The sequence below is a fragment of the Prionailurus viverrinus genome, chromosome E1 (assembly GCF_022837055.1).
Source record: "Prionailurus viverrinus isolate Anna chromosome E1, UM_Priviv_1.0, whole genome shotgun sequence".
NCBI lineage: Eukaryota > Metazoa > Chordata > Mammalia > Carnivora > Felidae > Prionailurus > Prionailurus viverrinus.
The window spans coordinates 46,309,680-46,365,645 of record NC_062574.1 but is presented as its reverse complement, the minus strand read 5'-3'; the positions used below and the strand labels follow the sequence as shown (position 1 = coordinate 46,365,645).

The 55,966-nt window shown below is 59.7% G+C and overlaps 3 protein-coding genes across 4 annotated transcripts; 1 reads left to right on the top strand and 2 right to left on the bottom strand.

Annotated features, from left to right (window-relative positions):
- Nucleotides 1-12,023: 12,023 nt before the first annotated feature.
- Nucleotides 12,024-15,004, bottom strand: GPR142 (G protein-coupled receptor 142). The gene is made up of 3 exons (XM_047831595.1): nt 14,881-15,004; nt 13,875-14,033; nt 12,024-12,941 (listed from the first exon to the last, which is right to left on the bottom strand). The coding sequence occupies exons 1-3, from the start codon at nt 14,903-14,905 to the stop codon at nt 12,070-12,072; spliced, it is 1,056 nt and encodes a 351-aa protein (XP_047687551.1). The 5' UTR covers nt 14,906-15,004; the 3' UTR covers nt 12,024-12,069.
- A 4,955-nt stretch (nt 15,005-19,959) lies between these two features.
- Nucleotides 19,960-24,404, top strand: BTBD17 (BTB domain containing 17). The gene is made up of 3 exons (XM_047831594.1): nt 19,960-20,059; nt 21,502-21,778; nt 23,144-24,404. Exons 1-3 carry the CDS (start codon nt 19,975-19,977, stop codon nt 24,216-24,218), a joined length of 1,437 nt encoding a protein of 478 aa, XP_047687550.1. The 5' UTR covers nt 19,960-19,974; the 3' UTR covers nt 24,219-24,404.
- A 680-nt stretch (nt 24,405-25,084) lies between these two features.
- On the bottom strand, nt 25,085-51,607 carry KIF19 (kinesin family member 19). 2 transcript variants are annotated; one of them, XM_047831591.1, is made up of 20 exons: nt 51,242-51,607; nt 49,482-49,562; nt 38,329-38,439; nt 37,618-37,705; nt 37,196-37,332; nt 35,777-35,902; nt 35,236-35,430; nt 33,885-34,031; nt 32,561-32,683; nt 30,736-30,901; nt 29,840-30,014; nt 29,507-29,705; nt 28,605-28,875; nt 28,382-28,503; nt 27,773-27,906; nt 27,426-27,531; nt 27,139-27,235; nt 26,250-26,644; nt 25,906-26,065; nt 25,085-25,669 (listed from the first exon to the last, which is right to left on the bottom strand). In XM_047831591.1, exons 1-20 carry the CDS (start codon nt 51,278-51,280, stop codon nt 25,539-25,541), a joined length of 3,003 nt encoding a protein of 1,000 aa, XP_047687547.1. In that variant the 5' UTR covers nt 51,281-51,607; the 3' UTR covers nt 25,085-25,538. The 2 variants fall into 2 exon arrangements, with proteins under 2 accessions (XP_047687547.1, XP_047687548.1); XM_047831592.1 differs by having other exon boundaries at nt 27,175-27,235.
- Nucleotides 51,608-55,966: the final 4,359 nt, after the last annotated feature.

Sequence of the window (55,966 nt, the reverse complement as noted above, 5' to 3'; positions counted from 1 at the left end):
CCCTCCCCCCCCCCGCCCCCCGCACTCAGGTCTCACGCCCTGAAGAGAGCCCCACAGTTCTCCAGCCTTCCTCACACCCCCTCTCAGAGAAGGGCAGGCCTGGGCACAGTGACTTCAGGACTTGGCAGCTCCCCTGGCATTTCCTGGCCCACTTCCTGGCCACCCAGATGGTGCCCAGCCTGGAGAGGCAGCTCCCGGTTTGTTCCCCACAGATGGTCTGCCATGAGGGAGGGCAGGGGTGAGAGGAGTGGGGAGGTCCTGCCCCCTGGGCCTCTTGCTGCTGCCTCTCAACCCAGCCCCACCCCCTCACTTCCCAGCCCCGCCTCTGGCCCCTCTGATGGCTCCCAGCTTCCCCAAGGGTCTGCCCTTAACACGCTCCCAGCACTTTCTGTAACACGTGTCTACATCCTTCCGATGCCTTTTCCTGGGAGCAAAGACAGGTGGGGAGCCTCCTCTCCCCACCCCAACCTGGGCCTGCTGCCTTCCAGCTATTCAGGAATGGAGGCACCTGCAGCAGAAACCACTGAAAATGTTTTCTTAGCTGAAGGCCCGTCTCCTGTGGCCGTGGAGCAGAAGAGCCCTTTGTGTGGCCCCCTGCTTCCCGCCAGGAACTGGAGTCTCCACCCCACCCGACTAGACCCTGGTCTCCCTTCTTGTTGGCAAGTTCTGGGGCCTGGAGGACTTGAAGAAGGCGTCTCTTTTGGTCACCTTAGCCCAAAGTTCCATGGAAAACCATCTGCCGGGACTTGCAGCCTTTCCCTTTCCCTGGAACCCCATGTAAGGCAGCAGGAGGCCTGGCAGGGTTCTCTGCAGGCAACAAGGGGTGTGGGGGGTAAAGGGCCCTGGGAGCCCTCTCGATTCCACGGGGCCGAGCAGACTGTGCAGCCCGCTGGACAGATCCGCTCCGCAAGGGTGCCGAGTGGTGTGCGGGGATGTGATGTCTGCCCTGCTCGGAACTTCAAAGCTGTAGGGAAAGTATCCGCTCGGCCACATGGTTATCATTCCTGCAGCCAGTGTGCATTCCCGGAAGCATGGAGAGTACTGTCCGTCCACGTTGCTGAGGAGCTGCTGGGAGTCCCGCAGTCAACCTGACCGGACCAACCGCTTGGCTGGGGCGGGGGGGGGGGGGGGGGGGGGGGGCGGGGCAGGGAGAAGATGGGTGCGAGGCTGAAAGTCAAGACCCGGAGGGCTGGCTGGTTGAGGGGTCAGGACGTCGTCGTGGGGCACTGGGAAGCCACCGGAGAGCTTTGCACAGGGACAGGGTCGGGACTGCATAGAGAGGGAGGGGTCCGCCTATGGGGAAGGAGGGGACAAGGATGCAGGTCAGGGGACCCGCCTTGGGCCAAGTGCCTCCTCTCCAAAAGCACCAACAATCTACGACTGAGTCCGCCACGAAAACGATGTCAAATCTGATCTGGCACCAAGCAGCTCTGCCAAAGGAGACTTTTGTCTTCAAGCCCCGTCTCCGCATTTTCCTCCTCTGGTCGCCTCGGGTCCCCTGTGGCTTCTGCACCGGATGCTGCTCCCTTTTCTCCAGGACACCATCCCCTCTGCATCCTCAAAACCCTGCTTGTTTCCTGCCTCTCCTCCTTCTGCCCAGCCCACCTGACGTTTGCCTCTTCCCTCAGCTTTTCAGGGACCAAACCCTGCACCAGACGGCCTTCTGGAAGAAAGGAGAGAGGCGGCAAAATCTAGACGCAGAGCCCCTGGGATGTCCACCGGCCGCATGGAGCGTCCCTGCCCACTGCCCTCTCCTGCAGTGAACCCCTCCAGAGTCAGGAGGACCGTGGCTGGTGGCAGCAAAGGGCCAGTCCCCTCTCCTTTCCCCCGGGCTCGGCCTCCCCATGCAAATCTTGTGTGACATGAACAGGTGGACTGACTCCATGGTCCCCAGGCTCTGGGACTCAGAAGTCACTGTCAAGTTGCGAGCATACCCCTCCCGTGTGTGTGTGTGTGTGTGTGTGTGTGTGTGTGTGTGCACAGACATCAGGAAGCAGAACCAAACCCTTGGAAAAATCAACAGCCACACCTGTTGTTCACCCAGAATCTCTCCTTCATAGGCGTGGCCCATCCCACCTTGAGGTCAGAGAGGACCTGAGGCCGGAGGGGGTGGGGCCACAACCGGCAGGAAGTCCGAGTTCAGGAATGATTTATTCTGCCTCTTTCCACAGAACCAAGGAGCCACCTAGACCCACCTGACCAGCACAGCCCAGGGGAGTCGGCCTTAATCCTGGCCTCTCTCAGGCTCAAAAGAATCTGGAGATCACAATAGGTAGGGTTAGATTACTTGGGCAGGCAACTCACTTCACAGATGTAGAAACTGGGGTTTGCAGAGGCCCCAGGGCTCTGGGGCCAGAACAGGATACACACTGGCAGCCAGGTCCCCTGACCCCTAGGTCGCCTGGCCTCCCAGGATGTCCGACTCCCACTCTCCAGGTCACCTGACCTCTCAGGCTGCAGCCCTTCCCCTGCAGTGAGGTTCTCCTTACATGGAAAATCCCTTCTAGTGTGTAACATAAAATAATTGTGGGGCGTCCCAATTGGGGGCGGGGCATGGGCCCTGAAAGGATCCCCCCCAAGGCAGAACAAAAGACAAAGAAGTTTATCGAATACTCTGCAAGGGAGCGGCGGGCAGGACAGAGGAGAGACTGTCTGCCACAAGGCAGTAGTGAGGGGCTACAGTTATGGGGCGGAGGGAGGGAGGATGGGGACACGTGGAATCTTCCCTTTTTTGGTAACCTTAGGAACTGCGACTGGCTGTCAGCCCATCGGTCGGTTAGGGCCAATGACTTAACTAGCCTGTTAACATCAGCTCCGTGGTGGATGTGAACCCTTTTACCTCGCTTAAGTTTTCAATGCTCGAGCCTAAAACTGGCCTCTGCAATAGTCAAGGAGTCACTCTTGAGGACAGGGATGGGGATCAAGGGGTCACCTTAGAATGCTGCCATCCGCAGGGCCTGAGGCTCCCATCCGCCCCCACCTGGTCTCACCACCAGGCCAGCTCCTGGGAGGAAGTAGCCCTCCTCCACCATCGGCCGCCCCTGTCAATCCATGAGATGTTCCAGAATCCCCTAGTACATTGATTAGAACAGTGGCAGAGCGGGGGCGGGGAGGGGGGCGGTGGACAGAGCCGCAGGCAGCCCACTCTCGCCTCCCAGGGGCAACTGGCACGAATCCAGGAGTTTCAGGCTGTGGTTTCAGCTCTCACCCCAGGAGTTCGCAGAGGCCTGCAGGACGCCAGAGGGGAGACAGCCCGGAACCAGCCCGTTCTTAGTGTAGGTGCCTCCCAGCCAGGACATGCCACTGTCTTTTTGCATTTCTTTCTTTTTTTCAATGTTTATTTTATTTTTAAGAGATAGACAGCATCCGTGTCTCCTTCTCTCTGCCCCTTCCTTGTTCATGCTCTGTCTCTCAAAAATGAATAAACATTAAAAAAAAAATTTTTTTTTAATAAAAACAAGAAGACCGGAAGGAAGAGGTTGTGCACAAAATCTGCGGGTTCTTGTCCAACTTCTGAGACCTACTGTATCTGTGACTAAGCCGTCACCTAACCTTTCCGATTTCTGGTTTGCTTGCCTGAAAAACTGGGATGGCACTCACAGGTTGTTGGTGACAGACTGACTATACAGATGGACAATGGCCAGACCATCCATAAAAATAGAACTGTGTGACCCACAATCTGCAGCAGGCAGCTCCAGAATCCAATCGTGACTTGCAAGAATCGGCCCAGGAAGCCAGCCTGTTAGCCGTGAGTCAGGCGTGCAGGAAATCAGACCACTATCTCCAGGGACTGCTCCCAGAAGCCAAACAATAACCCCGTATCAATCGCCCCCAAATGGCCTGGGTGTGATGGATGGGTGACAGCTTCCCGAATTCTTGTCCCTGCCTAGGACCAACTGGAGCAAACCAAATCTGCACCTAATCCCTCAACCACACAGGATGCCCGGTACCTAGTGAAGCCCCTGCAGGTTCCCTGGATGCTGACCTCCCATCAAGGCACATCTGGGGTCTTCTATTTATTCCACTATGAGCTTTCCCACCTCCTGTCCCCCTTGAGTCCCTGTCAAACATGGGCGATGGTGGCTGACTTCTTGTAGCAAGCTCTGAAGCGATAGCCTTTGCTTGTTCTCCTGTGGGGTGGCTTTCATTTACTCCCATACTGGGGTCAAAGAAGTTAGGGGAGGGGAGCCTGGGTGGCTCAGTCGGTTAAGCATCCATCTGACAGGGCATGATCTCACGGTTCCTGAGTTCGAACCCTGTGTTGGGCTCTGTACCTGCATGGGATTTTCTCTCTCTCCCCCCACCTCTCCTAAAATAAACACGAAGAAGAAGAAGAAGAAGAAGAAGAAGAAGAAGAAGAAGAAGAAGAAGTTAGGGGATATGGGAGTTGGTTAATTGCCCAGAACTCTAGAAATGTAAGGTGGAAAGATTCCAGGTAGAAAGGTTTCCGGCTAGGACCAGAGGAGGTATTCGGAGAAGGGTAATGGTGCGAGCCTCTTGACCTCAGCCATCTGAACCTGCTCCAGGCCATTGATCTGAGCTCTGAGGTGGGCAGTATCTGGGGCGGCCTCCTCTAGGCCTGTTCTCCTCACGTGCAGCCACATAAGTGCCATAAGGACGGTCCCCAGTGCAAAAAGAGGAAGCAAGAAATAAGAGGGGTGAGGCCCGGCTACCAAGGGCGACCAGGGTACGTGGCTTTCTGCGCCCATCCCCCAGCTATCCCTTCCCTTCAGGTTACCTCTGGGGACGTTTCAGCGTCTGAGTGCCTGCACCCAGGCTAGGCCCCCACAGGCACAGCATGATCAGTAGGGCAGGGAGAGCTGAAGACCCCAGTTCATGCGGTGGTGGACACGCGCCTGTGATGGAGGGATTAAGTCAGGGATTATGACAGGGGATTACGTCATAACACAGGAGGAACGGGTCCTTTTTTCTCTCTGTGTACAGCTCCTTCCACAACCTTCTCTCTCCCCAGCAGTGCTCCAGGGGCCACAGAGCGTGTGAGCGTTCCCTCCCTCTGTCCCCAGGTCTCCTCCAAACTCAGCAGGCCCCGCAAGAGCATCTCTCTCTTCCCCTCCATCCTGGCCTCTCACCCTCTCTCGTCTAGACTGTGTCACTGGCCTAAAGGGTCTCCAGCTTCCTGAGTCAATCCACTCTCCGTAGCCTGTAGGAAGGAAGTCAATCCACTCTCCGTGCTGTAGGAAGATCCGTCTGGGGGGGGATCTTCACCACCAGACGGATCTTCCTACAGCACAGTCCTAACAAGCCCCTTCAGAAGCTCAGCCGGCCATACAGAGAGGCCTTTCCAACTTTACACCCAACTACTCACTGTTTTCACCTGACTCCGGGAGCTAGACGAAGGAGCATGTGCCTCATGTGTGCGTGGATATGTAGACTCCCCCTCACACCTGCCTTCTGGATCTGGGCTCGGGGCCCCCTCCAGCATCTCCCGAAGCCTTGCCCAGTGGTTCGAGGTACAGAACCCAGTGATAAACAGGCCCGATCCGAGCTCTGCCTCCCCCACTGACTAGTTGTGTTTTCTTTGGGCAAACTGCTTGACCTCTTTGACCCTCAGTATGCCCATCTATAAAATGGACATCATAATTCCTGCCTCGTAGTGTTACCATGAGGATTCTACAAGACGGTGCCTATGAAACACTAAGCCTGGAGCCTGGAATGTGGGAAATGCTCAGAAGATGCTACATGTTGTACAAGGTGCTGCAAGTAATACCCTGAGGTTGGAAATGACTTTCCCAAGGTCATGCAGGGCACTGGTGTCAGAGAAGGGCCAGCTGTCTTCATTGTTTGTAGAGAGGGCACTCTGGGGAAGGAATTTGGGTTAGTTGTCTCCATGTGAGTTTGTGGCACCGAAAATTCTAGAAAGGTGGTGCCCCCTGGTCAGGAGAACCAAGACAGACATGCCAGTAACGACTGGCATGTCTTGGTGGCAGGCAATCCCTGGATCTTTCTGGAAGGGCCTGTCGCTCGCTCTGGCGAATTAAGAGCCCATCCCTCTGCCGGGTGGGGAAGGGCCAGCGGTAGGTGTAGGTGCCCCAGGCAAGCGTCAGTGGTCAGTTCTAGGACAAGTTGGGGGCCCTCTGGGATCTGGCTGAGTGGCTCCATTCATGGGGGAAGATGACAGGGTTACCCTCTGTCCTGTTCCGTGACATAATGATCCTGGGGCTGGGACCCTGAGATCTGCCAAATTCCCCATGGGTCCCAGGATGGTGCAGACACCCCACTGGGAAACTAACAAATGAACCAACAAAACATGGTCCCCATGACCAATCATCCCAGAGGTCCAGAGATTTGGAAGACCGGATCCCCTTGGTGCACACGTGGAGTCTGGATACTCGGGAATCAGCATCCCTACCCCCGCACCCCCCCCCCCCCCGCCGTATTCCCTCCTTGACTTCACTCTCCCTCTGGGTGGGGAGCCCTCGGAGGCACTCTTCTGCCCCAGCCCCGGCCTCATGAGGTCTGCGGGTCTGCCGAATGAAGCGCCAGCACGATGCTCATGGCCATCTTGCCACCTGCAGTCAGCCGGGTGGGCGCTCGGACCAGCAGGGACACCTTGGCACAGATACACAGTGTGCATCCCCAGGCCCCAGGGCCACTTCAGCAGGTGGTCGAAGGAGCCCTCCCAGCAGCCCTGCCCCATCGATCCCAGCCTTGTTCCCCAACAATCCTCCCACGTCCCTGGGAGACTGGGTCACTCTGTCCTCCCACAAAAAAAGAGCAACGCCCTCCCCACCGGGGCCTCGAACACCCTCCATGAGACCACAGCCTCCCATTCCAAACCAACTCACACATCCCTGCCCCCTTCAACTAGAGGACCCTCTCCCCTTCCACCCTCCCATCCCCACAGCACCCACCCGCCTACCCCCAGCCTCTGAGAGGTGCTGAGGGAATCAGGGGCGCAGTTCCCCCGGGGCATCTCTAGCCCTGCCTGCTAAATATACATCTAGGCAAGTCCCGGAAGGAAACACCACAGACCAGTTAACTCTTTCACCTCCAGCAGCCACGAGAGGGCAGAGATGGGGTGGTGCCCAAGAAGCCTCTGCCCAGCTTAGCTGGAGGGCAGGAGAACGTCCCCTCACAGCAGCCAGAGGGATGGGATCTTAGAGCCAGGCTCCAGGGGGACCTACAGGAAGGAGACCACCTGTGCCTTCACCGCCCCCTCACGCTCCTGCCCAGAAGGCGACAAAGGCGGGCAGGGATGGGGGGCTCCTTTGCTCAAATCTCGTGGTGGCTTGGGGCTAAGTCAGGTCCTAACCCGCTCAGCTCCCCTTTTACAGAGAAGATGAGGGAGTGCATGGCAGGAAGCCCACCTTCTCCCCGGCACGGGGGCTAGGGGGTCCCCCTTCCAGGCTACTTGAACAGAGAGGTGTGAAGGCCTGGGAGTGGCTCCAGACAGGAGGCAGTGGGAGGCCCGTGGAAGGCTGGCCCCGGATCAGCCTCCACCTTCCCTTCTTCCCTAAATGGTGGCCAAACACCCCAGCATGGCACCCTCGGCCTAGGTCTGCCTTTCCACCTGCCCCCGAGCCTCACCAGGCCATCCTAGCTAGGAATGGGGGGCTGCAGGCTGGCGAGCACAGTGGGGTGGGGACTAAGGTGGGCCGGCCATAGACTCTCCCTCCTGCTTTGTGGCCAGAGGAGGAGCTCTGGAGCAGCTCTAGGGAAGGTTCCAGCCATGGATGGAACCACCCCGGGTCCCACCTCTGCTCATGACTCATGGCGGGGGTTTGGCAGTCTCCCTCCCTCCTCACCTCCCCGGCCTCTTTCCCTCCATCCTTGTCATGTGGGGCCACTGCCAAGGCTCAAACTCCCTTGGATGCCCAAGTGGCTGCCACCAGCCAGGACCCACTGGCCAGGGGGTGGGTCCAGGTGGAACTGGACTAGGGTGGGGTGGGTGCGACCCCAGAGGCACTGATCAAGGCCCTGGGGCTCTGAACTCAGGCAAGCTTTCCCTGCCCCACCCCCCTACCCCCAGCGGAGAAGGCAGTTCTGCTGAATCTGAGGCCAGCGGGAGGGGCTGGCTGGACCCTGCCATGGAGGGTGGAGGGAGGAGGCCAATGAAAGGGCCCTTCACACAGTGCCATGCACAGGAAGCCATCCCAGCCTCCAGAATGATCTGAGAAAACTACAGTGACCCGTGGGCTGCCTGGGCTAACCAACCCCCGCGTGGCAGCTGGCGTCGCTTCAGGGTGGAGGAGAGTGACAAGGGGAACAGCTGGTCCCTCCCACCCCACCACTCCTTGCTGGCTCTGGGCCCCAAGGCAGGCACGCTTTCCTTGCAGTATCTTGGCTCTTCCTATAAATCTGACTTCAAGCCCTGCCTGAGGGTTTCCATCCAGCCGGTCCTGCAGCGCCCCCTGCTGTCTAAATCCGTAACGACAGGCAAATGTTCCGGGAACTCTAGCTTCACCATTGACAACGGAGGCAGGCATGGGGAAAGACCCCACCCCCAAGACTCCCCTGTCCCAGACCATCCCTTGTTCCTGCCGGCACGTCTACAACCTGGCCGACCAAAGGTCTCAAGGCTTAATTCAGTAAGTCTTGCTCTCTGGGGGGGGCCCCTCCCCAGCCTGGTTGCCGAAAACAGCAGGTCCTCCAAGAAGCCACTCTCCTTGCTCCCAATCCCCACCCCGGGAGGATGGAGACAGCTGTGCTCCCCATCTACCCAACCAGCGGTCTCCTTTTTTGGATGAAAGGAAAAAGGGGAAAGGGCAGTCGAACCCCTCAAGGGGAAAGCTCTAGGGTGCCGGAAATGAAACCGCAGAGGCAGCTCAGGGGCTGGGGGAGCGAGCATGCCCGGGGAGTCTGGGGTGCTGACATCCACGTGGGAGAACCCGGCGAGCGAGTGCAGGTAGCAGGGAATGGTGGGCTATGCTGGAAAGCTGTGCAAGCATCTGAGCCCTTGGAGACAGGACAGGAAAGCTCTGTTGGCCACAGAAGCGACAAAGGGGACCCAGGAAACCTGGGCCACAGCACATGTGCTCTCCTGCCTGAGAACAAGGGAAAAGGGTGGGGGACAGCATCTCAATCAAGAATAGGAATCTAAGGAGAGCTTTTCTGAACTAAAAGGTACTCTCAGGGGCGCCTGGGTGGCTCAGTCGGTTGGGCGGCCGACTTTGGCTCAGGTCATGGTCTCACGGTTTGTGGGTTCAAGCCCCGCGTTGGGCTCTGGGCTGACAGCTCGGAACCTGGAGCCTGCTTCGGATTCTGGGTCTCCCTCTCTCTCTGCCCCTCCCCTGCTCACGCTGTGTCTCTTTCTCTCAAAAATAAATAAACATTAAAAAAAAGTGTGGAATTGAAACGATCTACAGCCGACTCCGGGAGACGAAGATATTGCCGCGGACGGGTTGGTGAAGAAGAGAAGGGGGGGCACCACGCCACTGCCGTCTTGTTCTCCTGCCAGGAGCCGGTGAGAGTTGATAATAAAGATGCACAAAGGAAGCTGCGTAATAATACTTCCATTTACATTTCGGCGAAGGGCTCTTGGTTTTGTTAAAGGTTACAAACATGGTTAAAAGGGACTGTTGTCTAATACATCTTATTCGGAAAATACGACAGTGGGTCCCAAATCTGGTAAGTCCAGGACCAAGAAGTTATGTGATGCAAAGCATCCCTGACGCTGCCCTTCTCCTAATCTGCTGCACCCGGGAGGAGCAGGAACAGGACCAGGAACCCACAGCCGCTCTCGTCACCAGCCGAGGGCCCTGAGCCGCATCCTTTAACCTCCCCGTGCTCCCGCTTCCTCAGTCTGTAAGATGGTTACCACTCAGGAGCCATTTGGAAAAACTGATGTTGCCCCCCTCCCCGTGGGTCCACCTGGGGTCGTGTGAATATTAACACTCTGGTGGGGCGCCTGGGTGGCTCAGTTGGTTCAGCGTCCGACTTCGGCTCAGGTCATAATCTCACAGTCCGTGGGTTCGAGCCCCGCATCGGGCTCTGTGCTGACAGCTCGGAGCCTGGAGCCTGCTTCGGATTCTGTGTCTCTCTCTCTTGGCCCCTCCCTTGCTCATGCTCTCTCTCTCTCTCTCTCAAAAAAAATAAATGAACATTAAAAACAATATATTAACACCCCGGTTCCAGTGGCTCCAAGTCCCCACCTGTGCAAAGCTCCACCTGCCTGCACACAGCCTCCCCATCTGCGTCAAAAAGCCACTTTTTCCCCCAGTGCCTCGTTCTGTAGGGCAGACGTGGCCTCTCCAGTGGGCTGGGGAGGGATTGTCTCGTCCTTCAGAGCCGGCTCTTCCCTGAGGTACCTGCACTTGTACCCCCCTCCTTAAGCAAGACAGGAGGCCCCAGTCTGTGCGCTTGCGGGGGAGCCCTCGGTGCCCCACGCGCCCCCAGGGGCAGCCCGGACCGTGCTGTGCCAGCAGTGGTGGAGCTTGTGGGTCCCCACTCATCTCTCTGAAGGACCACTCATCTCTCGTGGGACCAGAGGTGTCAGAATTCAGAGGGACCAGAGGGACCAGAATTCAGAACTTTTCAGAACAGAGAAAGATCATGCGTGGCCTGTCCTCTGCGTTGGGTGTAACCACACCCCCAGAGAGTCTGCAGGGAACCCCGGCATCAACATCCCATCACCCTGCGTCAGGTCAGGTCAGGTCAGGTTTTGCCACCAAATGTGTCTGGGGCGCCTGGGGGGGCTCGGCTGGTGGAGCGTCCAACTTCGGCTCAGGTCATGAACTTGCGGTTCGTGAGTTCGAGCCCCACGTCGGGTTCTGTGTTGACAGCTCAGAGCCTGGAGCCTGCTTCGGATTCTGTGTCTCCCTCTCCCTCTGCCCCTGCCCGCGTGTGCTCTCTCTCTCTCTCTCTCTCTCTCAAAAGTAAATAAATAAACTTAAAAAAATAGAATTACGGATAAAGTTTAGAATTAGGGATAAGAGCTGAAGAGCCTGCATTTTTCCCCTTTGGGTGTGGCTGAGTCCCCTCCTGGACACTTGTTCTGGGGAGAAGAGGAAAGAGGGAAAGTTGAGCATTTATTCTGCACTGATGGCATGCATTTCTGGCTCTTTGGCCTCGGCCACGCCACTAAGGGGTTGAGTGCTGGCGGGGCCCAGCCTGGACCTCCCATTCAGGGGAAAGGTCAGCTCCGCCAGACTAGAAAGCAGAAAGCAGCCGCTAATGTGTTTACCCAAAGCCTGGAGCAGGTGGGAGGTGCATCTGCTAATCTCTCCCAGCTGCCTTTCCCAGAGCCCAGGAGAGGCTGGGAGGGGCGGGCAGAGCCCCAGGGACCCAATCCGCTGGGCCATCTCCTCCCTCCCCATAATGGAGAAAGAGGCCGTCCTCCAAGTGGAATGGGTTAGGTCCTCCCTTCCCATCCCCCTGCCCCTGGGCTGAGAGGGCACTTCCTTTCTCATCAGCAACAATGAAAACCCTAGGCTATTCTGGGCCCCTGAACCTATTCTGGCTCCAGGGCAGGGAGTTAAGTGGAATCCAACCAGGATGCTTGAGACTCAAGGGGTTCTGTCGCCCCAGGGCTGGGACATCTAATCTGCTTTAAGATCATCCCCTTTCCCAAGCAAAACGTTTGGTTCCCCCAGCCAGGATATGCTGGAATCCTGCAGATAACTTCCTTCCACCATGGCCACTGGAAGCCAGAGAAGTGATTGACTCGGGGAGGGAGATAGGCTCTGGGGGAGAGGGGTGGTGGTGGTGGTGGCTGGAAACCATTCATACCTGTCCATCCATCCATCCATCCATCCATCCATCTATCCATCCATCTTGCCTTTCATTCACTCATCCAATCAATGTCAATCTAGCCTTCATAACGTGCCAGGTGAAATGTCCCTTACAAAGGAATGCCAAGGCAGCTGACACTATCAGCCTGTGCCTGGCAGAGCCCTCTCCTTGTCCCAAGAAGTGGGAGTTGCTGGTGAAGCTAATGGGAGAGCTGGAAAAATTGTACCCCCCTGCACCCGGGGAGCCGCCCCCACAGGAAGGAGCCTTTCCCCGACCCCTAGTTGCAAAGTAGGGTGTCACAGTTTTGTGGGCACACCACAAAGGCAGCAGTATATCTGGCCCTGAGCCACACCCGAGCACCCTGGCTGGGCCCCTCCTCTACAATTCTGCCCCTTTGGGAATTCCCGGGGGCTTTAGCACAGGTTCCACCACCATGCCCTCTGGCTGTGACCCCAGGATGCAGGGCAGGTGGGCATCATGGATGACCTCTCGGATGGTGGCCCGGAAAGTCTTGCTGACAAAGCAGTAGAGGCTGAAGTTGACTGCTGTGTTGAGCATGGCCGCCATGTTGGCCACGTCCAAGGCTAGGTGGACCCTCCAGTCCCGGTGGACAGGGGCCACATACAGGTGGTAGAGCATGACAAAGATCCGGGGTGCCCAAAGGACGGTGAAGAGCGTGGTGACACCCAGGAGGATAGCTGTACCCTTGCCCACCCGGGGCCGCAGCCCACTCTGGCTCCTCCTCCGCAGCCGGCAGATGATGGCCGAGTTGGTGACCAGGAAAACACCACAAGGGATGAAGTAGACGATGAGACAGTGAGCCCACTTGAGGGCCTCATCCATCATGCTGGGGGGGTCCGCGTCCCTCCACACATCCAGCCACCAGTAGAAGGGGATTCCGGTCAGGAGGGCAGCACCGAGGACAGCGACGATGGCTCGGCGGGTCCGGCCTGGGGATGAGGCGGCCCGGTGGTGCAGGGGATGGCACAGGGCGCTGTACCGGTCGACCGTAAGCAGGACAGCAATCCAGACGGAGGCATGGTTGGCAGCAAACTCCAGGATGTTGGCCGTGCGCACCACAGCCCGGGGAACCTCCCGGGCCAGCACGGCGCCCTGCAGGAGGAAACCCACGAACACGATGACCACCTGGGTGACGATATCCGAGACTGTGAGCGCCAGAAGGTAGTAGTAGGAGGGCTTCCTGGTCCTGGCGGCCAGCCGGGCCAAGGCCACTGTGGTCAGGAGGTTGACTGATGGCGACAGAGGTCACAGGGGGCAGAGGACAGAGGTGTTAGAAGGGCTACTCAGACCATGTTTCCAAGGTGTTATTATCTCCCTCTCCACCTGCCTGCTTGCCCAGACTTCCTTTTTCCTCTTTCCAGGTCCTTCTTAAAACTCACTTTAGGGCACCTGGGTGGCTCAGTCAGTTAAGTGTCCAACTCTTGATCTTGGCTTGGGTCATGATCTCATGGTTCATGAGTTCGAGCCCCACATCGGGCTGTGTACTGACAGCAGAGTCTGCCTGGGATTCTCTCTCTCTCTCCCTCTCTCTTTCTGTCCCTCCTGTGCTTGTGCTCTAGGTCTCTCTCAAAATACATAAACTAAAAACAAAACAAAGTAAAACCTCACTTTATCAGAGAGGCTAACCAGATCAGTCCTGCCCTATCCATCCATACACCACGGGCCATTGACTTCACCCCAGGGCAAGGCCTCTGCCTTCCACAAGGGCGGGGGTGGGTAATTCCCCAAGGTGGAGACCTCCTGTTCTTTCTTACATCCACTTCCCTACCTGCCCCCCCCCCCCCCCCCCCCCCCCCCCCCCCCCCCGCTTTGCTGCTCTCAGAAGCTGTGGAAGGCACGGGAAGCTTTTGACTGAGTTGAGGGCAGTCCTACATGAACTTAGTCATCCTACAGCAGTGCCCACTCCTGGGTAGAGAAAAGACTGTCCCTTCTGGTGAAACCTTGGCTTTAGCCATTAAGCACCCCAAATCCTGGCCCTTCATTTTTTTTAGTCCCCACTGTGCTTTGCTCCCCAATGAGCCAGATCACCATATAAAGTCAAAGGGTATCCTGAGAGTCTATGATCCTGGGTCTCAGGGGTCAGCACAGAGGATAGGTACTCATCGAAGGAGGACCCCCATTTCTGCCCACCCCCAACTTCCAGACCCCAGCTTCCCACTCACCAGGCAGCCCCAGGCCCAGCAGGATGCTGTAGTAGATGACAGGGATGACACCAGCCACACATGGGGACCTCTCCGGGATTTCTGGCCAATGGCCTTCCAACTCCTGGCTTGGCCCACTGCCATTGGCCGGGGGCCCCAGGGTGGCTTGAGGCTGGCCAGCTAGGGAGGGTGGAAGGGTGAAGTTAGAGCCTTAGATTTCTCTCTGAAGCCTGACCCTGATCCTGAGATCTTTATTCACCCCTACTCTGTGCAGATGCCCCCAGCTAGACCCAGCCAAATGGCAATCCCAATTGCCAGGCCCATCCTACCCCACCCCTTGGTGGCCTGGCTCCCCCATTAGAGGGAAGAAGTCCTCCATGGCGTTTCTTGCTCCCATGGATGCTGTTTCTCGATTGCATGTCTCAAGGTGCATTTTCTGCCTGGAAGGCAGGGCCCAGGAACAGGCTGTGCGGCACAGAAGGGTGGCGGTGGGGCACCTTTTGAAAATACACGCTCCAGGGCCTCGCTGCTGGGGGTCTGAGCCAGGGGGTCGGGAGTGGGGTTCAGGCAGCTGTAATTCTAGTGAGCACCCTGGGTGATTCTCATTGACGGTGACTCAACAGCCACACCCCTCCCACCACCAAGGAGTGACATTACTGGAGGGAGCAGCCCCCATCATAGGCTGGCACTATTGGAGCTGGGGCGGCCCTAGTTTCCAGATGGGGAAACTGAGTCCAGAGGAGTAAGGTGACCACATAGTCTGGTCCTTGCTCCCCTCAGCCCACACTGTAGGTCTTTAGGTTTCACGGTCCAGCTTTTGATTTCCTATGGAGGCACCCCTCCAGTGGATCCCCCCCCCACAACCCCCGCCTCTCCTCCCATTACCCCTCCCCTGCAGCTAAAAATAATTTCCCCGCCTACCGCACTCAGCTCTTTCGGGATCAGCTTCAAGCTTCTAGATTCCTCACCTGTTCTTCACCTGCCGGCCACTGTCCTCTCCCTTCCCGGCCTGTTCTGGATACTTTACCTGCCTCTCGCCCCTCAAGCGTCATGCTCCTGGGTCTTGAGTCCTATGTCACCTCGTGGATTTTGGCGGGGGGATCCCCGCAGCTTCCGGCATCGCCAGCTCTCCAAGGGGTGGTTTGTCCCACGATTCTTCCTGCGGCACTGAGACCTAGCTGGTCAATACAGAGAGGTCGGTGGTGGGAGGAGGGAGGAGGAGGAAGGAAAGGGTGGGGCTGAGGCTCTGGGGGCGGGGGAGGGAATGAGTCTATACAGTGGATGCCTCTGAGAGCAAACTGGGAACCCCCAGGGTGCAGGCAGGGAAGGGGTCAGGCTGGGAGGGAGGCCTTGAGGAGGGGGCCGGATTGGGGCTCTAGATAGGCTGCTTCATGGTCCATGGCACTCTGGGGCCGGGGGAGGGGGGCGGTAAGGATTTCAGGGCAGAAGGAAGGATTCCATCTTCAGGGTTGGGGGTACTGCTACAGGGCAGGAAGGGGTGAGGCCACCATGGGCAGGGCCCAGATCTAGAGAGGGGCCTTATGGGCCCCGTTTGAAGGGGTCAGTCCAGCAGCGACAGCAGGCAGTGGGACGAGGAAGAGGCTGTCTGGGGGCCGCTGGCCTGGAAGGATGGCAGGAAGCCGTGTGCAGTGATGACAGTGGCCACTCAGGGAAACCCAGACCCAGTGGCCCCCACAAGCTGTTGTTTTTCCAGCCTCGGTGAAACAGATCATCCCGCCCCACCCCCACCCCAGGAATATCAGTCACTGGCAAACAAACACCAGCAGGTGCAGCGAGCGCTCTGGAGAGGCTGGAATCTGTGCCCACGGGCTCCCCCCCGCCACCCCCTTCAGGTAGTGACCAGTGCAGCCCCGGGTGGGCACCAGGGACAAACGTGTGCACTGACAGAGAGGAGAGCTGAGGCCCAGCCTGGAATCACTTCCCCTGCCCGCCTCCGGGAATGCAGCGGTGCTGGCTTCTGGGCTCCCTAAGTTAGCTCCCACATCTGGGACCCTTGTCCCCACTTCTACCTTCACATCCACCCTGGGCTATCACAGGGGACTTGCTGCCCCCTGGTGGCCGTGTCCTGACCCTGCAGGCCTCAGAGAGTCCACTGGCTTCCGCCAGGATCTCTGGGGGGCAAAGCAGGACCAGAGCATGTGCTGCCCACTCAGGTCCCGAGGCCGTGTCCCAGCCCCTAGCTCCAGAGAATGCCAGAAGCACAGATAGTTCCCCAAGCCACCACCTCCCTGCCCCACGAGGCTATGGGTGAACAAGGAGCTGCTTACAGTCAAGTTGAAAAGAGCAAAGACCAACATGTGTGAGGGTCTTTCATTTATTTTTTTTTAATGTTTGCTTATTTTTGAGAAAGAGACAGAGCGCAAGTAGGGGAGGAGCAGAGAGAGAGAGAGGGAGATACAGAACCCAGAGCAGACTCCAGGCTCTGAGCTGTCAGCACGGAGCCTGCAGCGGGGCTCGAACTCACGAACCGCGAGACCATGACCTGAGCTGAAGTCAGCCGCTCAACTGACTGAGCACCCCCGGGCGCCCCTGAGCTCTTACTCTTGTTCCTACACTTTTCACCCTCATGGCAGCCCCACAGGTTAACTCTGGTGACCTCCGTTTGACACAAGAGGGGCCCGAGGCTCAGAGACGTTAGGCAACTAGGCTAGGACCACAGAGCCACAAGGTGGCCAGTGGAATTTGAACTCAGGTTTGTTCCTCCCCCAGAGCTGTTCACCTGTCACTCCCTCACCGAGAAGAAATGGCGCTGGGGCAGCAAGAGGCCACTGTGAGCTCAGACTTTGTGGAGAGGGGGATGTGGTTCAGACAGAGCACTCAGACAGGGAAGGGCATTGCAGTTCAGGGGAACGGCGAGGTAGCACGTGCTGGGGGCAGGAAAACAATCTGCCACCATGACGGGAGCGCCTGGCTTCCGGGAAGCTTTCAGTAGCTTTAGGGAAAGATTCCTTCTTGTTTATTATTAGTGTGCCCCTCTGAGTACACCGGGGGGGGGGGGGGGGGCGGGGTTCTGGAACCTATACTCATGATCCCCTGCTCCCCAGTCTAAGTGTTTAAAGGCATCCTGGCTCCAGAAGGGAGATGTCATAGATGGAAAGGAGTCTGCACTGTAGGTAGAGTTGGGTCTGGGGGCTCATCGCTCCAGGGTTGGGTATTACCCCCATCCAGTGTCTGATCACCCACTTTGCAGATTCAGAAAAATCATCCTGCCCCAAGCTTGCAAGAATTTTCAGTTGCTTTTACAGCCCTAGAGATTCCTTACCCAACAGGTATCATTTCTGTCTGAAAGAGCTTCCCAGAAAAGACATCATAGGGTCATGGGAGGAAAAATCAAGCAGAAGAGTGGCATTGGCATCCTGGCTGACCGTGAGATCTCAGACAAGTCACTTAGGTTATAAACACTTTTTGTCTCGGGCAGGAAGTAGCACTTGTCTGGGAATTGTTGTAGCCCGTGAGCTCATCAGACTTGCTCTCAAGACATTAAGGAGTTTCCAGATTCACAGAAACCCCGTGGAAAGAAAGTGGAGTATCTCAGATCCTCTATCTCGATGGCTGTGCAGGGCAAATGTCCTCCTTTCTCTCTCCTGCTCCCAGATCTCACACGCTACGCACATGCATGCATGTGTATGCACACACACCACACATACACACGCATGCACACGGCCCAGCAAGTGTCAGACTAAGAAACTGAGGGCAGAGAATGGCTGTTTCTGGAAAGTCAGTTTCCTTTCTTTCTTTCTTTCTTTCTTTCCTTCTTCCTTCCTTCCTTTAAAAATTTTTAAATGTTTATTTATTTTCTGAGAGAGACAGAGACAGAGACAGAGACAGAGTGTGAGCGGGGGGGAGGGGCAGAGAGAGAGGGAGACACAGAATCCCAAGCAGGCTCCAGGCTCCGAGCTGTCAGCACAGAACCTGAGTTGGGGCTTGAACCCATGAACTGTGCGATCATGACCTGAGCTGAACTCAGACCCTTAATTGACTGAGCCACCCAGGTGCCCCTGGAAAGCCAGTTTCTAAATCATTCAAGGAGGTTTAGGGGCAATGAAGTCAGTAATTGTAGGAGGTGGGGCCTCTCAGAGGTCGGGGGCGGGTCGGAGGTGACTTTTCTGAGTGTTCTGAGTGTTCTTGGTAATCTGGGGCCTCGCGATCCCTGTACCCTTGAAATGGCATCCGTCTAACTCTGGGAGATAAATCTTAGCTTGGGGGTGTGCGTGACAATTACCCAGCATGGTTAGAAAATACAGGTGTCCTGGCTTCTAAGTAGAGCATGGGAGATTCCCACGAACGTGGGGTATGCTTCCAGAAAGACAGATGCAGCCTCGGTGAGTCTGGAGTTAAGAAACGTGTTTATGGAAAGCTGGTTTTCTGAGTAGTGGGTTCTCTTACCCTCATCTCCTTATCACCAATAACATTCCTGCCGAAAAGCATTGCCCGTGGAAGCAGGGATGCTCTCAGAGGCCCAGAACCCCATCGCACTGAGGATCTGTCTTGCTGGGCCGGGCCGGGGAGGTGGTACAGTCCATGGGAAGGGCAGGCAGGCAGCCAAGGGTTGGTGGATCTGGATGAGGGGAGCCAGGCGTGAAGGTCAGGGCAGCCGGGAGGGGTTTCCGCTGGGCTGGATGGTTCCATCTCTGCCAACCCGGACGAGGCAGGTGCCAGACCCAATTCTTGCTCTCTCTGCGGCGCTGGAGAGGGGGTGGGGCTGTAGGAGTCTCTGTGCTGTGCCAGCCGGGAGCAGAAATCAATGCACAGAGCTGGTGCCTGGGATCCAGACCGCGAGCGAGGGCAGGCTCCACCCCCAGTCAAGGACTCAGCCTTGGGGGAAACTGAGCTGGATCTATCTGGAGCCCCCCCACTTCAGTTCATCAACCCTGAAGGAGTCCCTCCCCGGAAGAGCTGGGCCGGGCCCCACCCGGTTCCCGGAAAGGTGAGGCCTCCACAGGACACACGGACACACCCACTGCCCTTGAGTTCTAGGCCCCACCCTCCGCTCCCTGTTCCTTTGGATTTAGAAGAGCACTCCTGTGCACCAACCCACCCAGCTCTCTGCCTCAGTTTCTCCTACACACGGGTCTGCCGTGTGTCTCCTTGGAACTCTGGGAAGGGAAAAATTACATTTGGAAGTTAGACAGAAGCTGGTAAAAGAAGCCTTCCAAGAGATGAGCCTAGAGACCGAGGCACTCAGGGAAGGGGAATTAAAGGAAGTGACAGGGCAGACAGGTGGCCACCTCAGCATCTCCAGTCCCGATGCTCAGCTTTGTGCCAGTTGGGCCGGGGGTGGGCTGTCTGCCGAGGGCCAGCCCTGCTCTGGACGGAGGGCCTCCCGTGCAGTGGTGCCCAGCCCAGGGTGCTTCTGCTGTGCCCAGCCCTGCCACCTTAGCTCACCTTGATCCTGGAGGATGATGGTCCCAGTCCCCAGGGGGCCTCTCGAAAGACCCATCACCCTTCCCAGAGCATGCAGGGAACAGGCTTCGACAAGGAACACGAAAGTGATGCGAGTTACCCCACGGGCCCCTATTCGAGACCCTTGCTCTCCTCTCTGAAGACCTAGCCCACCCCAGAATGGAAGAGGGGGAGGGATGGGGGCCCAAGCAGCTCTTCCCTCTTCTCTTCCGGGGCCTTCTTTGCAGCCTGCTCACCATGGCACTTTAGCCAAGATGCTGCCAAGCGTATTCTGGGCCAGGACGGAGACTGTGCCTGGGGATTGGGGGAGGGGACTGGGACCCTCTGGGCCAGCAGCTGCCAGAGGTCCTGGAGCCCCTTGCCTGCCCTTTGGAGAGCCTAAAACCTCCCAGGAGAGAAAGGACCAGCTCCGGTGGGTGGTAGAAGATGTGGGGGAGGGTGCCGGATCTGTCCCCCTCGGGGGCCCGCGGGCAGCACAATAGCCCCAGGCCGCAGCTCTCTGGCTTAAGTGGTTGCCTGGGCAACAGCTGGGGCCAGTTTCCACCAATCCGAAGCAGAGGCTGGGTGGGGGGAGGGAAGCTGGCCCGGAAGGGGGGTGCCATCCCCTTGTGCTGAATCCTATATAAGGAGGAGGGATGTGAGCACAGTGGTCTGGGCTTCGAGGTCCCTCCTGCGAGCTCAGGGGCGGGGCACAAAGATGCTTCGGCTGGGCTATGCCAAGCCCCGGTCCTGGGCCAGCTTCTGGGCCATCCTGACCTTGGTGGGTCTGGCCACTCGAGCAGGTGAGTGGGCAGTGGGTGGGGTGAGGGTGGAGGGCAGGGAAGAGAGGCAGGACTGCTGGGCCCTAGCGCCACGAGGCCGGGAGGGGGCGGTGTCCAGCAGGCCAGGGCGATTTCATCACTGCAGACTCCGTGGAGGAGGCCGGCCTCAGAGGGAAAAAGGGCAGGGCGGGCAGGCAGGGGTCTTAATGGCAAGAAGACCTTTTCCCCCAGACAAGTGGGCCCAGGCAGGGGCCGAGTGTAATGCCATCAGCATTCGGGGCCTTCATAGTGACAGCTTGGGGAGGTGGGGTTGGGAAATTAACAGCCCACCCACCTCTCACCCTCCCCTCCTCCCTCTGTTCCCCTTTCTCTGACACACAGATGCTCTGCTGTCGTGTGAGCCTTCTCTGCCATAGTCCACATGGGCCATGGACCTGTGTGTGTGTGTGTGTGTGTGTGTGTGTGTGTGTTGGGGCAGGTGCTCATCTGCTGCTCTCAGGCACCCACCTTGTCTCCCTCTGAGCCTCCTCACACTGTTCTCTGCTTGGGGAAGCCGCTGGCCGCATTTTCTGTCACTGGGTTTTCTGTAACTGAGTGCATGTCCCCATCTGACCCTCACGGCATCCCCAGAAACATGGCAGAAGGGCCGGATGGGACCATGAGAGTCCCTTTCCAGCTGCAGCCCGACCTCTGTATTTTCTCTGGTCCCCCACAAGCCACCTCCTGCAAGTGGACTTCAGTCTCAGAGGTCAGCACCCAAGAGGGCAGCTGGGCCTGGAAAGAGCTTCTCCTCCTGCCCACAGCCTCCTCTCATGCTGCCCCTCCCGCTCAGTGCTCTGCCCACACCCCCCCCCCCCACCCAACCCTCCCTCGAGGCACCCCGAGCCCATCCTTCTCAAGGGCCTTTGCAAGGCTGGGTCCTTCTTGTCACTTCCTCAGGGAGCCATCCCTGATTTCTGCACCTCAAGTAGCCTTACCCTGACTCCTGTCACTTCCCTCATGTATCAAGAGTCCCAGACTACAGTGCTTATTTGTGTACGGAATGCCTGTCTAATCAGCTGGTTTGTGCTTTTATCAGGAGGTGAGAGGGGTGGGGACCTAGTGGTTCCTCAACCCTTGCCTGGGGGTCTGGCATCCTGGAGATCAGTTCTGAGCATTTTTGTCCCCCACTGGTCCATGATCTCTCCTTGCTGGGAATCAACAACCCCCCTTGCAAGAGCATCATCTCAGGGTCTGCTCAGGGTCAGGTTCACAATCTTCCTCACCTAGGATGTGCCTGTGTGTGCATACACGCGTCCACAAGCTCCGTGGGCACAAATGGGTAGGCGCACGGCCTCCCCAGGCCTGCCTGCCCTCTGCCCACACCCAAGCACACGCGTCTCCAGCTGGTCCCTCTGCGCCCCTAGATCGCACCCCGGGGCCCAGGTGCCTTCTCAGCCGCGCCGTGTTCCTTCCCGCTGCAGCTCAGAGAGCCGATGTTGGCGGGGAATCCACGGGCACCTCCATCAACCACTCCCAGCTGCTGCTCCAACGCCTGCAAGAGCTTCTGCGGCAGGGCAATGCCAGCGATGTGGTCCTGCGGGTGCAGGCTGCGGGCACCGACGAGGTCCGGGTCTTCCACGCCCACCGCTTGCTGCTGGGCTTGCACAGTGAGCTGTTCCGGGAGCTGCTGAGTAACCAGAGTGAGGCGGTGCTTCAGGAGCCCCGGGACTGTGCTGCGGTCTTTGACAAGTTCATCAGGTGCGGAAGGGTTAGGGGGGAGACTTCACCCCTTTCCAAGGCCCTGGCGTCTCGGCCCCTTAGCGGACACGATGTCCACCCGTCCCCCGGAGGTCATGGGGATGACAGTGCAGCCCCCCATGCATCCCTTCTCCCTCTGCCCTCTTGCAAAATGCAGCGTGACCCCCCCCCCCCCCCCCCCGCCCTTGGCTGCAAGCTCTGTGCGTTTTGATGTCAATTACCAATGCTGGCAGAGCTGTTTCCAAACCTGGCCTTGGGAGCTTTTAAAAACTGCAGATTCCCAGACCCGGCTCTGGATCACCGGCTTCAGGTCTGGGGTTGGGCCCAGCTATCATTTTTGTTTGTTTGTTTTAGAGCCTCCATGTGGTTTTTGTGTCTGGTCAGGGTTTGAAGTTCAGGGCCAGGGAGAGTAAGCCAGCTCTCTCTCCTATCTCCTGCTCCCTTCCGGTGCGCTGCACAAGGGCGCCATTCACACTAGAGTCAGAGAAAGTAACCCCGTTTTAATAGTTTAGACAAGAGGGCGGCAGAATTCCAGGCAATAGGAAGAGGGGTAACACAGAAGGGCAAAAGGCCCCCCCCACCCGCCCCCAATCCCACACAGCGCCTCTGCGGACCTCTGATTGGCTAGAATTCAGTCACATGGCCACGCCCGCTGGAAGGGAGGCTGAGAAACCATCTTTTATTCCCAGAGGCAAACATGTGAGACTAAAATGCAGCGGAAAGAAGAGACAGCTGTGGGCGGTTGTCACCACAGCCGGACAGAGCGCGTGCCAGTGGGGACCTGGCAGGAAGGGTGGCCAGGGGGATGGGAGCAGACAGCGACAGGGAGTGAGTGAGCCAGCCGGAAGCCAGGAAAGATGCAGTGAGAAAGAGGAGCTTGCAAGCAAAGGGGGAGGGTAGAGGGAATTAACCCTTGTTGACGGCCTTCCCTGCAACCAGCGCCCCCCTACCCCCCGTGCCTCCTTCCTTCTCCCCACAGCTGTCACAGCGGCCCTGTTACCCGCTTTCCCAGCTGATCAGCATAAGGTTCAGGGAAGTTGAATGATTTGCCCGCTTGCTAGTAGGATATGGATCTGCACCCGGCTTGTAAACCCCACCATGGCGGGAGCCTCGTCTGTCTTGCGGCCTAGAGCAGGGCATCTGATAGATGCTCAGTAACGACATGCTGTGTCCATGTCCCCAGAGAAGCGTAAAGAAGAGGGGTGAAGCAGGATGGGCGAGGAGGGTCCTTGAGAGGAAGACAGGAAGCCTCAGGGTCCACTGCTCCGCTCGCACCTTGCCCACACCCAAGGCCGGGTCCCCTGCGCGCGTGGGGCAGAGCCGGCCCTGCCCTGCCCGTGCCGCATCTCTACGCCTCTCCCGCAGGTACCTCTACTGCGGCGAGCTGACCGTGCTGCTGGCCCAGGCCATCCCCCTGCACAGGCTGGCCACCAAGTACGGCGTGGCGTCCCTGCAGCGCGGCGTGGCCGACTACATGCGCGCGCACCTGGCGGGCGGCGCGGGCCCGGCGGTGGGCTGGTACCACTACGCGGTGAGCACCGGGGACGAGGCCCTGCGCCAGAGCTGCCTGCAGTTCCTGGCCTGGAACCTGTCGGCCGTGGCGGGGAGCGCAGAGTGGGGCGCCGTGAGCCCCGAGCTGCTGGGGCAGCTCCTGCCGCGCTCGGACCTGGTGCTGCAGGACGAGCTGGAGCTATTCCACGCGCTGGAGACGTGGCTGGGCCGCGCCCGACCGCCCCCCGCCGTGGCCGAGCGCGCGCTGCGGGCCATCCGCTACCCCATGATCCCGCCCGCGCAACTGTTCCAGCTGCAGGCGCGCTCGGCCGCCCTGGCGCGCCACGGCGACGCGGTGGCCGACCTCCTGCTGCAGGCCTACCAGTTCCACGCCGCCTCGCCGCTACACTTTGCTAAGTTCTTTGACGTCAACGGCAGCGCCTTCCTGCCCCGCAACTACCTCGCGCCCGCCTGGGGCGCCCCGTGGGTCATCAACAACCCGGCCCGCGACGACCGCAGCACCAGCTTCCAGACGCAGCTGGGCCCGAGCGGCCACGACGCCGGCCGCCGGGTCACGTGGAACGTGCTCTTCTCGCCGCGCTGGCTGCCCGTCAGCCTGCGGCCCGTCTACGCGGACGCCGCGGGCACCGCGCTGCCGGCCGCGCGTCCAGAGGACGGCCGGCCGCGCCTGGTGGTCACGCCGGCCAGCAGCGGCGGTGACGCGGCGGGTGTGAGCTTCCAGAAGACCGTGCTGGTGGGGGCGCGCCAGCACGGCCGCCTGCTGGTGCGCCACGCCTACAGTTTCCACCAGAGCAGCGAGGAGGCCGGTGACTTCTTGGCGCACGCAGACCTGCAGCGGCGCAACTCCGAGTACCTGGTGGAGAACGCTCTGCACCTGCACCTCATCGTCAAGCCGGTCTACCACACCCTCATCCGGACCCCCAAGTAGCCAAGTGGGCCGGGGGCGGGGGGCGCCTCTGGAGTGGGAAATAGAGGCCTGGCATTGATGGCCTTCGGCATGTGGGAGGCGTGCCACGAATGGAGGTGCCTCCATTGGTCCCCTGGGCGGCCAGGTGCGGTGGCCTTGGAGCTGGGGTGGCCTTGGAGCTGGGGTGGCGTCCAGGGGAGGGGTGGTAGACCAGATGCTTGGTTTCAGGAGCTGATTTCACAGCTGCCTCGAAGGCAGTGCTCTTGGTTGAATAAACCGATGCTCAGCGAGCCGAGGGGATGATTGAACTACCCAGCTCCCGGGTAAAAACAGCCCAAGGATGGTCCCAGAGGTGTGGGGTTCCCCCACCTTTCATTAGGTTTTCTCGAAGGTCCCCACCCCCACACGGAACAGGGCAGGTAAGGGCAACCAAATGGGCCAGCCTGGGAAATCTGGGGGCCTCCAGGACCCCTTGCTGGACTTTTTTTCAAGAGGCTTAGCTGGGCAATTTCTGAGCCCTGACTTCCAGAGGGTGCGCCCCTCCCCTCAATTTGGCTAATTAGGCTTTGTATGGTCCTGTCCACCAAAAGACTGATCTTTCATGGGACCCACCCTGAGCTGGTGTGAAGGCTGGTGGGAGGGGGCATGAATGGACCTTGCTAGCCCCACCCTTCCCGGGGAGGGTCTAGAGAAAAACTCCTTTCTCCCAGGTATTTGTAGGTTGATGCAGTGGAACCGGCCAGGTGGAGATGGGGTGTTGGGGAGGGAGGGAGGAAGGGAGTCGGATTGCCTCTTTATCAGTCACGAGCACCCCACATTCCAGACAAGGTCTAGATTCCAAAATAACCATCAAGACCCAAATGGGATTTTATTATTATACTGCCAAGTAACAAAACCAGATATCCTCCTCTGCCCCAACCATAGTATGTGAAGTGACTGAAGTGACCTCCCCAACCATCCAGGATGGCCTTGCCCCAGACTCGGGCCCAGGGTCCCTGTCCCACTAACAGCTCCCTTCACCTCACCACCCTTCCACGTCCAAGGCCGAGTCTGGCCGCACGTCTCTACAGGGTTTTGGCAACGGGGTTCTATTCAGGGCAGGGAGGCCAGGAAGTCCTGTCATCCTGGCCATGCTTCCTGGGCTCACCTCCCTTCCCCAGTGGCACCGAAAGCATGGAGGTGTTGGGCGGGCACCCTCATGATTCCTGGGCCTCAGGAGCCCCAGCCTTCTGAGATCCTGAGCTCCTGTTCGCAGGTCACCCCCATCCGCCCAGCCTCCACCTCCTATTTTCTGCTACACCCCATCCAGCTTTGGGGGCAGGAGGGCAGGTTCCAGTCCCCTCAGGTATGCCGGAAGCGTCCGTCTTTGCCATGGGTGCTTGCGCCATGAGGCAGGCGGGGCCCACGGGCAGCCCGTCGGGAAATACCAGCTGGGTTGGAGGGAACAGCGAGAGGTGAGGAGTCCCCAGGGCCTGCAACAGAGAAAGGGCCGGGAGCAGGGGGTTAGGAATTCCTCCCACTCCCTCTCTGGTCATCCAGTGGCCTTGAACTCCTCAGGGGCACAAGCCCAAGAGGCCAGTCCCATAGACGTTCTGTGAGAGCCCGGTTTCCAACCGTGGGCAGCCATAGGTACAGGGAAATCAACACGCCTCCTTCCTGGGCTGGCCAAGGGCTCCCCTTCCCCATTCCGTCCCTCGCTGGTACTGACCCGTGCTCTGGCTTGGAGGGAGTTTGACCTTGGCCAAAGGCAGCGTGACCTTTCCCAGATGCCGGATACCAGGTGCTGGGTGTCCACACACGGGCACCCTGTGGTCCGAGATGCTCTCTGTGGGACGGGGCCCCAGGAGGTGTGTCTTGGGGCGGGAGAGCTGCGGTGGTTGGAGAACAGTGGGGTGAGTCGGAGCCATATGGTGTATGCCCCCATGCCAGCCCGGGGGACAGAGGCATGGAGGGTGGCGCAGGGCTGGAGGTGCCCTGGGGCCTCTGGAGGAGTCCAGGCTCTCATCTACAATGAAGGGGCGCAGACACCCCATGCCCTGTCTTTTGCCTCACCCCTTGCCCCGTGACCTCAAAGGACCGGGACCTCCGTTTCCTCTTCTTGGCCTCCAGGGACTCCTCCCGTCTCTTGCCCGGGCTTTTCTTCTGGCCACGCATCCAGGGCCCGGGGCCGTCGCGGACAGGCCCGACTGCCTGGGATGGGGCCTCGCCTGTGCTGCTAGACAGGTTGTCCTCACTGGCAGCGTGCTGCAGCGTGGGGCTGGGTGGCCGCTTGCAGGCCAGAGGGCCCGGGGGCTGCGAATCGCCCTCACTCAGTGAGGGCAGAGACAGGCTGCTGCACTCCATCGCAGGTGCCAGCAGGTGGCGCCCCTCAGCGCCCAAAGCCCGCGAGCGCCGCCTGGCCGCCTTCACTGAGATGCACTTGGTGCCCGTCAGGATCTCCTTCTTCTCTGCAGCGGGGAAAGGAGCACCCAACCTGGGGTCAGGATCACATATTCCTCCCCCTCCCTCACCTCCAACGCCCCTCCTCTGCCGAGACAGGAAATGAGTAGAGCCGGAAGGCCAGCTCTCCCACTTGCTTGCTGTTTAAGAAACTGGAGGGCAAGTTTCCAAGCCTTACTTTCATCTGTAAAGTGGGGATGGTGACATTAACCCCACAGGGTCAGTGTGAGGATTAACTGAGAAGATGGGCTTAGCCTGCAGTCAGAGGGTAGGGATTCCATCTATATTTGCTGTTATAGTTATTATCGGGGGAGGGGGCGGGGGGGGGGGAACATGATCCTAAGTGCCATGTACTCCCTGTTCTAACTTCTGATTGTGCTGTCAGCTCTCTGTGTGTCCTTGAGCCGGTGGATAATCCTCTCTGGGCATTGGTGCCTCTCTTTACAGAATGGGTAGCACCAAAGTTTCAATGGTGCCAGGCTCAGGCTGGCAAGGGGCACACCTTTGTAGGACAAGGGGATCTCTGATAGGTTCTCACTGCTGTCGGGGGAAGAGTTGATCCGGCTGCTCAGGCTGACCGGGCCATCCTCAGGGGGCACCTGCAGGTGAAGTGATTGAGAAGAGAAAGGCATTAAGACGCCCCACTCAGCAGAGACAGTGCGGCCTCGGTGGGGGGCAGGGGGAGCAGTGATGGCCATTTTGGAAAGGCTCCATCCGAACCACTGGCGGTCTACCCTGTGCTCCCGCCCCCAGCAGAGGATCCCGGGGCCAGTGGTGCTCAGTGCTCACCTCCTGGGTCACCAGGCCGCCGATCTGGATGGGGGGTGGGGTGGGCACAGAGGAGCTCTTCACGTGCCAGGCCCGGGGACTGGCTTTGAACACGCGGTTGGCTTCACTGAGGTTGGCAGAGGCGGACGAGTGGCTCTTGGCCAGGCTGGTCCCATTGAGGTCCCACCCCCACCCCGAGGGGAGAGAGAACCCAGGAGTTCGGGCTCCAGACGTGTGCCTCCCCCTCCCTTTCGTTCCTGCTCCTTCTCCCCCAATTAGCTCTAGTCTGGGTTGGCATCCCCGGGCTACAGCTCAGCAGGTGGTGGCTCAGGCCGGCAGGACGGTCTGGACGTGGTCTCTGGCCTCACCTCTCCGTGCTGAGGGGCGGGAGGATGCTGTTCTGCAGGCGCTGGACCTCAGAGCTCAGCGTCTTCACACTCTCCGGGTCAGACTCCGGAGTCAGCGCGGTTCCTGCTGGGGCAATTCTGGGCAAGGAGCTGTCCTGGGGAGGGAAGGTGGAGGCGGGGGAGGGCAGTCGGAAGACTTGGTCCTGGACCAGGTGACAGCACAGGGTGACAAGGGCACACAAGGTGACCAAGAGTTTGGGAGAGCAGTGGGTTCGTGTTCTGGCTCACAAGGGATAAACGGTGGTCTTCTGGTCACTTCCGGGGGCACTGCCTGATGGCCTGGTCTCTTGGGAGGGCGTCTGGGGCCACTTGTGATACCTCAGATAGCCAGCCCTGACCCTCACATCCTGGGTAGGGACAAGTGCTAGAGAAGAATGCCCCGGGACGGGGACCTGACTCAGGCTGGGCAAGGATGGGGTTGGGGTAAGAAGGAAGGGGAGCGAACTCCCTGGGGTCCCCGCCAGCCTGGTCCCATTGGCACCCCAGCTACCTGCGGGCACTGCCTTGGGCACGAGCCCCTCCGCCAGCACATGTGCTGGCGCGCATGCGCAGGCCTGCCCACGCGCCCACCTGCAGGGCCCTAGAGGCCACCCGGTCCATGATGGTGGCCCGCTCCAGGCTGCCCTCCTCCAGCTCCCGCAGGTACACTTCATATAGGTCCTCCAGGCGTTGCGGGACGGCCAGGTTGTAGTCTGCCGGGGGGGGGGGGGAGGAGCGGGGCTCAGGGCGTGCCCTCGGGCCCTCCGCGCGTCCGGGGCGTGGGACCTGGGTGGCTCGGGCGCGCGGAGCCTACCGTCGATGATCTGCCGCTGGCCTTGGATGATCTCGTCGCAGAGGCTGCGGTGCTGCTCCAGGCGGCGCACGGCCTCGCGGCGGTGGCGGAGCGCGCCGTCCCGGAGCAGCGCGTGCGACTGCATCTCCGTGTTCTCCACCTCCAGCTCGTGCACGCGGCACAGCAGGCTGAGCACCTCGCGCTGCTCCTCGGAGCCGATGCGCCGCGGCAGCGTCTCCTCCAGGCGCCGGCCCCGTGTCCGCAGCTCGCGGCAGCGCTGCTCCAGCGCCAGCTAGGGGCGGCGGGGGGTGGGGGTGGGGGTGGGGGTGGGGGTCGGTGCCAGGCGGCCGGGCTCGCGAGCCGCCGCTGCCCCCACGCTGAGCCCGTCGGCGCCCCTCCAACCCCCCGAGCTCCCCCCTGGGCCGAAGCTCCATTCTGAGGCCAACCCTCGAAGCCGCGTCTTGGGCCTGGCGACCAGGGGCTGGTCCTAAACGGCCCCTCCGCGCCCACCTCCTTGCCACCCTGACCGCGGCCTGCGCCTGGGGCCAGCCCCATGGATATCTGCCCCAACCCCGGCCCGTCTGATGCCCTCGGGGCTCATGGCACCGTGAAGCCCCTGGTTAGGGTGTGCGCCAGAACAGAAGGAAAAGATCTGTTATCTGGAAACCCCTAATTAAAATGGGACGACCACTTCTTGAGTCTTGGGTATGCGAAAGGCATTGATTTCGTCTTTCCAACAACCGCACTAAGACCGCAGCGTGACTACTCCCGTTTTACAGAGGAGTAAGTGAGGCACAAAGAAGGAATTCAGCGAGGTCACAGACGGGCAAAGGCCCGAGCTCCCCCGTCTCCCTCTTCTCCCCACCCCCCCACCCCCCCAGCCCCTTCTGGACTCTTCCTGCCCCGCCCCCAGCCCCAGACACCTTCTGCTTCCGCAGCTTCTTCTGCTCGCCCACCAGGGCAGCAATGCTCTCCCGGGCCGAGGCCACTTCCGGGGGCTCCAGGGTGTCTGGCTGGTCATCGCCCGTGTCTGAGTCCTTCTCGCTGTCGTCCTTGGTGCAGGATTCCTTCCGCTGCTCCTCCCGCCATTTGAGCGCCCTGCGTGACTTCTCGTGCTCCCAGCTGCCGCAGCCGCCACCCCCGGAAACGGGGGAGTCAGACCACGGGAGCGGGTGGGGGGACAGCCGGCAGCCGCAGCCCCCTCTGTCCCAGGCCCCGGCTGGGACCTGGACGGCGCCCGGGCAGGCGGTGCTCACCCGGCAATGGTGAGCAGGTGGCGGGAGGTGTCGATCTGGACCTCCATGGCGTGGTTCTCCAGCTCCAGCAGCTGCCTCCGAACGTCCATCTGCTCCTGGAAGGCGCTGATGAGCTGCTCCCGCAGCTGTCCCATCTCGGCCTGCTCGCCCTGCTCACTGTGAAGCTGGACCTCGGCTGCCCAGAGGATGGGATGGGGGGGGGGGGGCAGAGGAAGTGAGTGGAGGAGGGACGGTCAGGTGGGGAAGTCTGGGCCTGGGTCGCCCCCCACTTCATCCCTTTCTTCCCAAACCATTTCCTGTCCCACCACCTCCTCCCAAAAGACCTCCTAGATTGCTGCCTCCTCCCTCACCCCACCCCCACATCGAGGCTTCAGGCTGTGACCCAAAGGTGATTCTCAGCTCCTCTGTGTGAACCGGGCTTCCGCTCGTCCTTCCAGAACCTTCATGTCAACTATAAAAAGGTGCCCCTTAGACACTTTACTGCCATCTGTTGGACAGCCATCAGAACCAACCCACAAATCTACCAGAGGATGGTACTCGGTCCAGTGATGCTGGGCGCGGCCTCACAGCCCTACGCTGTAGCCCCACAGTGGTGCCCCCCGCAGCTAAATGCTCACACATCTGTCACTTGTGTGATCTCACCCAGTCTTAATTACTGTCAAGTCTCTGAAACGGAGATGAGGATTCCACCTGACAGTTGCAGGATGGAAGGCTCAGAGCAGTTGAGTGAGTAGCCCAAGGCGCCCAGCCAGAAAATGCCCGAGTCTGGATCTGAACCCAGCACCGCCTGACCCCCCCCCCTCCTTCCCCTCCCCGAGGAATTTGAGACCCAGCACCGCCTGATCCCCCCCCCCCCCCTCCCCGAGGGCCGCCTGAGCTGGGCTCCCAGCACACACCTTGGATGTGGCGGATGTCACCCCGCTCCGGCCGGCCCCGGGCCTGGCCCCGCCCACCCTGCTCATCGATCTTGCACTTGAGCCTCTGGATCTCGCCCCGCAGGTCCGCGATGATGCTGGTGTACTGGGCGATGTGGTAGGAGACGTTGAGCAGATTCTGTTTCACCTGCAGAGAGCACGGAACAGGGCAGGGCGGGTACAGTCACCCCAGACACTGGGGCCTGCCTGCAGGGCCTTCCTTTCTCTTCTTTCCCTAGTCTTCCTGGATGATGATAATGGCCCCACCCTTGCTTCCAGCCCCCCAACCTATCCCACCCCCTGCCTCTGCCAGACCCGTGCTCCTAAAATGCTGCTTCTGCTCATCAACCTTCACTGGCTCCCTACTGCTCCGGAGAAATGCTCTGGTTCCTTCACTGGGGCCCTCCGCTATCTCGATTTTTTTTTTTTAAATGGATCTTTCAACGTTTATTTATTTTTGGGACAGAGAGAGACAGAGCATGAACGGGGGAGGGGCAGAGAGAGAGGGAGACACAGAATCGGAAACAGGCTCCAGGCTCCGAGCCATCAGCCCAGAGCCTGACGCGGGGCTCGAACTCACGGACCGCGAGATCGTGACCTGGCTGAAGTCGGACGCTTAACCGACTGCGCACCCAGGCGCCCCATCGATTTTTTTTTTTTTTAAAGCACTCTTCCACGAATGTTCTGCTCTGGTTGAGGAACCGTCTTACTGTCCCCACCACTACCACAGACACCGTTTCCTTCCTGCCCTTGACACCTCTCCTCTTACTGCTGCTGGCCCTTCTGGACTGTCCTCCTCATCCTTCAGAGTCCCACTCTCAGTCCCCAAAGTGCCCCACCGAATTCTGCCAGCTCACCCCCACCTCCCTGTTCCCTAGCGGCCTCAGCAGGTACTGTTGTCTTAGTAACATTCTGAATTATCAGTGAGCTTTTTCAAGGACATGCCTCCTCCTCCCATTAAGTTCCTCGAGGATTGGAATAAAACCGAAAGCCCCTGGACAGTAGCTGACAAAGTGCGGGGTCGGGGGAGCGTTCGCTAAGTTCTAGCTCTCAGGCGGCGAACATTCCCACCCTTCCACCCACGCGGGTAGAGAGAGACTTCCAGGACGCCTGGCGGGGGGCTCAGTCGGTTGAGCGTCCGACTCTTGATTTCGGCTCAGGTCATGATCTCGTGGTTCATGAGTTCGAGCCCTGAATCAGGCTCTGCGCAGATAGCTCAGAGTCTCGGGTTCTCTTTCCCTTGCTCTCTGCCCCTCCTCCCACTCGCGCTCTCTCAAAAATAAGTAAACTTTATACATGTTAAAAAAAAGACACTTCCTATAGCAGGTGGTGGGGATTCTAATGCATTTGCCTGAGGGTGACTCCGAAACCAGGCAGGGCCACTTCTAGTCTCAGTGCCCAGCTGGGGAGTCACTTAACTTCCTTCAGCCTCATTTCCCTAAACCACGAGATGGGAGCATAGTAAATCTGGGCTCACTTGAGCAACAAATGAGGTGACTTGTGAAAGCGCTCAGATCGGCTGCCTCCGCTGGCCTGTTAGGTTACGGGCTTTGAAAATGTAAACGTCTGAACGGGTATCTGAAGACGAAAATGGAGCTGGAAGGGGATAGGGGCAGGGGGCACATGACCTTGAACAAGGAGAAGGGGGCCCTCGGGAGCGGTGCGCTTTCCGGCAGGCACGCAGGTGTTGAGGGTGTGGGGAAGGGCGTGGGGTGACATTGGACTTAGGGAAGGAGGCCAGTGCCACGGTGGCTGGTGCCAGAGAATGGGGTGGGGTGGCAGGAATCCCTCCAGGCAGGGCCCTCACCCTGGTCTTGATGTTCTTGGCCCGGCCAGCGTAGGTCAGGGTGTTCCGGGACTCCTCAAAGGCGCTGCTCGCGGGACTGATGTGGGCGATCATCACGGTGCGGCTGTTCCCGCCCAGGGAATCCTGGATGGCAGGGAGGGCGGGCTGCTGTCAGCCAGGGAGCACCTCCCTGGGACCCTGCTCCTGCCGGGCTGTCCACGATGCCCTCCACGAGGTGTGCTCTCCTTCGCTCTGTCACACGCACACTCACAGATGCTCGCACTCACCCACAGGTGCTGGGGTTGGGCCTCACATGGTCTCCCCTGGGTCCAGATGTTTCCCGCCCCCCTGCTGTCTCTCCTCCCCACTTCCAGATTCTTCTCCACATTCCCATTTGCAGATTTCAAGTATCTGATCCAGGTCAGGGCCTCCCGGCTTTCCCTTTCCCTCCCCTCATGAGGAAAGGCAGCAAGAAGTGCCCCCCCTTCCCATCACCTCTGGCCTTTCAAGGGGCCCCCCGGCCCCCCATTTCTGACTGCTGATGGCACTGTTGTTTCAGCTGGAGTGCGAGACGGGGGATGGGGACCCCTGTATGAAGGCTGAATGTGGCCTGTGGCCACCCCCTCCCTTGCTCCATGTGAACATCCCTGGGGAGGGGCGGGGGGAGTGGGGAGAAAGCCGAGGCTCAATTGTGTCACCATCCCCACCTCCCAGTGGCCTGTGGGCACAGTAATGGGGGCGGGCTGACACGGGGCTTGGCTAACGCCGCAGTTGCGATATTAGGCCACAGACTCTGTCTGGATCCTCCTTCCAGCCTGTATTATCCTGGGCCCTTGGGAAGGTTACTTAACCCCTCTGTGCCTCAGTTTCCTCATCTGCAAATGGAAATAGTATTTCCCCAATGACGAGGTTGCTTCAGGAAGAAAGAAGCCAGTGGAATGAAGCACCGAACACGGCCCAGCCTGGGGCGGGCCCCCAAATAGCAGACACCTGAACCCCCCAACCCAGGCAGCTCTTGGCTCCCTCAGGCCTGCAGCCCGGTGCGGGGGAAGGGGGGTGTCCAGTGCATGGCCTTTCCCTCCCCGTTGCCCGCTCTTTGGTTAGGGTCACCAGGGAAAATACACGACACCTGGTTAAATCGGAATTTCAGATAAACGATGAACGATTTTTTTTTTTTTTTTTAGTACAAGTATATCCCAAACGCTGCATGGGATATACTTCCACTCACACAGATTTCGTCGTTTGTCTGAAATTCCAATGTCGCTGGGCGTCTTGTATTTTTAGTCGCTGAATCGGGCAGCCCTGCTCTGGGGGCCCAGTGCCCAGGCGGGGCCGCAGCTGGTACCTTCAGGAGCCGCGTGAGCTTGCTGTCGCGGTAATTGATGTACTTGTTGCTGCTCTTGTCGCTCAGCGCGTTGATGCAGTTGCCCAGGGCCAGCAGGGAGCGGTTGATGTGGGCCCCCTCCTTCATGCGCTGCCCACGGTTCTGTGTCTGGGGTGGGGGTGAGCAAGTGGGCAGAACCGGGGCCCTTGTGGGGCAGGGGGAGGCGCTTCACCTGCGCCCTGGGTGGTCTTGGGCCACAAGCCCCTCCCACCCCCCCCCACCCCCCACAAAGGGGCCTGGAATGTGGAGGTGCCCCAGGGCCTGGTCTCTTCAGGGTTCAAGAAGGTGAGAGAACAGGAAGGCCTCAGGGGAGAGTGACAGACTGGAGGCTTCAGGGGAGGGCCGAGAGCCTGGCTCTTTGTCCCCCCCAAAGACTGGCCCCATGTCACCAAGGAAGACGTGGAGGGAGGCTGACAGCTGGCAAGACCACAGGCACGTGGCTCTAGAGGGCACCCTGGGCTTCGGGGGTGGGGTGGGGGTGGGCGTAGGAGGAGGTGTGTGTGTGGGGGGGGTCCCCCTCCTGTCCCTGGGCCTGCAGGGACACTGTCAATGCTGAAGAAGCCCTGCTCAAAGCTGCCCGGCCCCCCAAAGCTGGCGCACCTCCTCTCCCTGGCTGCTCCCCTCCCCTGGGTCCCTCCAGGAAGCCCTCAGGCCTTCCTGGCAGAGAGGGGTGTGTTTCTTGAACCGCCCCTTCTGTTTCAACCCAATTCCACAAGTTCAAACATGAAACCCTCTGAATTCTCCCCGGCCCGATATCCTGTCCCTTGCATCTGCTGGCAGTGACATCACCTGGCCTCATCACTTGGGTGACTGTGAAACCTCCCAGTTTGCCTGAAGGAGGGGGGCCTGGCCTACCTACTGGGTACTGGGTGCTGTCGGGCCGAGGCCGCAGTGCCAGGCTGGCAGGGTGAGGATAGGTGTTCTGAGAAAGGGTAATGGACCCTCCTCTTTCCCCAGCGTGGTCGGCAGGGCCCCCTGAGTCCGGGGATGTGTGTCTCCCCTGCCCCAGTTCCTTATGTGGACTCGCTCATTCCCAGCGCCCCTCCTCCTGGGCAGCTGGTCTCCTTGCCTGGGGAAACCCTCCTCATCCCAGGATCTTTCCCACAAATAGCCAGGATACCCCACCCCCACCCCTTCCCCTCGTGTACCTCTGTGACATTCCTCAGTCCCTTACCGAGGGGGAGCCCTCACGCCTACCCTCCCTAGATGGCTTCCCCAACCTGATCTCCTGGGAAGCCAGGAGCTCAGCATCCCTGCCCTCCCCCCAGGTCCCCCCAAACATTCTCCCCAGTCCTGGGGGAGCTGACCTCACCTGGGAGGCACGCTCAGAGCCAGCCAGGTCAACCATGAACAGGCGGCCCTGCCGCACTTCCTGCAGGACGTTTTTGACCCGGCTGCGCTGGCGCACGGCCACCTGGAGCACGGCGTGGGAGCGGGAGGACGTCTGGTTGGCCGCCGTGGGCTCCTGGGTCCTCTGCCGGTTCCCCTTCATCAGCAGCTGCATGATCTGCGTGGAGAGGTGGGAAGGACGCCATCCTGGGGATCTGGGAAGGACGTCCTTCCTCTTAGAGGTTGCAAAGGGGCCCAGGGTGGGGATGCGAAGGGGCCCAGGGCGGGTGGGTGGGCTGGGAGGCTGCTTATCTGGTTAGTTCCCAGGGGCAGCGCAGCCAGGAAGGGCATGAAGTCAGGGGCAAGCGCCCCCTGCTTGTGCAGTCATACAGGATTCTCTGCATCTGTCCTGACCCCGGCCCCAGCTGAGCCCCCAGTGGCTCCCTGGCTGCAGTCCCCCGTCCCCTCCTGCCCACATGGGTGAATGTCCCTCTCCACTGCCCCAAGGGTTGCACGAGACTCGCCTCTTTGGCATTGATGGTGGAGACCTCAGTGATTCCAGCCACCTGGATCACCCCTTTGGAGTCCTCCCTCAGCTCTAGGTACCCCAGGGCGGGGTTCAGCAGGTCCCGGATCATCTCATTGTAGATCTGATGTGGGGGGGGGGGTGTTAATGGAGACTAACGGCAGGTGGTCCAGGCAAGGACCAGGTTCCCCATCCCTCCTGAGCAAGAAGGGGACAGGAGCTCACACATTCTTAGCCCCAGCCTGGGAGCCCCAGGCTCCTTTCAGGGAAACTGGTTAAGGAGAAAGACCCCTGAGGCACCTGGGTGGCTCAGTCAGTTGAGCATCTGACTCCTGATTTCGGCTCAGATCGTGATCTCCCGGCTCTGAGTTGGAGCCCCGCGTCAGGCTCTGCGCTGAGTGGGGAGCCTGCTTGGGATTCTCTCTCTCTGTCTCTCTCTCTCTGTCTCTCTCTCTCTGTCTCTCTCTCTCTGTCTCTATCTCTCTGTCTCTCTGTCTCTCTCTCTCTCTCTCCCTCTCTGCCCCTCCTCTGCTTATGCTCACTCTCTCTCTCTCAAAATAAATATTTTTTTTAAAAAAGGAGAAAGACCCCTTCCTTTCTATGGGGTGAGGATAAGGCAACTTCAGCGTCCACAGGGAAACATCCAGCTGCCAGAACCTCGGATAGAGAAACCCTCAGAAACAAGTGGGATCCCCTGTGCAGGTGGGCTGGGCACCGGGCAGAAGATGGGGACCTGACCGATGGCCAGCCCTGCCTGTTGCTAGGCAACCCTTATGCTACTTCTCCCTGCAACCTCCCTTCCCCCCCAAGTGCATCTTGCTGGCTGAGTCAACACCATGCCCCTGGAGCAGTGGCTGGGAGCAATCACTGCCCTTCCTGAGCTGTCACCCAGGAGATTATCAGCTCCTGGAGGGAGCAGCCCACTGGCTCTTCTGGCCTCTGCACGCTCCCACCACTGCTGTCCCATCGGTGCCTGGCAGTCGCACTCCCTCGGGGTGGGCACGGGAGGGGCTGTGGCCGGGTAACCCAGGCCAGTGGGCTCAAGCCTGTCCAGGTACTCGGGTCTTACCTGTACCCACGCACACAGGGTTCCTGGAGGTGGCCTGGCAGGGCAGATACCGCTTTAAGGCAGGGGCCCTTGATGACGGCGAAGTGCTGAGGTGTGGTGTCGTCTGGGAGGGTGGCTGAGGTCTTTGCTCAGGGACAAGGCTACTTTGGATTGTGGCAAAAGGGGCAGGGCTTGGCTTTAAAGCTCTAGGATCCTGAGTTTGGCTCCCTGCTCCCTCACTTACTGTGTGATGTTGGCCTGGTTGTGTAACCTCTCTGAACCTCGGGGTTTTGGCAAAATGGGGCCAACGGAATGCGTGTGGCTGCCCTACGGGCCTCTTGCTGAAGCTGGGGCCAGGGGAGGGCTCACCTCCAGGTAGGACATGGACACCTCATATTCCATGTCATTGCTGGTCTCCTCAATGGCACGGAAGAGGTCATTGAGGGTCCGAACGTAGATGCCAGGCTCACGGTCCGTGCCCAGCATAGTGTAGGTTTTCCCACAGCCTGGGGCAGAACAAGGTGGTGGTTAAGCTGGTTGGGGGCCGGAAGCACGGCTCAGCCGGACCAGGGCTCTCCCTGCCACACCTGAGTCTGTCCCCAAGGCCGGACCCCGCAAATGGCCAGGGAGGTAGGGGGGGCGAGGAGGATAGCATTCTCGGCTGGGGATGGGGCCTCTGCAGCCAGAGGGCCCTGCGGGCATTTGGATCAAGCCACATCCTTGACTCCTGCTTCAGCTGAGGCCAGGGGGTCAGAAGGGGCATACGGTCCTGTCCCAGGGTCTCGCCTCACCTGTGGGGCCGTAAGCAAAGACAGTGGCGTTATAGCCTGAGATGACGCCTTCGATGAGGCTCTTGGTGGTGGCCTGATACACCATCTCCTGCAGGGAAGAGGAGATTGTCAGGGGCCTGGTGTACAAGCAGGACAGAGGCATGTCCTGGCCCGGGGCAAGAGCAGGTTCTGTTTCTGGGGCTCTCAGCCCGAGAAGTAGGGGCGGGGAGTGGGGGGTGGGTGTCTCTGCTTTCACCAGGCTGAAACAGAGCTCAGGACACCTGAGACACCTGCCCCCACTGCTGGCTCCTGGCCCCCCGCCCCAAGGACGCATTACATCTGCTCCTGGGAGCATCCCCCAGATGGACAAGAAGAGGGGTATCTGGGAGGGTGTCGGCTTCCCTGAGACTCTCCTCCCGGGGCCAGATGGGCTCCAAGCACCTTCCTCCAGCTCCTGGGGGCGGGGCCAGCCTGGGGGTGTGCCGTGTGGGTGCCTGCGGAGGGTGGCGTCCGTGCACTGACTCAGGTCTGTCTATGCGTTGAGGCTGGGCACAAGCCACGAAGGCGCACACACATTTGCACGCATGGGGACGTGGTACCATGGAGGCCAGGGAGCAAGTGGTGGAGGGAGGGCTGAGGGTCCACGGCCGGGTCGCCTGAGGGCTCCCTCCCGGGTGGGGCAAAGGTTGGAGAGGGGCTCCTGCATGTCCCTAGGCCCAGGCCCTCCCTCACCTGGGTGGCGGTGAAGTCAAAGGCCACGTCAAACAGGTAGGACTTCTCCCGGGAACGGTGTGCTCGAAGGATATCATCGGGGTCCTCCATTGGGTCCATGAGAACCACCATCTGCAAAGGTCCCCGAGGGGGCTCTGGCAGTCACCCGGGAGCCCCAGGCCCACACCAATGGCAACACTGACCTCAGCTCTCCTGGCCCAGCACACGGGCTGAGCAGTGGGAGGGGTCCTGCTGGAGGTCCTGGAGCTGCGCAGCCCCAGGCTCCTGAGCCCCAGGCTCAGCCCCTCGGGCGTCCGATCTGGGCCCTGGGCTCTGGATGCCCCAAGAGGAAGCCTCCCTAACAACTGACAATGTGTCAAACGAGCTGATGGCGTCATGGTGCCCCAAGCCAGCCAGGCCCCAGACCTGGGTGCCCCAGGCCCCTCTACCAGAGAAGCAGGACCAGTAACAACCGGTACATTTGCTGTACATTTATTCTGGGTCAGGACCTACTTTATACCCTTCAGGTGCAGGGACTTGCTTAACCCCCCACTCCAAGGCCAGGCGGTAAGGCCCATAATTATTCCCACTCTACAGATGAGGAAACTGAGGCCCAGAGGAGTAACTTGTCCAAGCTCAGCTACCAGAAGCAGGAGGGGGATCCCTGGACTCAAACCTGGGATCTGGGTTCAAAGCCTGCAGCCCCTTCACTGCCTCTGCGTGGTACCTGAGACCCTGCCTGCCTCACCCCTCTGCGCCCTGCCCCCAGCCAGTGGGGAGACCCAGGGGTGGAGCACAGGGCTGCTGGCTGCTGGGTAACAGAGGTGAGGGAAGTGGGCTAGGCTTGGGGACTGCCCACTTGTGTCAGAGAGGGGGGTTTGGGGTGACTTATCAATGGTGCCTGCAGCCTTGACCCTGAGCTGGGGGTGGATGGAGCGACCCAGGGTTGGAGGCGAGGATGAGGGTACAGGTTGGCCATTCCGGGCTCCCTCCCTGCAGGGTAGGGGCATCTGTGCTCTGTGTGTGGGGGAAGGTGGGGTGGCTGGGGGATACACAAGGGACCTCACCAGGTTCTTCCTCTGCTCCAAGGGTGATCAAGGGGCCCATTTTCCAGAACAATCTCCAAGCCCACTCCACACCCAGCTCCACTCTGCCCCTCCCTCGGCCCAAGTGTCCTGGGTGTGCTAAGCCTGGTCCCGGACTCTGAGGACAGGCGCAGAGGAAGAAAACTGGGTCCTGGCCAGAGGCCTTTGGCCTAGGGTAGGAGCGGGAAGAGACAGTTCCCAGACTCACGGAAATGCCAGCAGACGTTCAAAGATGCGTGGGAGGGCTGGAGTCGGGGGTGGGTTTAGGACGAGGCAGGGCAAGGTCTGGATGCCCATCCTACGTCTTGGTAGCAGCATGGCCTTGTGGGAACACTTTAACCCGCCTGGGCCTCGGTCACCTCCTCCACCAGATGGGACAGGTATATCACCCGCCTGCAGGACTGTGAAGAGCCCAGGCGATAATGTGTGTGGCGGGTATGGGCACCGCACCAGACATAGACTAAGTGCTCAAGGGACAGCGTGGGTGACGCAGGTAATGGGCCACCCCACCCTCACCGTGGAGGGGCCACCAGGGTGCCACCGACTCTGCGCCTGCCTGAGTCCCCCCAGGAGCGGAGCCTCCAGGTCAGGTCCCTGTCCCCCGCCCCGGCCGCTCCATCGAGGTGCCCCCTGCAAGGCGACTCTGTGTCGGGGAGCGCCTCGGCTTGGGAGGGACATCCAGGGGAAAACGAGTCTCAGCTGCCCTCCAGGGCCGGACTGTGGTTATAGCCAGCATGACGGTCCCACGGCAACTTTTACTTGCAGGGGGAGGGCAGGTGGTAATGAGGGACGGCGTGGGTGCCTTTACACCCAGCCCCTCCTCCCGGTACGTAGTAACATCGGCTCATCTCCACTGAGCCCTTTCCCATGAATTCATAATTATTGCTCCCAGATGGGGACATCGAGGCCCAAAGTCGCGTAGCTAAGGAACGGTGGGGCCAGGACTGGAGCCCTGGTGGTCTGTGCTCCTGGGCACCTTCGTGAACCTGCTCTGACACACGCCACCTGCTCGTTCGGGGGCCGTGCCGGGTGGGGTGTGGCAGTGGGAGGGCTTCTCCCCACTAGTGAGGCCCTAGCACCCCCACTGCACACATCAGCCCTACCTAACCAGACTCTGGAGATGAGATGCTCACCGAGGAGGTAAACTGAGGCCTAACACAGGACAAGGCACTGAGGAGGACGGGCTGTCCTAGGACCATCCCAGGTTGTACAGTGACTGCGTTCCCTTCCTGGGTCAGCGGGAGAGCCAGGGCCACCTCCAGCCCTGAAAAGGGCTGGAGAACAGACAAGGCAGGGTGGGGGGCGGCGGCGGGGAGGGGGGAGGGCGGTCATCTGAGGGACAGAGGGAGCTGAGGGCAAGGCAGCAGGAGCACACCCCGGAGCCCAGCCCAGCTCCGTGGATTTGGGAGATCCACAGTGGGTCCCTCTGGGTGCACCCCCTTTGAACACCAGGATTTAGGAGGCCCAGTCCTGGGAAGGCCACAGCCTGGGACTCCTGCCACACTCCTGTCATCACTTAGGTGTATGATGCTTCACCGCCTGGACCCCTGCGGTAGGTACACACCCGTGCTCACTGCCCCAGCAGGGCCCTCTCCTGGGAGTCTCACGGAAGAGAGAGAACAGGGAAGATAGCGCAGGTCCCCCGGAGGAGGCCGGGCTGCAGGAGTCTCACCCGGGAGTCTCATCCAACCAGGTAATTTCAGGTAAGCCAGTGGGGGGTGGGGGAGCGGGGACGGAGGCTGGAACAGCTCCAGACAGGCTGGGGGGGGGGGGGGGGGCTGTATGCCGGGTAGGAATGGGGTCACTGACTTGGCCCCCTCATAGCTTGCCAAAGCCGAGGTGGGCACAGCAAGCTGAGTGCGGGGTGCCTGGGCCTGTGCTGTTACTGGGGTGCCCACCTGTCCCCAGCCACCCCCTCGGGGCTTTGGCCCGAATGCCCTATCAGCCTCCTCCAGGATCCAGTTCCTGTGTGAGGCCCAAAAGCCAGCAGCATGAGCCCTGATCAAATTGCAGATCCAAATGAAGATAAAGCTGCCTCTGAGTCCCCTGGCACGGGTCCCAGGGGGATGCGACAGGAACCTGAAGGAGGTCTCCCCCCTCGGGCGCCAGCCCTCCTGCTGATGCGGGCAGGGCCGGCTGCCTGAGGGGCGTTCCCCCCCACCCTGCAGCGGGGCGCACGCACCGAGGCTCATCGCCCACCGATCACCTTCAAACAATCTCCGGGCACCACAAGTTCACGGCACCCTGGACATTTGGTTCCTTTGATATCCAGGCTCCTGAATCAGTACATTGTCAGCACAGCTGCCGTGACCCCTCTTAAAGAGGCCTTTGTCTGGGTCTCCATCTGCCCGGGCCCCGGCCCACGCCCCACGCTCCCGAGCATCGCCCCCTATCCCTCTCCGCTCTGGCACACAATGGAGCCCTTGTGCCCCTCGGCCAGGTGAGCTGAGCCATGGGGAGGGCTGGGGACAGGCCCTCGTAGCTGCTGCCCCAGAGAACAGCACGGGGAGTGCAGGTCAAGGGAAGCTTCTATGTACCAGGCAGTAAACTGGGGAGAGAGAAAGTGACATGTGGTTTCCCCATGTCTGACTTTACAGGAGGCAGTCGGAGCACAAGGAGGGGCACTGATCCAGCCTTGCCACTACCGGAAGGCTTCCTGGAAGAGGTGGTGCCGGAATCGAGTTTTAAAGGACGAGCAGGCGGGGCGCCTGAGTGGCTCAGTCTGTTAAGCGTCGGGCTCTCGGTTTCAGCTCAGGTCATGATTTCCTGGTTTGTCAGTTCCAGCTCCACGTTAGGCTCTGTGCTGACAGTGCGGAGCCTGCTTGGGATTCTCTCTCTCTGCCCCTCCCCCGTTCACTCTCTCTGTCTCTCTCAAAATAAATCAATACACTTAAAAAAAAGAGAGAAGGGACGAGTAGGAGTTGGCAGAGAGATGGGAGGTGAGGGGAACATTCTAGAGAAAAGTGTGAACAAGGCTATGTGGGGTGAGAGGCAAGCTGTGGGTAGTGGTTCTCAGCTCAGAAGCCCTTGGGGTGGGGGGTTCTTGTGAGAACTGCAGGGTTGGGAAGAGAGCTCAAGAATTTTCCCTCCTGTCTTCACCTCCTGGAATCTCCAGAGCACAGGCCCGAGATGGCCACAAGGCGAGCCATCTGGGCCCCCTCCGTGAGCACACGCTGTCTGTCCCCGGCTGTGAGAGGCCCCTGTGCGGCCTCCAACGTGCCCCCTAAATGTCATCCTGGCCGGCACCCAGCATCCGCCCAAGGAATGTTTGCTGAATAAAGCTGCCTTTCCGAGGACCCCTGTGTGTTCCAGGCTCAGTGCCGAGTGCCTTGCACACATTTTCTCAGACACTCCCGTGATCCTTTTGTCATAACGAGGAATCAGATAGGTAAGGTGCCAAAGCTGCACCTGACAAGGACAGGGCTAGTTTGACGGAGAGCTGCTGGGTCCCAGAATCCAGGGTCCCAACCACCAGGCCACCTAGAGCTGCCTCCCGGGGAATGGGCCAGCCAGAAGCAGCCTGGCTGAGCGAATGCCCGCCTCGTACGGGTTGAACTGTGTCCTCCCCAAATTCAAATGCTGAAGTCCTAACTCCCCCGAGACTCCGATTGTGGCTTTATTTGGAAATAGGCTCATTGCAGATGTCATTGGTTCAGATGAGGTCCCTCTGGAGTAGGGTGGGCCCTACATCCAGGGGGACTGGTGTCCTGAAAAGGGGAGGTTTGGACACAGACACACGTGGAAACAGACGACGTGAAGAGACACAGGGACAAGACGGCCATCTGCAAGCCGGGGAGAGAGGCCTGGACGGATCCCTCCCTCGGGGCCTCAGAAGGAGTCAACCCCTTGGACTTCTGGCCTCCAGGGCTGTGGAAAGATCCATTTCTGTGGTTAAATTCTCCCGGTCTGTGGAACTTCGTTACAGCAGCCTTGTGAACCATAGACCAGCCAACCAGGCTCACCTGGTGCAGGCGAGCGGTGGGTGGTGGTGTGGGTTTCTGGAACCCACTTGGGACCTCGGCCAACCCCTCCCGCAGCCCCAAAGTGGCGGGCTCAGCATGGGCACTCCCCTTCATAATCCCCGGGTCATAAATGTTCACACCTACGGCACTCTGGGCACCTGCCTCTGGGAGGCGTCAACGGGGACACTGATCATACAGTGCACATGGGGGCCTCCTAACGCTGGGGGGAGGCAGGAGGCCAGGCCAGGAGTGGGGGAAGTGGCCTGGGGGAAGTTCCCCCACTAACTCATCAGAGGCCCCCCACTGCCTCCCTCCCAGACCTGCTCTTAAGTCAGTGCAGATTTTGACCTTTCCATTGTCCCAGACTGTGAGCCCAGAAACCCAAGACCCATGGGGATGTAGGGGGCCTCAGGCTGGGCGGAGGGTTGTCTAATCTGTAAACTATGTCCCATGAAGAACCAGGCTCCTCCCCAGCATCTCCTAGGTGAGAAATACCTCGAACAAAGCATAACAGAAATTCCTCCTGCTACAAACCACTAAGCTGCTCGGATCAGCTTTGTAGTTTTATTTTTTATTTTATTACTATTATTATTTTTTTTTTGAGAGAGAGAGAGAAGTGGGGCTTACCCAAAGTGGGGCTCAAGTTTACTTAATGCGGGACTCGAACTCACGAACCCTGAAATCATGTCCTGAGCCGAAGTGAGATGCTTAACCGACTGAGCCCCCCAGGCGCTCAGCTTTGCAGTTTTAACTGGCTCCTTTCTGGCCTTTAAATGGCGCACCCCAGACCAGAGCTCCTCAGTCTCGGCACTATTGACACTCTCGGCTGGATCGCGATGACAGGACCTGTCCTGCGCCCTGCAGGCTGCTTAGCAGTATCACTGGCCATTAGATGCCAGTAACATGACCTTCTCCCGGTTGTGACATTGCCAGATTGTCCCCTGGAGGGCAAAATCGCCCCCAGTTGAAAACCTCTGACCCAGACCATTCCTTCTCAAGCCTCCAAGGCTGGCAATGAAGATCTCCAAGGGAAGGGGTGCCACAAATCGGGTTTAGGGGCGACCCTGCTGTGTGACGTTGAGGAAGCTGCATCACCTCTCTGGGCCTCAAGTTCCTCCTAGTTGGAAGTCGGGGAGGGCCAACAGGGCCATCGCCTTGAAAGAGGAAACCATACCAATAACTGCCAGCCTCTTCGGGAAGGCCCAGCTGGGAAGCAGAATCTGGGGAGGCCCCCAGATCTCGGCGTGCAGCCCCTTCATTCTCGGGGCACAAACAAGGCAGAGCAAAACAGAAGCCTGATGCCAGGTGGGTATCACCCCTGTCAGGCTGTTTCTGGATTTGTGTTTGCTTTTCCTTTAAGAAGGAAGATTTGTTGCTGGTCATATTTCTAGTGGTAAATGTTCCATCCTGTGAGGGCTCAAGAAGGGAGACTTTGCTCCCAAGAAGGGTGTCCCCTTCAGGCTAGACAGAAAAGACCAGAAAGGAGCCTGCGGAGCTCAGAAATCCACCAAGGCTCAGCTGGCTGCTTAGGCCAGGCCGCCACCTGCCTACGGGCCTCTGGGGGTCCTGAGGGCAAGGATGAAGGGAACCATGACCCACAGGGCGCAGATAGGGCTGCACCTCTCACGGGTCTGCAAACACCCTCAGCAGAGTCCCTCAGGGGCCGTGCGGGAGGTGGACTCCCAGGCACGCCCCCGGTTCGCTGAAGCAGCATCTCTGGGGAGATGGGGCCCACGTCTCTGCCTTTTGAACTAGCACACCTGCCTGGCACCCACACAGCCGCTAAGTGTGGGCACCCTTACGTGAGGGCAGCCTTGACCCCGTTCGCCAAGAGGTCGGAAACAACCCAAACGCCCATCAACTGATGAGGGGCCAACAAAATGTGCCGCATCTATCCCATGGACGAGGACTCGGCCACAGAAACGAAGGAGGTGCCGACGCCTGCTGCCGTGGGGACCACCCTTGAAAACACAGTGCTCAGCGACAGAAGCCAGACACGAAGGACCACAGAGTACAAGATTCCATGTATACGAAATGTCCAGAACGGGCGGATCCATAGAGACGGAAAGGAGATTGGTGGTTGGCTGGGGCAGGGAGGGGGTGGAAAGATGGGCGGGGAGATGGCTTGGCACGGGGCAGGGTGGAGGGGTTGGGGAACCCTCAGACCCCCTCCCAGTCACCCCCCACCAGGCTCAGCTCTTTGGGGCAACGGGGCCGAGAAGCATCTGGAAGGTGTGCGTGTAGGGAAGTGGGCAGAAGGCCAGCTGCCCCCACAGCACTCGGTGGCCCTTGGCACCTGTCACCCTGGACTTTCTCTTGCACAGCAGCTGTGTGTGTGGCTGGGGCTCTCCCTTACTCCATCTCCTACAAGCATCTCAACAGCTCTGAGGCGGGGTGGGGCAGGTTCTTAATTCCCTGTCTTCTGATGAGGGCTGAGGCCCCCCGCCAGGACCTGAGGGCCCCGGGCGTGGCCCCTCAGACAGGACCCTAGGAGCGCAGGGGTGACATGCGGCTTGGAGCAGATAAAGGCTAATTATGGGATTACACATATTGTCAGGTGACTTAAATCCTGTAGGTAAACAGCCTGGAAGGCTTGGAGGAGGGTCAGCAGGCTGTGGGCTTGGTTGGGGGTGGGGAGTGGGAGGGAGGAGGTGGAGCTTCCGCCCCTCCCCCCCCACACGCCGGCAGCCTCTCAGCCTGCACCTGCTCTCCGTCTGTGTTCATCCATAGCATCCCCGAGGGGTCTGGTGTCAGGGTCCAGTCCCACCCCCATGCTACTAGGAGACCAAGCTCCTCCAAAAAGCCTTCCAGGAACACATATGTGGGGAGGTGACCATCTGGGGACCCCTGGGCTGAGACTCTGTCTGGCACCGGAGGCAGGGACGCAGGAAGTGGGCCAGGTGTCACCTCTAGGCTGGAAACCATCCTGCATTTCAGCCCCTACACAGACTAACACGTGTTAAACCCCTACTGTGTGCCAGGCGCTGGGGAAGCGCCGTGCGTCCATCAGCCCACAAAATCCTCCAAAGAAGGTGTTACGATTTGGGTCCTGGATTAAAAAGGGGGCCTTAAGGGGCGCCTGGGTGGCGCAGTCGGTTAAGCGTCCGACTTCAGCCAGGTCACGATCTCGCGGTCTGTGAGTTCGAGCCCCACATCAGGCTCTGGGCTGATGGCTCGGAGCCTGGAGCCTGTTTCCGATTCTGTGTCTCCCTCTCTCTCTGCCCCTCCCCCGTTCATGCTCTGTCTCTCTTTGTCCCCCCAAAAATAAATAAACGTTGAAAAAAAAAAAGGGGGGCCTTAAGACCACAAGCCTGCCAGGGCACCCAGACCGTCCCCTTTACAAATCTACACCCTCAGCCTAGCTTCCCCAGAATCCGGGCACACGGGCCTCTGATCCCCAAGGACACTTTGCCTGTGGGAGGGTCCCCCTTGCAGATTCTCGTTGCTATAACTTTCCGCGTCTCCAGGAGGACAATGCCTAGCTCTAAGGGAGGCTGTCCTCGGACCCCTCACAGCGGCCCAAGCCCATGGGTGATGGAGTTCTCGGACCACCTCTCCCAACTCAGGACCTCCCTGCCGCACGGCCTCCCTGCTGAGGCTCAGGAGGCTGGGCCCTCAACAGTGACCTCTGGGCTCCCCACCCCCAAGCCTGTGACCGCACCAGCAGGGGAAAAGCCGCCCACCCGACACAGAGAAAAGGCAGAGCCCGGAACCCCAGGCCAGAGGAAGCTGAGCTGGGGAGCCCTTCTGTGGGGCCAGGCCACACAGGTCATGACGGCCACGAGCAGGGGAGCGACGGAAAGCAGTGGGTACAGGGAGACTCTGCATCCCAACTACACATCTGCTTTCGAGGAGGCAGGACACTCGGAGGCCGCCTGGACCCGCGTGCATCTTTGCTCCCCCCCATGGTGGCCTGGGGGCACTCCCAAAGTCACCCCACTGGCCCTCCAGGCTTCAGAACTCAGGAGGAATGGACAGCGCTAAACCCACCCGCTGGCCCATCAGTGAAGCCGTTGGAGCTGCGTCCCCGAACCTCCCTCGGGGCCTGGCAGACAGACCATGGGGGTCACTGGACAGGGACAAAGGTCTGGAGATGGGAGACAGGTCAGAGTAGGAGGCAAGGGAAGAGGGCTGTCCGTTTTGTCTCTTGGACCCCGTGGCTTCACCTCCTACTTGTGAGGGCCTTCTCTGTCAGCGGAGGGATGGCTGGGTTTTAGGATGTCCCCGGCCTGCCGATTGCTGTGGCTACACCCAAACCGCAGGCCAGGCGAGCCACCTTTGAACCCAGTGCGGATAGAAGGAACTCGAGGCCAGAGGCCCAGCGCTCTCCCTGCAGGACCCAGTGTCTATGTGGACAGCCCCGAGCCCACGCCACTCAGACGACCCTCCCTGCATCTGTAAGCTGACAAAGGGGCAGCCCTGTTAGGATGGCCCAGGCCCAGAACCTTCTCAGAGACACGGTTTGGCCAGATCGGGCCGGACCCTCCCTCTCCACTTGCAGGGACAGAAAGGAGCCAGTGTTTGCCGTGTGTGGGCACACAATGGGCTGTTCCCTAGACCAGAGCCTTTCCATCAGCAACAGTTAATATCTGTCAGCCTCCACTCCGGCCAGGAGCCAGGAGCCGCAGAGAAAGAGAGCCATCATTGTCCCAGCCCCGAGGACCTGATATTCTTGGGGACAAGTTGGACAAACAGGGAGTGGCCCCTGCCTGGAAGGAGGCTTCTGTCTCATCAGGATGGCCCCTCTCACTCGGCCGGTCCAACAGCTCTGGGGAATTGTCAGTCGCTGATCGATGATATTAGCTTACAGCTATTAAGCCCCTACTGTGTGCCCCTACCAGGCACCCGGGAAGCACTGAGCGTACTTGAACCCACAACGACCCTCTAGAGAGGACATCATGGTTGCTGCCCCCCACTTACAGATGAGACAACTGAGGCTTCTAGAAGCAACCCGCCCGAAGGCCACACAGTCGGCAAATGGCAGAGCCTACTTGACTGTTGGGTGTATTCATCCTACTCCCGCGGGGCCTCCCCAGACGGATGGGGTCCTTCCAGTCACCCCCTGCTGTGCCCATCAGAGCTGAAGGAAGAGGCTGGAGCGGGTGCCTGTCCCCAGGGGAGCCCAGAGGCCCTACGGTCTGCCTCCAGCTCACTTCTCATGGCCCTCGGGCTTCCCGAGCCCTCCCCTGCCTCCCCAAACAGACATCCTGGGCCATGGTCTAAGAGACTGTGGTCTGGCCCCTGCCACATCCTCTGCCTCACCTCACACCTCTCGGCCCTCTCTCTCTCTCCTGCTTGAGACACACGGGCTTCTCCTGCTACCCAAGGGCATCACAATCCCTCCCACCACAGGGCCTTTGCACAGGCAAGGCCCTCTGATTGAAATGTCTCCCTTCATGCACAACCTAAGTTCCCTTCTCCACCTCAAGCACCATCTCCTACGGGAGCCCTCCCTGACCCCTGTGCTGGGTCAAGTCCCCCTCACAGCACTATGCGTTTCCTTGAAGCCCCTGTTGGGGTTAATTCTTTGATTTTGTCTCCCTGTACCGGACTGTAAAGTAACACAGCGAGGGCAGGGTTTCCAGCTCCGAGCACTGCCCACCATGTGTCGTGGGTACATGATAAATATTTACTGTCTCCTGTGCAGACGACATGGGGCCTGCCCCGCTCACCTCATCACAATAACATGAGGACCAGGAGAACAAGCAGGCATCCAAGGACTTTGCAAAACATGAACCAGAGGTAGGCTTTAGCCCTAGACCATGTAAATATGTGCTCTGTGGGTAGCAGGCATGTCGAAGTGGGGAAGTCATGTCATGGGCACATGGAAAAGTGTGTGAAAATTTTATGGCCGGACTGAGGAGCTCAGGGCCCATCCAGGCTAGGGAAGCTTTCAGCTGCGTTTGGATCAATCTGAAAAGGCTTCTTGGAAGAAGAACCCTGGTTTGCTTGACAATGTCATCCATGAACAACTGAGAGTTCAGTGGATGGGGGAAGGATGATGCCTCAAGCCACGTGGACCCTTCCTCCCCCGCCTCCCCTCCGGTGAGCAGGTACCTATCCCGCCAGGTATCAGCAGACCCCTGCCCTGCCCTGCCCTGTAGCTCCTGGCCACAGCCCCGGGTACCTGCTCATCCACTTTATGGGCGATGAGGGTGGCTCCTTCCTCCAGCTCTGCCACGCTGATGGGCCGGACCCGGAGCGCCACCTAGGAGGGAAGGCCAGACCCCTGAGATTAGATGGAGGGAGCTGGCTGGACAGACAGGAAGATGAAAGGACCCCAGGACTCCCCTGGGCGAGCCCCCTGGGTTCTCCTCTCTGCAGGCATCCCAGGCCTCCTTGGTCTTAAGGGAAACTCGGGGGTTCAAGGCCACCACCTGCGTGGAGGGGAGCAGGACCACAGCATGTAGGTTGCATCTGAGTCTGCGAATTTCCCCGGGGAGCCCGGGGCCTCAGGGAGAGCCCCAGGGGAGACAGCAGTCTGCTTCTCCAGCCTGCATCAGTCCCACGCCCAAATTAGGCACCTGCAGCTCCCCAAGGCTTTGAACTTGGAGCCTCGGCACTGGAGCAGCCTGTCTGTGCGTCTGTGAATGATGCACCGCAGCTAAAGGCGCGGGGCTGGCTGGTGGGCAGGTTGGGGCTGGGCCCAGGGAACTTCACCGTGACATCCCGACAACCGCGGCCACATTCCCACTGATCACAGCGCCGTGAGAGTGAGAGAGCACAGGGCACCGAGAGAGCACAGCCAGGGAGAGACGATGGGTCTTCATCCTGTGCATGGGTCTCCCCCAAAGTACAAGGGGGTGCATTTCTTCTGACCAAGGGGAAATGCCCGCTGAATGCGTACATATTGCTAATAAGACCCTCCGAGGGACCTCTGCTGTCTGCCAGATCATGTCTACCGGCCCCCTCAGCCTCTGTGGGGAGGGGGGAAGCAGGAGGCTCTCCATCGCTGCCCTGGGGGCACGTCACCCGTGTGGGCCAAGGCAGCCATTTTCAAAGAGACACATTCTAAACCGCCAGAGAGAATATTCCAGAGCCTGGGGCTTTCTTGGGGCTGGGGTCCAGCTCCTCTTTGGAGCCACAAGCTCACTCTGCAGAGGTGGGGTGTCGGGGGGTGACATTATCCTCCGGTTCCATAACCACCCACCTGCTGGCGACGAAAGCCTCCCTTCCCAGGCCTCAGAAGTTAGGGGATGGGGAGAGAGGTGGGAGGGGTGGTGGCCTTGGGGTCACTGAGCCTCCCCCTCATCGTGTCAACACGGCATCGTTGATAACCAGGGGTCTGTCTTCAGTCTCTACCTGCCTCCCAGACGCCTGCTCTTCATCTGCCCCAGACCCCAGGGCTCAGGGAAGAGGGCTGGCTGCTTCCAGCACTTCTAGGAAATACTGGACGGTATCTGTGTGGCAAGCCAGTGACCAGCCACTCTCAACCCCATGCCAGCTCCTCAGGTATGTGGGGGCTCTTTGTCTACCTGTGACTCCCAATCCCTTTAAACTCCCAACCCCACGAGGCCAGGGGACAGCTCTGGTTCCCGAGGAAACCCCCACTTTCCCTTCTCTGGGCAGGTGGATTCAAGACCTGACTTTTCTAGATCAGAGAGCAGTGTTGCCCCAGAGACATAGGCACAAGCTTTGGGGATGGGGTGGGTCCCCTGGCGGGACGGTGTAAAGGGAGGGTGGGGTTGAAGCCAGGCTGACTTTTCAGGCCCCGGCGGGATGGCCACGGTGCCTTCCTTCTGCCGTCCAGGACTTGGGGAAAGTTGCCCTGGACAGTCCCATCCCTTGTCCTCAGTGTCCTCTTAGTGGTGGTGAGGGTACAGGTGGTGACGCCGAGTCAGGGTCTGGGTGTCGGGGGCAAGGAGGAGGAGGGTGTCGGGGTCTCACCATGAGTTGCTGGTCCTTGGAGTCCCTGCTGTCCTTCATGCTTGCGGCGGGTGGAGGGGCTCAGGCCGCGACAGCGGGCATGGCCGAGCCGCACCCCCACCGCCGCCCGGTCCCTCGCAGGCTCCCTGCGCCGCTGCCGCTGCCGCTGCCTGACAACCCGAAACCAACAACGCGCCCGCGGCCAAGGGCGCTGACCGGGAGGCGGGGCAAGGGGAGGGCCTCTGCGCCCCCGCCCCTTCCGCGCTGCTGGCGAGAGCTGGCTGCCTCCGCCGGGGAGGCGCCCGAGCCTGCGCCGCTTTCCGCGGGCGACTGCCCGCCCGTGCGTCCCTCCAGCCCCTGCAGGGCGGCCCTGCGTCCTCCCGGCGCCGCCGCGTCCGTTTGGTAGCCCCTCGGCTCCTCCTGCGGCCCCCGGCTCGCGCCCAGGGCCCCTCTCCCGCTGCCTCCAGGGGGCGCCCGGCGGGCTCCCGCTGGCAGCCGCGCACATCCGTGGCGGCCTCTGCCGCCGGTGTCTGTCCGTCTGGGCGTCTCGGGGCGGCGGCTGGCTGCCTGGTGTTTCCAAGGGCACAGCGTGCATCGTGGCTGCGGCTGGGGTCTCTGGCGCCGTGTCCTCACCCGCTGTCCAAAGGCAGAGGGGGTGCAGAGTTGTCTCCGCCCGGGCTGCCCGCCCCAGTGGTGCAGGGGAGCACCTGTATACGACTCGGGATGTTTCACATTAGAGCCCGCCTCCGTGTACCCCACTAGCAACCAAGGCCTTGGGGGCAAACCAGAATCCAGGTCAAGACGTGTCTGTGTGTCCCTCTGACTCCCGGCCCGCGGAAAGAGCCGCAATCCTGGCCAAGAAAGCGTAAGGGGGACGCTGCTGTCTCCACTGTTGAACAATTTACACGCGGGGAGGAGCACCACCGATAGACTCCTGGCCTCGGGAGGCCCTAGGCAAACAGGGCTCCGGTCCCAGGTCTGCATCCCACTTGCTGAACCACCTGGAGCCAGTGTTTCCCGTCCGGGCTCTGGGCCTTACTCTCCTGATGGTGATGGTGGAGCGCCCGCCTCCGGGTCCTGGTGGTCCATCTTCCCTGTCTCCTTCCCTGTCTCCTCCCCCTAGTGAAGCAGAGGCGGGTGACCCACCCCCTGCAAGGACAGGGGTGAGGGAAGCACACTGGGGATCTCTTCCCATGGAAGGAGCTGGGTGAGGAAGAGCCGCTCATCCCCCCGGGGCTGTCCCAGACAGCCTGGCGCACATCCAGGGGCAGAGCATGATGCCAGCCTGTGCCCTGGGACTGGCTTCCCCGGCTGCCCCCGAGGGGCTTGTGCCAGGTGTAGTTATTAATAAACAGCGGCAGGAAGCCACCCGTGGCCTTGGATTCGATACAGAGACAAACGGAGTGAAGCCTCGTGGAAACCAAACACTCCTGCGGGGGGGGCAGGGGGGAGGGTCCCCAGGTTTAGTTCTGTTCTCCGGTCCAGGCTGCCTCCCCGAGGCTTTTGCGCACCAAGGCTGGCTGGTTTGCAAATGAGAATCAGGTTAAGTTTGAAGGTGTGTTAAGTTTCCCATAGAAAACACCCTCCGAGCTTGCATATCAGACCCTGAATTTGATCTATTGGGATCAGCCACAGGGGACCCCCCCCCCCCGCCCAGTCATTTGTCTTATAGCTGGTTTTCTTTTTCTTTTCTGTTCCTCCACGTGCATAAATCCCACCCAGGATGGCCCATGGGGCTCAAGATAAGAGAAGCTTCTGAGCAGGAGGCCACAGCTCATCTTACTTAGAAACTCATCCCAAAGTCGTCTCTGTTCTCAAACTGAGGCCTCTGCTCACCTTCTGGGTTCCTGTCAAGGACACTGCTAAGCCATCATTCACTCCCCCTTCCCCCTCATCCTCTCTGTTCAAACCCTGGGGCTTTGACCTCTGCAAGTGTCTCCCCTCTTCGCCCGCAGGCCTGGCTCCAGCTTTTACGTCTTCTCACCTGGGCGACACATGGCCTCTCGCTGTGCCCGCTGCCCACGGTTCCCCCCCCCACCCCCCGCTTTCAGGGGGCGCAGCTCTAACGCATAAGCAAATGCAGGTTCCTCTCTCTCCACACCTCCTCCCGCCTCCTGCCCGGCTTCATCTCCCAGGTCCCCGACACGGACTCGGGTGCCTACCCACGCTGGCTGCTTGCTTGCTCCCAAAGGCACGCTGGTGCTGGGTCCTACTCTCAGGCCTTGGCACACTCAGGTCCCTCTGCCCGCTGCACCCTTTCCAGCTTCGGCCAAATTTCCCTTCCTCCTGCGTATCGGATCCCTCCTCTCCTCTATAAACTCTGACGTGTGCCCTTAAAGACCCATCAGAGTAAGCTCCAGGAGGGCAGGGACCAGGCATCTGGTGAGCGCTCAATTCACACCCTGCACACATTAGTACCGCCCCAGAAATTGATCACACCCTCCCGCCCTCCCCACTGCCCACAGGCTGGGACCTCACCATGTCCCATCTGGATGGCCACAGCAGGCTGTCTGGCCTCTCTGCCTTCCAATCCACCTCCGCCGTGAAAAGCCAGGTCAGCATCATTACCCCACTTGAGATCCTGCCATGGCTCCCCACTGTCTTCCACACAGAGCGCACCCCTGAGCCCAGAGTCCCAGCCTTCCCTGCCTCATCTTTGGCCCGTCCCCTCATCTCACCCCTGCTCTGGCCGTGCTCCACCACGGGCAGCATTCCGGATGGGCCGCCCCCTTCGGTTGTCCCTGGCCTCTTTCCGGCCTGCCTGTCCTGGAGGTCTATCCTCCGCTTGTCTGGCTAGCACACACAGATAGATGGCTTATTCAAAACTCATCTTACGTGTCCTTTCCCCCTTTTCTGGCTTTTCTGAGCTCTTGAGATCTTCCTTCACATACTTGGAGCTTCCAGTGCGCAAAAGCTCCCTTTTAAAAAGCCCCGCTGCTGGGGCGCCTGGCTGGCTCAGTCGGTTAAGCGTCCGACTTCGGCTCAGGTCATGACCTCGCGGTTCGTGGGTTCGAGCCCCGCGTCGGGCTCTGTGCTGACAGCTCAGAGCCTGGAGCCTGCCTCGGATTCTGTGTCTCCCTCTCTCTCTCAAAAATAAACACTAAAAAATTTAAAAAATAAATAAACAGGCCGCTGCTGCTCTCCTGAGTGTTGATGTCATCAGTGACCATTGTTTCCATGATTTCCATGCTAATTTCTATCAGAGACAGGTGACATTCTCCACCTCTCTCCAAACCCATCTGCAGTTGGAAGCCACTGGTTTCCATGGGCCCCGAGCACTTTCTGAAGCCCTGTGACACTCTAGGGCCCGCGGGACCGAAGTCCACCCCTGCTTGTGAGGGGATGTGGCTACTTACAGCTTGGGGGGGGGGCGGTGCAGAAATGAGTGAGCCACTAGGAAACAGGACATCCACGGAGGATTTTCCTCTTCAGAAGCCCTTCCCGCTAGGACCCCTCTCCGAGCCCCCTGTTCTTCCCGTAAGATGTCACTTTGTGCAACTGTCATTCTGTGTGCATTTGTCAGCTCTTGTCTCTCTCATTAGCGTGCAAGCTCCAGGACAGCAGAGTCCGTGTCCGGCTTGCACGCTGCTCCGTGGTCAGAGGCTGGCACGGGGCTGAGCTGAGGGCACACTTCAGAGCCCAGCCCGCTCCGCCTTCCCGGAAGCGCCATAAAACACGGCCTCTGTCCATCGTTCCGTTTCCATCCCGCAGGCCCTTAGCACTCAGAGGTGCTGGCTCCTGGGTCTCTGGCTCCCAGAGCTAAAGGGGTGGTGGTCTGGCCCTGGGGCCTCTAACAAAGGGCCAGGGGGCCGACAGTACCCCACAGTAGCCAGAAGAGAATGTGGGACAGTGACCCCCCCTGGGCTGTTGTAGCCACAGGCTGAAGTTTCATCAGCAAGTGGCCGATGAAGCGATCAGTCAAGTCAGCTGGACAGAACAGAACTGGGGGAACGACATTCTCCTACAGGTGTGCGCTGACAGGGGGGACCTGTCCTGTGGTCCCCGGGGTCCAGCCACTGCTTCCGCCACTTTTGGACCCTGCTCAGATGTATTCCTGCACCCAGGCCCTGCTATCCACATTTCACATTCCGCGCCCACGGCGGGGTCAGTTTCTGCAGCAGCTTCTGGTTTTCCAGTGATGCTTCGTGGTTTTGTTTTGCTCCACTTGTTAGAGACTGAACAACAGAGGAGGCTGGTTTATGAGGAGGTGAAGGTCATGGCTGTAAGGCCGGGCAGTGCTGGGCATCACATCCACGGGACTCTCACTGCCCTTTGCCCACGGCGATGTCGGGAGCCCTCCTCCCCTCTGCCACGCCCACTCCCCATCCCTGCCTGGGGGTGCTCTCTGTACCCACAGCAGGTCCCAGCAGACCTTTGCAAGCCCACGTCAAAGGCCCAAATCCTACTAGAGCAAAAGAATGTTCTCCCTCGGAGCTGATGGTCCCAGTCACTCATCAAAAGGTCCGTCAGTGTGCCCGGGGGTTGATGCAACAGGGAGCTGTGACTTCCTCCTGGGGCATTTCATTTGTATAGGTTTTTTTTTCTCAAACTCAGCACTATTGACATTTGGGCCAGACCGCTCTTTGTCGTGAGGCCTGTCCTGTGCACTGTAGGATGTTGGGAAGCATGCCTGGCGTCTACCCTCTGGATGCCAGGAGCACCCCCAACCACTCACGTCAATCCAAAATGTGCCCAGACATTGCCCAATGTCTCATTGGGGGCAAAATCTCCCCCAGCTGAAACCAC

Bases quoted from the DNA above. Each gene is read 5' to 3' on its own strand.
- GPR142 (XM_047831595.1), bottom strand. From the start codon at position 14,905: ATGACGCTTGAGGGGCGAGAGGCAG. The intron at 14,034-14,880 runs GTAAAGTATCCA...CACCCTCCCTAG, and splicing joins GCTTGAGGGGCGAGAGGCAG to CTGGCCAGCCTCAAGCCACC. The intron at 12,942-13,874 runs GTGAGTGGGAAG...TGTCGCCATCAG, and splicing joins GCTGGGCCTGGGGCTGCCTG to TCAACCTCCTGACCACAGTG.
- BTBD17 (XM_047831594.1), top strand. From the start codon at position 19,975: ATGCTTCGGCTGGGCTATGCCAAGCCCCGGTCCTGGGCCAGCTTCTGG. The intron at 20,060-21,501 runs GTGAGTGGGCAG...TTCCCGCTGCAG, and splicing joins GGGTCTGGCCACTCGAGCAG to CTCAGAGAGCCGATGTTGGC. The intron at 21,779-23,143 runs GTGCGGAAGGGT...CCTCTCCCGCAG, and splicing joins GTCTTTGACAAGTTCATCAG to GTACCTCTACTGCGGCGAGC.
- KIF19 (XM_047831591.1), bottom strand. From the start codon at position 51,280: ATGAAGGACAGCAGGGACTCCAAGGACCAGCAACTCATG. The intron at 34,032-35,235 runs GTGAGGTCAGCT...CCCCCACCCCAG, and splicing joins GCTCTGAGCGTGCCTCCCAG to ACACAGAACCGTGGGCAGCG. The intron at 32,684-33,884 runs GTACCAGCTGCG...CCTGCCATCCAG, and splicing joins AGCTCACGCGGCTCCTGAAG to GATTCCCTGGGCGGGAACAG.